The sequence below is a fragment of the Ranitomeya variabilis genome, chromosome 5 (assembly GCF_051348905.1).
Source record: "Ranitomeya variabilis isolate aRanVar5 chromosome 5, aRanVar5.hap1, whole genome shotgun sequence".
NCBI lineage: Eukaryota > Metazoa > Chordata > Amphibia > Anura > Dendrobatidae > Ranitomeya > Ranitomeya variabilis.
In genome coordinates, this window is record NC_135236.1 from 108,955,542 (window position 1) to 109,027,630 (window position 72,089).

Genomic DNA, 72,089 nt, shown 5'->3' on the forward strand with positions numbered 1-72,089 from the left:
ATTAGGAAGTGCCTGTCCTATATCCCTTGCTCTGCACTGCCCTATAGATCTTACATACTGCCAGACCCCTATGCTATCTATTCTATGATGCCCCCACTATTCTAATCCCCATACAGTCCTATACTACCTAAGATCCTATCCTAGCCCTAATTCTATACAGAACATATATTAAAGACATCCACATTACAGTGCATGACACATAAATACATTTACATTAATGAACATGAAGGTGCCACATGTGATATGTGTACAGTGTCCAAGGGAAGACACATGATGAACCGGGTCACCTACTTACACATGTCTGACATTCACAGTTCGAGTAAGGACTGCGATCTCGAGAGAACGTTGGTCTCTGGATCCGAACTCAAGTCCGTAGGACATCTACATTCAGATTGTGAATGTTGGACAGTTTTCTAGCGTAAAACTACTTGAAAGGTCTCAATATAATTGTGCAGCTCGACAATGACATAGAAATTTGTAACTTTTGCCATTTTTACGCTAGTCCTAGCCAGCTCCCTCAACTTTTTAAAAAGTGGTTGGAGCTCAGGTAGGATGGTGCATTGCCACGCAAAGTCTTTCCCCGTTTGCTCCACTCCTGGTTTTGGCATACAAACACTGATCCTAAATAATGACCAAATACGGACGTGTGAATGAGACCTAATCTGTAGCAGAATGGCTGTTAGGACAGTGCTGCTCGACTATCCCAAGTAACAAGTTTTACTTCTTCCTATCTTAGCAACCAGGTCTGTCTCAAATTTTTACTCACCTAAAAATGGAAAAATAGCAAGGTTGGGTAGCTAGATGATGCCATTTCCCATTTTAGGCTATGTGCAGGGGTTGCACATTAAGTCTAGGTGGCCCAAAAGGTCCCTTTGACCCATATGAAAAGACCATTACTCTTAAAGACTTGCAATAGCTGGGGGCTCTGTTGGAGCTTTTGCATCGGGGCCACAATATTCAAATTACGTGACTGGCCATGCACATTTTCTTCTAAGAAATATGAAAATCTGCAACTGAGCATTTAATGCAAAATGTGAATAGAGGTTTAGTCTGTCACATTTTTAAAAATATATGTAGAGGTGAAATCACTTTAAGGAACTATACAGCAGCTGGTGAAAACTGGAGTATTGTTCCCATGGGCAACTTCTCATAGGCCCTTTAAATAATATTCTTTATAGGAGGCTTTCACATTTTAACACCGTCAACCTATCCGAGGACAACTTTTCACCCTATTTTCGCTGCATACTCCTGCATATGTATTAGGGTTCGTTCAGTAGCTGAGGAAAGGCAGAAATGTTGGAGTGTCATGCATTTTTTGTCTCACCTAGCATCCATATATCATGCACGTACTATGCGAATGTGCATTTTTCCCCCCACTCAGCATCCGTAGAACACCCGTATGCAATGCGTTTCTAACATCAGCTTTTACATACAGTCATTTTCTCTCATTTCAAGCTAGTTGAAAGGGGAGTATAGCTTAGCTTTTTTGTGAATGGGTAAAAGAGGGTGGGGAGTGTTAATTTCAAATAAAGGACTTTATTGTGGCTGTGTATTTTTTTACAATCTGACTATGGTGTTAGTAATGGGGGCGTTTTATAGACACCTCGCCATTACTAACCCCTGGGTTTGATGTCACCTGACAATACAAAGCTGAAATCAACCCCAACCATATCACCCCACTTGCCACCGCACCAGGGCAAGTGGGAAGAGCGAGGATAAGCATCAGATATGGCACATCTTATGGATTTCTGGTCGGCTGTCCTTAGTCTGGGAGGGGCCAATATCTATGGCCCCTTCATAGTCTATTAATATCAGCCCACAGCTAATGCCTATCCTTTGCTGGTTATTAATTATGGGGGGGGGCCAACATAATTTTTTTTCTTTTACATATATCTATTCTATTGTATTCGCTGTGAATTTACTGATGAAATGCAGGGTTTCCTATGAGCTGGGTGCATATAAATCGTATAGCACAATCATCGTTAGCGTGCAGTGCAATTTTTTTTTTTCTCGCACCTATTGACTTTAATTGGTGAGTCTTGGCTGTTTCAAGCGGCCATACGCGGCATGCTGCAAATTTTTCCTCACCCCAATTCCAGGTGAGAAAAAACTCACAGATGAGCACTACCACCTCATTGCCTAACATTGTAAGCAAGGGCAATGTGAGGTTTTTGCACACTGCACTCTCCGAGTTTATACTCGAATGTGAGCGCAGTATTACAGTGCCTACAAGTAGTATTCAACCCCCTGCAGATTTAGCAGGTTTACACATTTGGAACTAACTTGGCATTGTGACATTTGGACTGTAGATCAGCCTGGAAGTGTGAAATGCACTGCAGCAAAAAAGAATGTTATTTCTTTGTTTATTTTTTTTTTTTAAATTGTGAAAAGTTTTATCAGAGGGTCATTTATTATTCAACCCCTCAACCCCCCAGAATTCTTTTTGGTTCCCCTAAAGTATTAAGAAGTAGTTCAGGCACAAAGAACAATGAGCTTCACATGTTTGGATTAATTATCTCTTTTCCAGCCTTTTCTGACTATTTAAGACCCTCCCCAAACTTGTGAACAGCACTCAAACATGGTCAACATGGGAAAGACAAAGGAGCATTCCAAGGCCATCAGAGACAAGATCGTGGAGGGTCACAAGGCTGGCAAGGGGTACAAAACCCTTTCCAAGGAGTTGGGCCTACCTGTCTCCACTGTTGGGAGCATCATCCGGAATTGGAAGGCTTATGGAACTACTGTTAGCCTTCCACGGCCTGGACAGCCTTTGAAAGTTTCCTCCCGTGCCGAGGCCAGGCTTGTCCGAAGAGTCAAGACTAACCCAAGGACAACAAGGAAAGAGCTCCGGGAAGATCTCATGGCAGTGGGGACATTGGTTTCAGTCAATACCATAAGTAACGTACTCCACCACAATGGTCTCCGTTCCAGACGAGCCCGTAAGGTACCTTTACTTTCAAAGCGTCATGTCAAGGCTCGTCTACAGTTTGCTCATGATCACTTGGAGGACTCTGAGACTGACTGGTTCAAGGTTCTCTGGTCTGATGAGACCAAGATCGAGATCTTTGGTGCCAACCACACACGTGACGTTTGGAGACTGGATGGCACTGCATACGACCCCAAGAATAACATCCCTACAGTCAAGCATGGTGGTGGCAGCATCATGCTGTGGGGCTGTTTCTCAGCCAAGGGGCCTGGCCATCTGGAGATTTTGGCCAAGAACCTCCGCTCCTCCATCAAGGATCTTAAGATGGGTCGTCATTTCATCTTCCAACAAGACAACGACCCAAAGCACACAGCCAAGAAAACCAAGGCCTGGTTCAAGAGGCAAAAAAATCAAGGTGTTGCAGTGGCCTAGTCAGTCTCCTGACCTTAACCCAATTGAAAACTTGTGGAAGGAGCTCAAGATTAAAGTCCACATGAGACACCCAAAGAACCTAGATAACTTGGAGAAGATCTGCATGGAGGAGTGGGCCAAGATAACTCCAGAGACCAGACCTGTGCTGGCATGATCAGGTCTTATAAAAGACGATTATTAGCTGTAATTGCAAACAAAGGTTATTCCACAAAATATTAAACCTAGGGGTTGAATAATAATTGACCCACACTTTTATGTTTAAAATTTATAAAAATTTAACTGAGCAACAAAACTTTTTGGTTTGTAAGATTTATGCATCTGTTAATAAATCCTGCTCTTGTTTGAAGTTTGAAGGCTCTAACCTATTTGCATCTTATTAAACCTGCTAAATCTGCAGGGGGTTGAATACTACTTGTAGGCACTGTATGTAAGGAGGACATGCAGGGGACGGTCGCAGCAGGACGTCAACTGAGCAAAAAGCGATTACAGAATGGGCTGTCATTTTGGCAAAAGCGAGTAAAATAATATTAACCCCTTCCTGACATCTGACGTACTATCCCGTCGAGGTGGGGTGGGCCCGTATGACCACCGACAGGATAGTACGTCATACGCAATCGGCCACGCTCACGGGGGGAGCGCGGCCGATCGCGGCCGGGTGTCAGCTGCATATCGCAGCTGACATCCGGCACTATGTGCCAGGAGCGGTCACGGACCGCCCCCGGCACATTAACCCCCGGCACACCGCGATCAAACATGATCGCGATGTACCGGCGGTATAGGGAAGCATCGCGCAGGGAGGGGGCTCTGTTGTGAATTAGACTTTTTGGCTCCCTCTTGTGGTCACTAGTGGTATGACTCTGGGATTGTCTTTTTTCTGTTTGGCACTCACCTGGGTCGTTAGTCCAGGGGTGTCGCTATATTAACTTCCTGGATCCTTAGTCCAGTGCCTGGCATCGTTGTAATCAGATCCTTCTGTTGCTCCTGTCTGCTGGTCCTGGCTCTTGCAAAATTAAGCTAAGTCTTGCTTCTTTGTTTTTTGAGTTACTTGCTTTGCTACTAATTTTGTCCAGCTTGTACTAAATGTGATTTCTGACCTTGCTGGAAGCTCTAGGGGGCTGGTGTTCCCCCCCCGGCCGTTAGACGGTTCGGGGGTTCTTGAATATCCAGCGTGGATATTTTAATAGGGTTTTTTGCTGACCATATAAGTCATCTTACTATATTCTGCTATTAGGTAGTGGGCCTCTCTTTGCTAAATACCTAGCTCATTCTTATGTTTGTCTTTTCCTCTTACCTCACCGTTATTATTTGTTGGGGGCTTGTATCCAACTTTTGGGGTCTTTTCTCTGGAGGCAAGAAAGGTCTTTCTTTTCCCTTCTAGGGTTAGTTAGTTCTCCGGCTGGCGCGAGACGTCTAGAACCAACGTAGGCACGTTCCCCGGCTACTTCTATTTGTGGTGCTAGGATTAGATATATGGTCAGCCCAGTTACCACTGCCCTATGAGCTGGTTTTTTGTGTTTGCAGACTTGGTATTGATTCCTGAGACCCTCTGCCATTGGGGTCATAACAGTATGCCAGGCCAACATTGAATGTTTAATGCATTGCAGAAGTGGGATATAAGAAAGGAAATTCTGAATTTTTTTTTTTTCCTCTCTTCCTCCCCTTTACCTCTGAGTGGCTTGAGCTTGCTGCAGACATGAATGTCCAGACCTTGATTACAAGTGTGGACCAGCTTGCTGCTCGTGTGCAAAGCATACAAGATTTTGTTACCAGTAGTCCTATGCCTGAACCTAAAATACCTATTCCTGAACTGTTTTCTGGAGACCGATTTAAGTTTAGGAATTTCAGGGATAATTGTAAATTGTTTCTATCTCTGAGACCCCGTTCATCTGGAGACTCAGTTCAGCAAGTTAAAATTGTTATCTCTTTTTTACGGGGCGACCCTCAGGATTGGGCTTTCTCGCTAGCGCCAGGAGATCCGGCATTGGCAAATATTGATGCGTTTTTTCTGGCGCTCGGATTGCTTTACGAGGAACCCAATCTTGAGGTTCAGGCAGAAAAAGCCTTGCTGGCTATTTCTCAGGGCCAGGATGAAGCTGAAGTGTATTGCCAAAAATTTTGGAAATGGTCCGTGCTTACTCAGTGGAATGAGTGTGCTCTGGCCGCAAACTTCAGAAATGGCCTTTCTGAAGCCATTAAGAATGTGATGGTGGGTTTCTCCATTCCTACAAGTCTGAATGATTCCATGGCGCTGGCTATTCAGATTGACCGGCGTTTGCGAGAGCGCAAAACCGCTAATCCTCTGGTGGTGTTGTCTAAACAAACACCTGATTTGATGCAATGTGATAGAATTCAGACCAGAAATGAGCGGAAAAATCATAGACGTCAGAATGGGTTGTGTTTTTACTGTGGTGATTCTACACATGTTATATCAGCATGCTCTAAACGCCTAACAAGGGTTGTTAGTCCTGTCGCCATTGGTAATTTGCAACCTAAATTTATTTTGTCTGTGACTTTAATTTGCTCATTGTCCTCTTACCCTGTTATGGCGTTTGTGGATTCAGGTGCTGCCCTGAGTCTTATGGATCTATCATTTGCCAAGCGCTGTGGTTTTGTTCTTGAGCCGTTGGTTAATCCTATCCCTCTGAGGGGTATTGATGCTACGCCATTGGCGGAAAATAAACAGCAGTTTTGGACACAGGTAACTATGTGCATGACTCCTGAACATCGGGAGGTGATTCGTTTTCTTGTTCTGCATAAAATGCATGATTTGGTCGTTTTGGGTTTGCCATGGTTACAGACTCATAATCCAGTCTTGGATTGGAAGGCAATGTCTGTGTCAAGTTGGGGCTGTCAGGGTATTCATGGTGATTCCCCGCCGGTGTCTATTGCTTCCTCTACTCCTTCGGAAGTTCCTGAGTATTTGTCTGATTATCAGGATGTGTTCAGCGAGTCCAGGTCCAGTGTTCTGCCTCCTCATAGGGACTGTGACTGTGCCATAGATTTGATTCCAGGTAGCAAATTTCCTAAGGGAAGACTATTTAATCTGTCTGTACCTGAGCATACCGCAATGCGTTCGTATATCAAGGAATCTCTGGAGAAGGGGCATATCCGTCCTTCCTCTTCCCCTCTTGGTGCGGGATTCTTTTTCGTGGCCAAGAAGGACGGATCTTTGAGACCTTGTATTGACTATCGGCTTTTGAATAAAATCACTGTTAAATTTCAGTATCCTTTGCCTCTGTTGTCAGACTTGTTTGCCCGAATTAAAGGTGCCAAGTGGTTCACCAAGATAGATCTTCGTGGTGCGTACAACCTTGTGCGCATTAAGCGAGGAGATGAATGGAAAACCGCGTTTAATACGCCCGAAGGTCATTTTGAGTACTTGGTGATGCCTTTTGGGCTCTCTAATGCTCCTTCAGTGTTTCAGTCCTTTATGCATGATATTTTCCGGAAGTATCTGGATAAATTTATGATCGTTTATCTGGATGATATTCTGTTTTTTTCTGATGACTGGGACTCGCATGTAGAGCAGGTCAGGATGGTGTTTCAGGTTTTGCGTGAGAATGCTTTATTTGTTAAGGGCTCAAAGTGTCTCTTTGGAGTACAGAAGGTTCCCTTTTTGGGGTTTATTTTTTCCCCTTCTGCGGTGGAGATGGACCCAGTCAAGGTCCGTGCTATTCATGATTGGACTCAACCCACGTCAGTTAAGAGTCTTCAGAAGTTCTTGGGTTTTGCTAACTTCTACCGTCGTTTTATTGCTAATTTTTCTAGCATTGCTAAACCTTTGACGGATATGACCAAGAAAGGTTCTGATGTTGCTAACTGGGCTCCTGCAGCCGTGGAGGCTTTCCAGGAGTTGAAGCGCCGGTTTACTTCGGCGCCTGTTTTGTGCCAGCCTGATGTCTCACTTCCCTTTCAGGTGGAAGTGGATGCTTCTGAGATTGGGGCAGGGGCCGTTTTGTCGCAGAGAGGCCCTGGTTGCTCTGTGATGAGACCTTGTGCCTTTTTCTCGAGGAAGTTTTCACCTGCTGAGCGGAATTATGATGTTGGCAATCGGGAGTTGTTGGCCATGAAGTGGGCATTTGAGGAGTGGCGTCATTGGCTCGAGGGTGCTAAGCATCGTGTGGTGGTCTTGACTGATCACAAAAATTTGATGTATCTCGAGTCTGCTAAACGCCTGAATCCTAGACAGGCCCGCTGGTCATTGTTTTTCTCCCGTTTTTACTTTGTGGTCTCGTATTTACCAGGTTCAAAGAATGTGAAGGCTGATGCTCTTTCAAGGAGCTTTGTGCCTGACTCTCCGGGAGTCGCAGAACCAGTTGGTATTCTTAAAGAGGGAGTTATCTTGTCAGCCATTTCTCCGGATTTGCGACGTGTGTTGCAGAGATTTCAGGCTGGTAGACCTGACTCTTGTCCACCTGACAGACTGTTTGTTCCTGATAAGTCGACCAGCAGAGTCATTTCCGAGGTTCATTCCTCGGTGTTGGCAGGGCATCCGGGAATTTTTGGCACCAGAGATCTGGTGGCTAGGTCCTTTTGGTGGCCTTCCTTGTCACGGGATGTGCGGTCGTTTGTGCAGTCCTGTGGGACTTGTGCTCGAGCTAAGCCTTGCTGTTCGCGTGCCAGCGGGTTGCTCTTGCCCTTGCCTGTCCCGAAGAGGCCTTGGACACACATTTCCATGGATTTCATTTCAGATCTCCCGGTGTCTCAGGGCATGTCTGTCATCTGGGTGGTATGTGATCGCTTTTCTAAGATGGTCCATTTGGTACCTTTGCCTAAGCTGCCTTCCTCTTCCGATCTGGTTCCTGTGTTCTTTCAGAATGTGGTTCGTTTACACGGCATTCCTGAGAATATTGTGTCTGACAGAGGATCCCAGTTTGTTTCCAGGTTCTGGCGATCCTTTTGTGCTAGGATGGGCATTGAGTTGTCGTTTTCGTCTGCCTTTCATCCTCAGACTAATGGACAAATGGAGCGAACTAATCAGACTCTGGAGGTTTATTTGAGGTGTTTTGTTTCTGCGGATCAGTTTGATTGGGTGACCTTCTTGCCGTTGGCTGAGTTTGCCCTTAATAATCGGGCTAGTTCCGCTACATTGGTTTCGCCATTTTTCTGCAACTCTGGTTTCCATCCTCGTTTTTCCTCAGGACATGTGGAGCCTTCTGACTGTCCTGGGGTAGATTCTGTGGTGGATAGGTTGCAGCAGATCTGGAATCATGTGGTGGACAACTTAAAGTTGTCACAAGAGAAGGCTCAGCGTTTTGCCAACCGCCGCCGCGGTGTGGGTCCCCGACTTCGTGTTGGGGATTTGGTATGGCTGTCTTCTCGATTTGTTCCTATGAAAGTCTCCTCTCCTAAATTTAAGCCTCGCTTCATCGGTCCTTACAAGATATTGGAAATCCTTAATCCTGTGTCCTTTCGCTTGGATCTTCCTGTGTCGTTTGCCATTCACAACGTGTTCCATAGGTCTTTGTTGCGGCGGTACGTTGTACCTGTGGTTCCTTCTGTTGAGCCTCCTGCTCCGGTGTTGGTTGAGGGCGAGTTGGAGTACGTGGTGGAGAAGATCTTGGATTCTCGTCTCTCCAGGCGGAGGCTTCAGTATCTGGTCAAGTGGAAGGGCTATGGTCAGGAGGATAATTCCTGGGTGGTTGCCTCTGATGTGCATGCGGCCGATTTAGTTCGTGCCTTTCACGCTGCTCATCCTGATCGCCCTGGTGGTCTTGGTGAGGGTTCGGTGACCCCTCCTTAAGGGGGGGTACTGTTGTGAATTAGACTTTTTGGCTCCCTCTTGTGGTCACTAGTGGTATGACTCTGGGATTGTCTTTTTTCTGTTTGGCACTCACCTGGGTCGTTAGTCCAGGGGTCTCGCTATATTAACTTCCTGGATCCTTAGTCCAGTGCCTGGCATCGTTGTAATCAGATCCTTCTGTTGCTCCTGTCTGCTGGTCCTGGCTCTTGCAAAATTAAGCTAAGTCTTGCTTCTTTGTTTTTTGAGTTACTTGCTTTGCTACTAATTTTGTCCAGCTTGTACTAAATGTGATTTCTGACCTTGCTGGAAGCTCTAGGGGGCTGGTGTTCCCCCCCCCCGGCCGTTAGACGGTTCGGGGGTTCTTGAATATCCAGCGTGGATATTTTAATAGGGTTTTTTGCTGACCATATAAGTCATCTTACTATATTCTGCTATTAGCTAGTGGGCCTCTCTTTGCTAAATACCTAGCTCATTCTTATGTTTGTCTTTTCCTCTTACCTCACCGTTATTATTTGTTGGGGGCTTGTATCCAACTTTTGGGGTCTTTTCTCTGGAGGCAAGAAAGGTCTTTCTTTTCCCTTCTAGGGTTAGTTAGTTCTCCGGCTGGCGCGAGACGTCTAGAACCAACGTAGGCACGTTCCCCGGCTACTTCTATTTGTGGTGCTAAGATTAGATATATGGTCAGCCCAGTTACCACTGCCCTATGAGCTGTTTTTTTGTGTTTGCAGACTTGGTATTGATTCCTGAGACCCTCTGCCATTGGGGTCATAACAGGGCTCCCTGCGGGCTTCCCTGAGACCCCCGGAGCAACGCGATGTGATCGCGTTGCTCCGAGGGTCTCCTACCTCCTTCCTCGCTGCAGGTCCCGGATCCAAGATGGCCGCGGCATCCGGGTCCTGCAGGGAGAAAGGTGGCTTACCGAGCGCCTGCTCAGAGCAGACACTGGTAAGCCTGCACCGATGTAAGTGAGATCGGTGATCTGATAGAGTGCTGTGCACACTATTAGATCATCGATCTGTAATGTCCCCCCCGGGACAAAGTAAAAAAGTAAAAAAAAATTTTTCCACATGTGTAAAAAAAAAATAAAAAAATTCCTAAATAAATAATAATAAAAAAAAATATTATTCCCATAAATACATTTCTTTATCTAAATAAAAAAAACAAAACAATAAAAGTACACATATTTAGTATCGCCGCGTCCGTAACGACCCAACCTATAAAACTGCCCCACTAGTTAACCCCTTCAGTAAACACCGTAAGAAAAAAAAAAAAAAGAGGCAAAAAACGCTTTACCATACCGCGGAACAAAAAGTGGAATAACAAGCGATCAAAAAGACGGATATAAATAACCATGGTACCGCTGAAAACGTCATCTTGTCCCGCAAAAAACGAGCCGCCATACAGCATCATCAGCAAAAAAATAAAAAAGTTATAGTCCTGAGAATAAAGCGATACCAAAATAATTACTTTTTTCTATAAAATAGTTTTTATCGTATAAAAGCGCCAAAACATAAAAAAATGATATAAATGAGGTATCGCTGTAATCGTACTGACCCGAAGAATAAAACTGCTTTATCAATTTTACCAAACGCAGAACGGTATAAACGCCTCTCCCAAAAGAAATTCATGAATAGCTGGTTTTTGGTCATTCTGCCTCACAAAAATCGGAATAAAAAGTGATCAAAAACGGTCACGGGTCCGAAAATGTTACCAATAAAAACGTCAACTCGTCCCGCAAAAAACAAGACCTCACATGACTCTGTGGACCAAAATGTGGAAAAATTATAGGTCTCAAAATGTGGAGACGCAAAAACTTTGCTATAAAAAGCGTCTTTTATTGTGCGATGGCTGCCAATCATAAAAATCCGATATAAAAAACGCTATCAAAGTAAATCAAACCCCCCTTCATCACCCCCTTAGTTAGGGAAAAATAATAAAATTAAAAAAATGTATTTATTTCCATTTTCCCATTAGGGCTAGGGTTAGGGTTTGGGCTAAAGTTAGGGTTAGGGCTAGGGTTAGGGTTGGAGGTAAAGTTAGGGTTTGGATTACATTTACAGTTGGGATTAGAATTATGGGTGTGTCAGGGTTAGGGGTGTGGTTAGGGTTACCGTTGGGATTAGGGTTAGGGGTGTGCTTGGGTTAGGGTTTCAGGTAGAATTGGGGAGTTTCCACTGTTCAGGCACATCGGGGGCTCTCCAAACGCGACATGGCGTCCAATCTCAATTCCAGCCAATTTTGCGTTGAAAAAGTAAAACAGTGCTCCTTCCCTTCCGAGCTCTCCCGTGCGTCCAAAAAGGGGTTTACCCCAACATATGGGTTATCAGCGTACTCGGGACAAATTGAACAACAACTTCTGGGGTCCAAGTTCTCTTGTTATCCTTGGGAAAATAAAAATTTGGGGGGCTAAAAATCATTTTTGTGGGAAAAAAAATATGTTTCATTTTCACGGCTCTGCGTTGTAAACTGTAGTGAAACACTTGGGGGTTCAAAGTTCTCACAACACATCTAGATAAGTTCCATGGGAGGTCTAGTTTCCAATATGGGGTCACTTGTGGGGGGTTTGTACTGTTTGGGTACATCAGGGGCTCTGCAAATGCAACGTGACGCCTGCAGACCAATCCATTTAAGTCTGCATTCCAAATGGCACTCCTTCCCTTCCGACCTCTGTCATGCGCCCAAACAGTGGTTCCCCCCCACATAGGGGGTATCAGCGTACTCAGGACAAATTGGACAACAACTTTTGGGGTCTATTTTATCCTGTTACCCTTGTGAAAATACAAAACTGGGGGCTAAAAAATCATTTTTGTGAAAAAAAAAAAGAATTTTTATTTTCACGGCTTTGCGTTATAAACTGTAGTGACTTGGGGGTTCAAAGTTCTCACAACACATCTAGATAAGTTCCTTAGGGGGTCTAATTTCCAAAATGGTGTCACTTGTGGGGGGTTTCAATGTTTAGGCACATCAGGGGCTCTCCAAACGCAACATGGCGTCCCATCTCAATTCCAGTCAATTTTGCATTGAAAAGTCAAATGGCGCTCCTTTTCTTTCGAGCTCTGCCATGCGCCCAAACAGTGGTTTACCCCCACATATGGGGTATCAGTGTACTCAGGACAAATTGTACAACAACTTTTGGGGTCCATTTTCTCCTGTTACTCTTGGTAAAATAAAACAAATTGGAGCTGAAGTAAATTGTGTGAAAAAAAATTAAATGTTAATTTTTATACATTCCAAAAATTCCTGTGAAACACCTGAAGGGTTAATAAACTTCTTGAATGTGGTTTTGAGCACCTTGAGGGGTGCAGTTTTTAGAATGGTGTCACACTTGGGTATTTTCTATCATATAGACCCCTCAAAATGACTTCAAATGAGATGTGGTCCCTAAAAAAAAATGGTGTTGTAAAAATGAGAAATTTCTGGTCAAATTTTAACCCTTGTAACTCCCTAACAAAAAAAAATTTTGGTTCCAAAATTGTGCTGATGTAAAGTAGACATGTGGGAAATGTTATTTATTAAGTATTTTGCGTGACATATGTCTGTGATTTAAGGGCATAAAAATTCAAAGTTGGAAAATTGCGAAATTTTCAAAATTTTCGCCAAATTTCTGTTTTTTTCACAAATAAACGCAAGTTATATCGAATAAATTTTACCACTAACATGAAGTACAACATGTCACGAGAAAACAATGTCAGAATCGCCAAGATCCGTTGAACCGTTCCAGAGTTATAACCTCATAAAGGGACAGTGGTCAGAATTGTAAAAATTGGCCCGGTCATTAACGTGCAAACCACCCTTGGGGGTGAAGGGGTTAAAGGGTGATGTAGCAGCAAATACTGTACAGATCTGGGGATCAGAACCAGGGGGTATGTGTGACTATAGTAAGGATGATCGAATAGCTTCAGATAACTCCTTATCCAAATAGCTATAGCGCATCCCGAATAGCTGCATCGGGAACCCGGATACCTGGAGCGCTCCCGATAATCAGCTGTTCGGCGCCGCCGCTGCATGTGTCACGGCTGTACGACAGTAGGCTCTCCATGCATGTGCTGTGACTGTCGTACAGCCGTGACACATGCAGCTGCGGTGCCAAACAGCTGATTATCGGGAGCGCTCCAGGTATCCGGGTTCCCGATGCAGCTATTCGGTAAGTGCTATAGCTATTCGGATAAGCTCTTATCTGAAGCTATTTGCTCATTCCTAGTGACACCAATCCATTCACTCAGAGGACACATGATCAAAATTCTTATGATCAAAAAGGGTCCTTGAGGTTGGATTCCCATTACCAGACATGTATCACCTTTTGCTAGGTGGTATATGTTGGTAGCAGTATAACCCCTTTAAAACGGTATGCCAGGAGCCCATCCATGAGCAGCTGGAATTTCTGAAACATGTTTACTGGTGGCATTGTGAAGGAACTTGGCATGAATGTATATTAGGGCACTCTGTAAGAAGAGGCATTTGGCAGTAATTATTAAGCACTGACCTGTATGGGACATTTCTTTCTCAGTATATTTAACCCCTTCCTGTATTATATACATCATGTGTATTACTTGTGACCAAATGTTTTAAAAAGCCATATATAATCATAAGAATAGATAGCCAAGATGAAAACATTTGTGTGGTCCTTAAAAGTGAAGTGGGCTCGGTTCATGGGCAAAGCCAAGTACAATAGTGGCAGGTTAAGATAAGTGTGAACAGTTACCGCTGTTATTAGACATGAGAAGATTAAATATGATGTAATGCCCTCGGTGACGCCACTCCCAATTTAAACTCTTAGGTGCTTTCCAGGTAATGAATGATTTACACAGTGAACCAGGGAGACTGACCCACATGTGCAGCCTTTACCCTCATCAACAGTAATCATGAAAAATCTTATTGTCACAAGTTTTCTGCATTTCATCATGTTGTGATGAGCACAGATGCTTGCACAATAGATCATGGGAGCCAGCATTATCATATGATGCACAAAACAAGGGGAGAAGAGCAAGACTTGTACAAAGAACATTCTGATCGTAGACTTTTCTGGCTGCATAGGTTTGGGCCCGGCTGCTGCTTCCCTCTCAAACAACCAAAATAAAATGACTACTAGTGTTGCTTTTAATATAGATGTTCAGCCTGCATAGTAACCAGTCCATGGTCACAATAAGGTGTCCTGTTTATTTTGTTTTAACCCAAGAAACATCACTACTCCTCCTGTCCATAGGCTATGTCTTGTAATGCCGCTTACCCACATTCATTGAATATGGCGGATTTTGGGATAGTGTACTTGTTTATGCTGAAAAGGAACGTACAAAGATCATTAAAAGAAGCATTTCCATCAAAGTTTTTATCCCTTTAATATAGTGCAATTATATTAGCTAGCACTGGATACTTACAATTGTTTATTTTGACCCTCTACCCATCTCATGATTAAAAGCTGACTAGCATGCTCTATGTAGAAAGAGGAAGTCTCTTTTCCCCGTTTGCGTGAATCAGCATCAGAGCTACAATTCTACATCACTGCGTGCCCCTGGCAGCCCGTGTCCATCCCCTCTTCAGCTCCTAACCCAGCCACACTTGCTTTTATCGCTCTTCCTCCTTTCCTTTTGTCAGTGACATAGGATTATAGTTCTAATGATGACTCAAGCTTGTATATAGAGCTTGTACAAGAATATTGTAAATGGGCTAACTGCGGTCCATGTGCTTGGCACTGTGTATTCATGACGCTTCTGTGTTATACTGCATTGTGTATGTGGCCTTCACAGTCCAGGAATGGCAAGTTGTTGCCCTCTACTTTGAAGGCAGAGAGTAGCACTTTGTGATACATCTGGCTTGCCCACCCACTATGCTGGTACTAAACTACGGTATATAGGGATCATCCAAAATTAGGCTTGTAAGTGATATAAAATCTAGTACTTACCTGCTAGATTCCCCGCTGTACTGGTGTGACCCTTCTGTCTTCATTTACTCAACCACAAGGCTTTGGCATTGTACAACACAAGATCAATGAATCAGGATCCTACTACCACACTTCAGTGCGCATGCGCGGGGAGCCGCTCGTCACGGCGCATGCGCGGCTCTACGATACACTGCGCAAGAGCAGGATTCTCAAATCGGATTTGAGTGATGTGGGCGCTGCCTCAGGAACATTGAAATTGCATGGGGCGACAACCGTGACCGAACCCAATGAAGCGTGCCCTTCTGGCTAAATGAGCAGGTACGATCTAACTGTATAAAGTGCTTTTTCCACATGATTAGACTATTGTTTTTGATGACAAAAAAACCCCCCAACGTGTTAGCGATGCAATGTGCATCACTAACAACGCACTCGGGACAGTTTACATGCTACAAAGGACATGACAGGTTCCCGTTAAAAGATTTATTCTCTAATCACAGTTTTAAAAGTTAAAGGAATAGTCCAGACTGAACACAGAATGTAACCCAGCTCAGATCTGTCTTTATAAGAGGGTCTGCCAATTTGGCTATGTTAACTTCCACTTTAAATATAGTAAATAAGAAGTGCACTTATTCCTTAGCATTGATCATTTAATGTGACTCCTAAGTAGGCAGTCTAGATAAAATGAAAAAGTAAAACAACCAGAGACTTTTATATGATACAACACAATATAGCCTTCATCAATAAAATACCTTAAAATTCTTTCAGATTGGGCTAAACCGGTGCCAGATCTTCATGTTACACAGCGTAAGCTAAATGCCACTGCGAATAAGACCGGACAGTGATTTCTGGGGTCCCGCTACATCAGCATAGCACTTGGTTTTCTCAGTTTCATCAAGACAATTATGGGGTTAACTAGTTTTATTCCCTGACTGGAAAGTTGACATGATGCGAAATGTCCAATTTAAGTCATTAGGAAGTGGAGAAGTGCAGATGTTATTTTGATTTAGGCCAAAAAACTGCTCCAAAATCCAACATGTTTGATTGGAGCTTTAACCCCTTCCCGACCCATGACGCCTATGCGGCGTCATGGAATGATCGCATCCCTGCAGATCGGGTGAAAGGGTTAATTCCTATTTTACCCGATCTGCAGGGAGAGGGGGAGTTGTACTTCAGCCTAGGGGGGGTGGCTTTGCCCCCACGTGGCTACGATCGCTCTGATTGGCTGTTGAAAGTGCAACAGCCAATCAGAGCAATTTGCAATATTTCACCTATGAAAATGGTGAAATATTGCAATCCAGCCATGGCCGATGCTGCAATAGCATCTGCCATGGCTGGAAATCATGTTCTGGCCCCCCCCACCGCCCCCGATCTCCTCCCCAGTCGTCCGTTATGTGGCCCGGTCCTCTCCGTCCTCCTGTCCGCTTCCCCGTCCTCCTGCCCGCTCCCCCGTGCTCCTGTCCGCTCCCCCCGTCCTCCGATCCCCCCCCTGTGCTCCGATCCACCCCCCCACCACCCCCTCATACTTACCGATCCTCCCGAAGTCGGTCCGTCTTCTCCCTGGGCGCCGCCATCTTCCAAGATGGCGGGCGCATGCTCAGTGCGCCCGCCGAATCTGCAGGCTGGCAGATTCGTTACAGGTACATTTTGATCGCTGTGGTAGGTTCTACCACAGCGATCAAAATAAAAAAATAATAAATAAACCCCCCCCTTTATCACCCCCATAGGTAGGGACAATAATAAAATAAAGAAAATATTTTTTTTTCTTTTTCCACTAGGGTTAGGGTTAGAACTAGGGTTAGAACTAGGGGTAGGGTTAGGGGTAGGGTTAGGGTTACGGTTAGGGTTAGGGGTAGGGTTATGGCATGTGCACACAGAGCGGATCGGCCGCGGATCGGCAGCGGATCGGCCGCGATTCCGCAGCGGATCGGCCACGGATCGGCCGCGGATCCGCAGCGGATCGGCCGCGGATCCGCAGCGGATCGGCCGCGGATCCGCAGCGGATTGGTCGCGGATCGGCAGCGGATCCGCAGCGGATCCGCAGCGGATGGGCCGCGGATCTGCAGCGGATCGGCAGCGGATCCGCAGCGGATTGGCCGCGGATCTGCAGCGGATCGGCAGCGGATCGGCCGCGGATCTGCAGCGGAAGCAGTTCGAAGCAGTTTTCCATCAGGTTTACAGTACCATGTACACCTAAGGAAAACCAAATCCGCTGTGCCCATGGTGCGGAAAATTCCGTGCAGAAACGCTGCATTGTATTTTCCGCAGCATGTCAATTCTTTGTGCGGATTCCGCAGCGTTTTACACCTGTTCCTCAATAGGAATCCGCAGGTGAAATCCGCACAAAAAAACACTGGAAATCTGCTGTAAATCCGCAGGCAAAACGCAGTGCCTTTTACCTGCAGATTTTTCAAAAATCGTGCGGAAAAATCTCACACGAATCCGCAACGTGGGCACATAGCCTTAGGGTTAGGGTTGGAATTAGAGTTAGGGTTGGAATTAGGGCTAGGGTTTGAAATAGGGTTAAGATTAGGCTTGTGGTTAGGGTTACGGATAGGGTTAGGGGTGTGTTGGGGTTACAGTTGTGGTTAGGGTTGGGATTAGGGTTACGGTTGGGATTAGGGTTAGGATTAGGGTTGGAATTAGGGTTACGGTTGTGTTGCGGTTAGGGTTGTGGTTAGGGGTGTGTTGGGGTTAGGGTTGTGATTAGGGTTATGGCTACAGTTGGGATTAGGATTAGGGGTGTGTTGGGGTTAGTGTTGAAGTTAGAATTGAGGGGTTTCCACTGTTTAGGCACATCAGGGGTCTCCAAACGCAACATGGCGCCACCATTGATTCCAGCCAATCTTGCGTTCAAAAAGTCAAATGGTGCTCCCGCCCTTCCAAGCCCCGACGTGCGCCCAAACAGTGGTTTACCCCCACATTTGGGGTACCAGCGTACTCAGGACAAACTGGGCAACAACTGTTGGGGTCCAATTTCTCCTGTTACCCTTGCAAAAATAAAAAATTACTTGCTAAAACATAATTTTTGAGGAAAGAACAATTATTTTTTATTTTCACGGCTCTGCGTTATAAACTTCTGTGAAGCACTTGGGGGTTGAAAGTGCTCACCACACATCTAGATAAGTTCCTTCGGGGGTCTAGTTTCCAAAATGGGGTCACTTGTGGGGTGTTTCTACTGTTTAGGCACATCAGGGGCTCTGCAAATGCAATGTGACGCCCGCAGACCATTCCATCCAAGTCTGCATTTCAAATGTCACTACTTCCCTTCCGAGCCCTGACGTGTGCCCAAACAGTGGTTTACCCCCACATATGGGGTATCAGCGTACTCACAACAAACTGGGCAACAAATATTGGGGTCCAAATTCTCCTGTTACCCTTGTGAAAATAAAAAATTGCTTGCTAAAACATCTTTTTTGAGGAAAGAAAAATGATTTTTTATTTTCACGGCTCTGCGTTGTAAACTTCTGTGAAGCACTTGGGGGTTGAACGTGCTCACCACACATCTAGATAAGTTCCTTGGGGGTCTAGTTTCCAAAATGGGGTCAGTTGTGGGGGGTTTCTACTGTTTAGGCATATCAGGGGCTCTGCAAACGTAACATGATGCCCGCAGACCATTCCATCAAAGTCTGCATTCCAAAACGTCACTACTTCCCTTCCAAGCCCCGGCATGTACCCAAACAGTGGTTTACCCCCACATATGGGGTATCAGCGTACTCAGGAGAAACTGGACAACAACTTTTGGGGTCCAATTTCTCCTGTTACTCTTGCAAAAATAAAAAATTCTGGGCTAAAAAAAAATTTTTGAGGAAAGGAAACACATTTATTATTTTCACGGCTCTGCGTTATAAACTTCTGTGAAGCACTTGGGGGTTCAAAGTGCTCACCACACATCTAGATAAGTTCCCTTGGGGGTCTAGTTTCCAAAATGGGGTCACTTGTGGGGAGTTCCTACTGTTTAGGCACATCAGGGGCTCTGCAAACGCAACCTGATGCCCGCAGAGCATTCCATCAAAGTCTGCATTTCAAAACGTCACTACTTCCCTTCCGAACCCCGACGTGTGCCAAAACAGTGGTTTACCCCCACATATGGGGTATCATCGTACTCAGGAGAAACTGGAAAACAACTTTTGGGGTCCAATTTCTCCTATTACCCTTGGGAAAATAAAAAATTGTGGGCTAAAAAATCATTTTTGAGAAAAGAAAAATTATTTTTTATTTTCATGGCTCTGCGTTATAAACTTCTGTGAAGCACTTGGGGGTTCAAAGTGCTCACCACACATCTAGATTAGTTCCTTGGGAGGTCTAGTTTCCAAAATGGAGTCACTTGTGCGGGAGCTCCAATGTTTAGGCACACAGGGGCTCTCCAAACGCGACATGGTGTCCGCTAATGATTGGAGCTAATTTTCCATTCAAAAAGCCAAATGGCGTGCCTTCCCTTCTGAGCCCTGCCGTGCGCCCAAACAGTGGTTTACCCCCACATATGGGGTATCATCGTACTCAGGACAAACTGGACAACAACATTTGGGGTCCAATTTCTCCTATTACCCTTGGGAAAATAAAAAATTCTGGGCTAAAAATCATTTTTGAGGAAAGAAAAATTATTTTTTTATTTTCACGGCTCTGCGTTATAAACTTCTGTGAAGCACCTGGGGGTTATAAGTGCTCACTATGCATCTAGATAAGTTCCTTGGGGGGTCTAGTTTCCAAAATGGGGTCACTTGTAGGGGAGCTCCAATGTTTAGGCACACAGGGGCTCTCCAAACGCGACATGGTGTCCGCTAACGATTGGAGCTAATTTTCCATTCAAAAAGTCAAATGGCACGCCTCCCCTTCCGAGCCTTGCCGTGCACCCAAACAGTGGTTTACCCCCACATATGAGGTATTGGTGTACTCAGGAGAAATTGCCCAACAAAATTTAGGATCCATTTTATCCTGTTGCCCATGTGAAAATGAAAAAATTGAGGCTAAAATAATTTTTTTGTGAAAAAAAAGTACTTTTTCATTTTTACGGATCAATTTGTGAAGCACCTGGGGGTTTAAAGTGCTCACTATTCTTCTAGAGAAGTTCCTTGGGGGGTCTAGTTTCCAAAATGGGGTCACTTGTGGGGGAGCTCCAATGTTTAGGCACACGGGGGCTCTCCAAACGCGACATGGTGTCCGCTAAAGATAGGAGCCAATTTTTAATTGAAAAAGTCAAATGGCGCTCCTTCCCTTCCGAGCCCTGCCGTGCGCCCAAACAGTGGTTTACCCCCACATATGAGGTATCAGCGTACTCAGGACAAATTGGACAACAACGTCCGTGGTCCAGTTTCTCAATTTACCCTTGGGAAAATAAAAAAAATTTCGCTAAAATATCATTTTTGTGACTAAAAAGTTAAATGTTCATTTTTTACTTCCATGTTGCTTCTGCTGCTGTGAAACACCTGAAGGGTTAATAAACTTCTTGAATGTGGTTTTGAGCACCTTGAGGGGTGCAGTTTTTAGAATGGTGTCACTTTTGGGTATTTTCAGCAATATAGAACCCTCAAACTGACTTCAAATGTGAGGTGGTCCCTAAAAAAAATGGTTTTGTAAATTTTGTTGTAAAAATGAGAAATCACTGGTCAAATTTTAACCCTTATAACTTCCTAGCAAAAAAAAAAATTGTTTCCAAAATTGTGCTGATGTAAAGTAGACATGTGGGAAATGTTATTTATTAACTATTTTGTGTCACATAACTCTCTGGTTTAACAGAATAAAAATTCAAAATGTGAAAATTGCAAAATTTTCAAAATTTTTGCCAAATTTCCGTTTTTTTCACAAATAAACTCAGAAATTATCGACCTAAATTTACCACTAACATGAAGCCCAATATGTCACGAAAAAACAATCTCAGAATCGCTAGGATCCGTTGAAGCGTTCCTGAGTTATTACCTCATAAAGGGACACTGGTCAGAATTGCAAAAAACGGCAAGGTCATGAAGGGGTTAATTTCCGGTGGCATGAAGGAATTTACAGAACAACGTATGGTATCACATATACAGAATTCATAATTGGAGTCCAGATTCTAACGAGAGATGAGCGGACCTGTGGAAGTTTGGGTTCTGGTACCCGTCCTGTTCGGGTAGCGGAACCCCATTTAAAACCATCTCTCTCTGGAATTGGCTTCCCTGAGAACTCCGACCATGGCAACGGACTTCCAGAAATCAGTGTTCAGCGTTTAGCACCAGACACTAACTGTTCAGGTTCGCTGATCTCTAATCCTAACTGAAAACCAGACATACAAGGCTGCCGGGTTTGGGCGAGTGAACTTTCAACCAGTCTGATCATCGCGCTCCATAGTTACCCTGCACGTCAGATGTATGAAATTGGCCCAACATTTACAAATGTTTAAAAAATAAAAAGTCATGAACAGTAAACGTTCTTTCATTCTAGAGAAATATGCAGTTGCTCATGCCAGAAGGAAGGTTTAGCCATTTTAAAGAAAAAAAAAAATGGTTGATTAGTGATAGACACTCAATCCCCAAGAACAGGATTACATGGTCTCCACAGTCTTAGAAAAAAGTGGTGCGGGTCAGTACACTTTAATAAATTAGAACAGAAGGAAAGCAGTTCTGTCCTGTTTTTGTCAAATTATAATTGAGGCTGAGTTCACACGTAGCAGAATTGCCGCGGAAATTTCCGCGGCAATTCTGCGCCTCCTGCCGCGGGTATATCGCATGCAGAATTTGCATGCATATACCCGCAGAAAACTAGCGTTTTGCAAGCATAATTAGCTTGCAGAATGCTAGCGTTTTCCAAGCGATCTGTAGCATCGCTTGGAAAACTGTTTGACAGGTTGGTCACACTTGTCAAACATAGTGTTTGACAAGTGTGACCAACTTTTTACTATAGATGCAGCCTATGCAGCATCTATAGTAAAAGATAGAATGTTAAAAATAATAAAAAAAAGAAAAAAAAAAAAAGGTTATACTCACCTCAGCGGCGTCCGTTCCTAATGCTGTGTGTTCAGGACCTTCCATTGACGTAGCGGTCACGTGACCCGCGGCCATGTGACCGCGACGTCATCGCAGGTCCTTCACACACACCTCGGAAGCCGATGAGAAGGTCGGGCCGCCAGAGGGTGAGTATATCGCTATTTTTTATTTTAATTCTTTTTTTTTTTACCACTTATATGGTGCCCAGTGCGTGGAGGAGAGTCTCCTCTCCTCCACCCGGGGTACCAACCGCACTTGATCTGCTTACTTCCCGCATGGTGTGCACAGCCCCGTGCGGGAAGTAAGCAGTTCAATGCACTCCTATGTGTGCAGAATCGCCGCGATTCCGCAATTTTAATGAACATGCTGCGTTTTTTTCTGGATTGCGATTCCGCTCAGGAAAACAACGCAGCATGTGCACAAAAAATGCGGATTGCATTCTGTTACATAGGATGCTTAATGTTAGCGTTTTTTTTGCGGTTTTATAGCGTTTTTATAGCGAAAAACCGCGAAAAAAACGCAAAAAATCTGCTACGTGTGCACACAGTCTGAGTGTTCTTTACTGTACAACATCCTCTAAGGACACGGCTCCTTTCTCAGGAGTTGTAAGATCCAAGAAGTCGCACTCCCACTGTGAAGTCCAACTCCTCTACCATACATGTGCATTGTGGGAATACTCCAGGACCTTGACTGGTACAGAACAATGGCCGAGAGAGAGTAAGGCCACGTGAATTTTTCAGTAACACATATGTCACCATGATCAGGTTTAACAAAAAATCCATAAGAAACTTCTGCTGAAACTGTCTCATTTTCAACTCACAAAAGCCACAATTCTTACTTTATCATCAGAAAATGAAACAGAAAAATTACGACAGGCAAAATATTACGAGATGAAAGTCTCCCATTTAAGTAAAATATAATAAAATCATAAATAGTCCAAGATCCAATGACAAAAAAGAGAAATTGCCATTAATAAAAGAATATGCACACAAACTAAAATGTATCCACAGTACATGTATAACACAAGAAGACAGAGGAGGGTGTAATGTACACCGGTTCCTATTCGGAGACAAATATCGTCTGTCAGATTGCGTGGACATTTACCTCAAAGTAGATCTGCTATAAACCATAGGCAAAACGAGTAATGGTCCATTTAGACTAGTGACTGGCAGCACTTGATAGCTGATCAGTTACGGGTTTACCAATTGCTCGTAAAATAGCAAATGTCAACACCACTTTTCAGGTCCGCATGGAACAATCTGTACAAGATCGTTGAGTGGACAGAGGCTGCCAATTTATTTCTTTTTAGCAGCACAGGTCCTGTTTACAGGACGATCTGCTGCTTACAACTAGGATTTTTGAGGAGCCCAAATGATCATTTGACTCGGATGAGACACAACCTGTTTGGACTTAAAGATTATTGTGAAAGGAGCGTTCCTAGGAAAGTTCATTCACAATCGTGGAGTATAAATGGACATCTCTGCTGAATTAAACCAAGACCGAGATCTTTAAAAAAAACAACAACAAAGTTTGCACAGTCCCTACATAAACAGAAGGGCCAGTTGTCAAGAAGTTGATCACAAATGGTCCTGAAACCTTTAGCAATCAGCTGTTACCTGTGGATAAATCTTGCCATTAAGTGGTTAATTTCTCTGCAGGACCACCATATGGGAACCCACCACACCGGACATGGTTCATGCAGATTACACGCATGTTCATAGGAGAAACTGAGCAGATTATTGTAGTAGTTTGGTACTGATTTAAAGCCCTGCGCTATGCTTGAGTCTAGTGGGTGCTCCTAAAGTGACGGACAGCTGTCCCCTTTCTGAATGTCTTACAGGACTGGCTGTCAGTCAGTAATTAGGACCACCCACTGGACTCCAATACATAGAGCAGGGATTTAAATACCGTACAATTGCCACAATCTAGACATCTACTCCGATCCCCTTGCTCTGTGACATACTACCTACAGATCAGATATATTCAACGTGACAGACTGGGGTTGAGTTTATAAAAGGGACCGACTCAAAAATGGGTTTTCTACATTAGCTACAAGTGGTGACCACAACTTAGTTACTAAGGCCGTGCAGCTTGTTTTCCCCGATCACATCTCCTTCCAGACATGTAGAAGACGACACTCATGTTCTGAATGAGAAGATCCGATAGCTACGTGTGCATGGTGTTTAAACACAGCGACATACCTAAAATGCAGCACTTACAAGACGTATTGACCTATACACATGGATACCACCTGGTCTACATAAGGAAGGTTCCCCTCGCGGCAACCACTGGAGAATCTACAACCCCCTTTACACAGTTGTTGGCAGATGGCCATCTCAACCGACTCTCCCAATAACACGAGCGCTGGCTCGGCTGAGAACTCCAGTGTTCGCCATGAGAGAGCCACTACTAGACATCCCTTTTGGTAGTTTATCTCAGGGAAAACAAAAAGGATCAACAGTCCGAAATCAAACATGCTGGATTCTTCACTTCCCCAACAATCATCTTTGGGGGGCCCCATACACTTTAGACTGTTGGCCGAACACGTCGATATGGGCTGACATTAGTGCAAAGGTGTGTGGGGACCCTATAGTGGCAGTCCGTTCTTTTCACAATACATAAAATGAGGTCAGATGGCATGGGCAAGTATCTTACCCCAAAAGTACAAAGCAAATATATTAGCAATCTTTTGTACACCCAATGAAGTCTTATCCCAAGTTCAGATTTACATTTTTAAAATATCTCAGCAATTCCAGAGTTTTAAAAACAAACAAAAAAAAATTAAAGTAGATAAATAAAAGCAGCACTTGTTATTGCCAGTGTTTCTTGGGATGTCTTTTCTGGGCCGGTCTTGGATACCTCTGGTTCTGTTGTGAATGGGGAGGATGTGCTGAAAAACTATGGCCAGGGTTGTGGTCACTCTGGGGAAGAGGGTCTGGTCTGCAGTCTTGAGGTGGCGCGCCATTCACTGTCTCGAAAGCTCCATGTTGGGGGAAGGGTCTCTGCTGATAGTGCCGATGTCTCATAGGACCTCTGGGCAAGAGAAATGGACACATGACAACAATCATCAATACCTCATCCAAAGATCTGCGTGCAATGTGGTTACAAATATACAGGGACTTTCCACTGCTGGACGACTCTCTCCATAGCAGTGGAAAAGTAAAAAGAAAGTAAGAAGACTTCTTGACTGTTCCTCTGATCTAGGTACTGTGCCCCCTGGTGGTCACGTGATATAAACAAAGACAATGCCGGTCAATGGGGCAAGTATCAATTTTTTTATTTAACGCCTAACATGTGACGTACAGTTACATCATATGTCAGCCCCCGATTCTGATCCTGGCTCAGGGATCAGCCATCATCTGCCTTTCACAGCCAAGCGTGGAGCCGAGCTCCGGCCGCAGCTGGGAACCTGTCAAATACCGTTGTCAATCAACAACCCATTGGCACGTCCGCGACACCGACAGGTTGCCATGACATCTGGAGGTCTACTGAAAACACCTGTGTCCGTCATAGAACGTGGCTGACATTCGTACCGGAGACCGTGACTTGCTATTCACAGCACTATTGTTATAGCCGGCACAAGTCCCCTAAAGGGACTAAAATACAAGAAAAGGTTTTAACACCCCACTTTCCTCCCCCATTAAAAAACAAAAATGTCATATCACCACATTTGTAAAAGTTTAATCAAAATATTAAATTAACCCAATCAGTAAAAGATGTAACGAGAGAGATTCAAAATGTTTTTTTTTTTTTTTTTCAGCCGCTGCAGAAAGCGCAAAAATGCAACAAGACGATCAAAACCTCATAAAGTGGTTAAGGGCGCAAAGAACAAGCATTCACACAGCAAATATAGTCCTCAGAAAGTCGAGACTTTAAAAAAAAAACAAAAAACCTTCCAATTATTTTCCCCACCCACCAAAACAATAAACGTTTTACAGTAAATACAAAGAATCCCAGAGTTTCAGAACGGCACTTTTTCCCCACACGTGGAGTTTCTTCTCCCTGCCTACCAGCGCATCACATGATAAAAAGAATGTTGTCATTCAAAAGTACAACTAGTTTCACAAAAAACAAGCAGTCACATGGCTATAGTGACGGAACGGTTATGGATCTTGCAAGAAAAGGAGGAAAAACAAAAGCGCAATCTACGGAAATGTAGAGAAAAACACAGACATTTGGTTTTAATGCACGGTACGGGAGAAAACTTTTACATTGGTGAGTGCCCATCTGCTAAGATTCCCACCATCTGTGACCTCGTGTCCCGATACTTTCCTGCACGCAACCTCCGATCCTCACAAGATCTCCTTCTACACTCCCCTCTTATCTCCTCTTCCCACAGTCACATGCCCTCTACTCTGGGACGCTCTACCCCAACACATCAGACTCTCGCCTACCGTGGAAACCTTCAAAAAGAACCTGAAGCCCTACCTCTCCCGACAAGCCTACAGCCTGCAGTATCCACCGATCCACCAAACCGCTGCACGACCAGCCCTACCCTCACCTACTGTATTCTCACCCATCCCTTGTAGATTGTGGGCCCTCTCGGACAGGGTCCTCACTCCTCCTGTAACAGCTGTGACTTGTATTGTTCAAGATTATTGTACTTGTTTTTATTATGTCTACCCCTCCTCACATATAAAGCGCCATGGAACAAATGGCACTATAATAATAAATAATAATAATAAATCACTAAAAAGAAGCATTTTTGTACCCTTACTGACTGTAGTGGCAATTCACACACTGAACTGCAGCTCCAATCATTCTCTATGGGACTGTCGGAGACATCAGAGTGCTCCAATCATTCTCTATGGGACTGCCGGAGACAGCAGAGTGCTCCAATCATTCTCTGTGGGACTGCCGGAGACAGAAGAGGGCACCAATCATTCTCTACGGGACTGCCGAGACAGCAAAGCGCACCAATCATTCTCTATGGGACTGCAGGAAACTGAAGAGGGCACCAATCATTCTCTATGGGACTGCCGCAGACAGCAGAGGGCACCAATCATTCTCTATGGGACTGCCGCAGACAGCAGAGGGCACCAATCATTCTCTATGGGACTGCCGGAGACAGCAGAGGGCACCAATCATTCTCTACGGGACTGCCAGAGACAGAAGAGGGCACGAATCATTCTCTATGTGACTGCCGAGACAGCAAAGGGCACCAATCATTCTCTATGGGACTGCAGGAAACTGAAGAGGGCACCAATCATTCTCTATGGGACTGCCGGAGACAACAGAGGGCACCAATCACTCTCTATGGGACTGCCACAGACAGCAGAGGGCACCAATCATTCTCTATGGGACTGCCGCAGACAGCAGAGGGCACCAATCCTTCTCTATGGGACTGCTGAGACAGCAGAGGGCACCAATCATTCTCTATGGGACTGCCACAGACAGCAGAGGGCACCAATCATTCTCTATGGGACTGCTGGAGACAGCAGAGGGCACCAGTCATTCTCTATGAGACTGCCGGAGACAGCAGAGGGCACCAATCATTCTCTACGGGACTTCCAGAAACAGCAGAGGGCACCAATCATTCTCTATGCGACTACCGCAGACAGCAGAGGGCACCAATCATTCTCTATGTGACTGCCACAGATAGCAGAGGGCACCAATCATTCTCTATGGGACTGCTGGAGACAGCAGAGGGCACCAATCATTCTCTATGGGACTGCTGGAGACAGCGGAGGGCACCAATCATTCTCTATGAGACTGCCGGAGACAGCAGAGGGTACCAATCATTCTCTACGGGACTTCCAGGAACAGCAGAGGGCACCAATCATTCTCTATGTGACTGCCGGAGACAACAGAGGGCATCAATCACTCTCTATGGGACTGCCGGAGACAGCAGAGGGCATCAATCACTCTCTATGGGACTGCCGGAGACAGCAGAGGGCACCAATCATTCTCTATGGGACTGCTGAGACAGCAGAGGGCACAAATCATTCTCTATGGGACTGCCGGAGTCAGCAGAGTTCACCACTCAATCTAAATAAAGGACACGGGAAAATGAAAAATGTTCCCTTACCTAAAATGGTGAGGTGGGCCATCTTCCATTTGCAAACTGTGTCTGGGACCTGGCATATATGGATGTGGAAAGCCAGGTGGAGGTACCATGGGACCATGACTGCAGCAGAATAACATAAGGACAGACAGGCTTGTTATAGCAACGTTTGGGTTCCTCATACATTGTGCAGAAAGTGTTAAAAAGAAAGGTCATTCCAGCAGAGACATTACTAGACAAAATACCCCCTAAAGTATAGTGCAATGGAGTCTGCACCATCATCTGGACACGTAAGCGGCTCACTGACCGATGCCCATAACACGGTCTGCTCAATACTAACAGTGTCAGGAAGCCGACAACGAACAATTAGGAGAAAACCCCAAAATATTATTTACTGCCACAGTGGGACAGAGACATGGGAAAACACTCACCTAGGATATCTCACACCATAATGTGGAAGCCCACGACGTGGTCCCATCATTTGTAGTGGCGCATGATGTAAAGATGGATGTGCATATTGCGACCCAGGAACCCTCGGACCCCATCGTGGAGCATCATGAGTGTGGCTGAACAAAAATGGAAAAATCCTTTAAATAGATTTTGTGCAATTAAGAAATCCAGATTCTTCCCACTTCTTTATCTGTGATATTAGTTAAAGATGTTGTCTGAGCAAAAGGCGTTTGATATATTTTGCTGTGCAGAATCCAGTCCCCAGGTAATACAGACTGTCACCCTCCTGGTCTCCATAGGCAGGGCAAGCAGTGATGCCACCATTCAGCCACATGACTGTGGCTAGTGATAGGCAGCAGTGGTCAGGTGACATGTACCACTGGTCATTGAATGTTTTCCTTAGGATGCATGCTTCAAGTTACCAGACCGCTGCAGCCCATCAAGAGGCCGCATCTATCCTGTGGCGGGTTGAGTGGCGCAGTCATTGCTTTTGGCACCAGTACGGGATCCATAGAGCTGCCTGCACTGGCTCCAGGAGGGTGACAAATTGAGGGTATGCGTTATATTGCCATTTTTACAGAATCCTATCCCATGCACCATTTGACCAGGCACATACATATCTTTCAATCCGCTCTTCTTTTCAAGCAATATTCCAGTTTCTGCAAAATGTATTTCCGGACCAGCTCAGCTTTCATGACCTCTGCTTGCAGTCATACAATAGAAACCTCCCATTTCCACAATATGTCCTGGCCATGTGATGGACACACAGGTGGTGCCAACAGGCAGAGGTCTATCACTTAGCTACACAGGACCCATCACAGGTAATGACACATCCCATGACCTGGACAGGTTTTTATATACACAAGAAGGGGAAAGCTACCAGATCAAAAAGCGAAACATACGTTGGGGGCTTTGTTCTATCCACATCTGTGCCGTTCACCCCATCTATTGGTAAGCATTTTGTAGATGTGTTTATTTGACACCACTTGGTCTGACTAGCTATCTTTGCCTTTTGCACTTTATGATGGGGTGCCTGGCACCGGTGGTTATAGTCATCATCCTATTGTTACATGTTATGTGTGGTGTTTATTTTTAATAGGAGATGCTGATATTAATAAAATAATCATTTTTTAACCATAATACTCCCAACTTCTCTGATTTTTTTACTAGTATATGAAGCTGGTTACTCTTTTTCCTTTGAGGATATTGTATTGCACTACTTAGTGTATAGTCTTTGGATAATGTGGTTATCTGGCATTCATATAGAAGTAAACAATGAAGGATTCTATCGGATGCAGGAAAGCAACAATTTGGAAAAGCCATGAGAAATTGAAGAAGAAAAAAAATAAATAAAGTTTTAGTAAAGTTGTAAACATTCTACAAACAAAAAAAAAAATATTTACTTGCAAAAACTGAAGTATCTCTTCAAAGAGTCAAAATTGCACTGCTGCAGGTTACCCGAGTGCCCCGGAGAACTAGCCCTCAGCCACAAGGCAGTTGGCTCACTGATACATAATGCGGCTAGTAGGTGCTGACATCTGTAACACCTTCTCTAATAGTAGCAACTATTCATAAGGAGTCACCACCACAGGTGGTCTAGATGCTAGCATTTATGGTGGTCTCCTTTTCATCCAAACCCCTTAGATCCAGAAATAGGGGGTCTTTATTAGGACGATAATGAGAACTGAGCCTTGGACAACATTAGCAGGAAAGTCCTGACTGATTAATGATTGTAGTCCTAATGTGTGTCCTGACTCCTGGCCTGGTGTGTGGAGACCTAAAGGAACGTACACAGTATCGTCACCGCCTGCCCCGCACCTCCAGCCCCTGCCCCGCACCTCCAGCGCCTGCCCCGCGCATTGTGAACGTTACCGGACAGTTGCATGTCCTGAATTGTTCTGACTAAAGGCCTGTTCACCTGGGTAGATAACTGACTGAGGGGCCTCCAAAAGAGCACTCATTCCCAATTGGTGGCATAGGAAAGCACGCTCCCGATCACCACAAAACAAGCAATACAGTAGTCTTTGGCCGATTGATAATTAATGGCCAACAGACCGGAAGCTGTATGAGAAAAGACTGGTGTATTATGTCCAGAGTTGAATGATTTGTATCTAGTCAGATCACTGCTTGCTATGAGCAGAACCGGCCCTTGTACTTGCACCTCTACCCCAATTGGAGCGCTACTTTTTGCACTAGCGCTAGGGGCGCATTCAAAATGTCAAAAAATGTTTTTTGATTATTGGAAATTACTACAAAAGATAAAGTGTCCATATAGCCCACTCCAGCTTCAGACAGCCCCCCAGAATCTCTGGTTAGAGCAGTGTCCTCATGTTCTGTTTTGGAGTGCTCTGCTCCAATGCTGCCTGGTTATGTTTGGCTGCAGCCAATCAGCCGGCTCAGAGGCTCCTGTCATCTAAACAAACAGAGCCACCGATTGTCTGCAGTGCTGGTGACAAACAAGAGAGTGTGGCAGCAGTAGAGAGCCAGCGCTGGACACAGAGGGGAAGTAGCACTCTGCTATATCCCACAATGTTCTGAAGGGGACAATACCCGTAATGTAGTTAAATCACTTGGTTTTGTACTCTTTACATGTGACCATGATGATCTATTCCTGCGAGATTAATAGCTACCCCTAGCTGTATTTCCCCAAGGCTAAGATGCCATAAGCTACACTGGCCTTTGAACCATATGTATTTAGAAGAAATACACTGTGCTCGGAGCCTTTAAGAGGAGGTCCGATCATGAACATTTCCTTTAGATAATGGCAACTCTCCCTGGACGGCGTTTCATATGTTACAACCCATTAGGTCAATGACTCCATTTCATAATGAGGCATAAAGTCCTAAGCACGGTGCCCATGTCCAGTGTCCTCTGTGATGGTGGATACGTGTAAAGGACGGCCATCAGACGAATGAGGCTTTGGGAGATCGTTTGGCCGACAGCCATCTCAGGTGATTTTATCAAACACAGGAGTGTTTGCTGGGATGAGCACGCCTGTGTTGTCTATGAGAGCGCCACCGACTGACAGCTTATCTCATGGCAGTCTGATATCAGTCACTCAGCGCCCACACATCAGACCGTCAGCCAAACAGTCAGGCAAGAATGTCACCAAGCACCTACGGAAGTGGGGTTCACATACTTTTAAAAGGAGTGCATTAGTTACTACAAATACTAAATCAAGTACTTACCCAGGACTCCTGGGGTGCTGTTTTGCATTATTTCTTGACCAGTTTTTCTGATTCGGGGCTTCATAGTCATCTAATGTAGCACTGCTTTACAATTAAGGGAAATAAATAAAATAAATTAATTAATTGAAGCAGCTCTAGCAATACAGTAGTGACCCGACAAGCGCACTACACCTGCGCAGCCCCTGAAGTCAGTAGTTATCCCTAGGTCATGCCTTTATGATCGGTTGGGCCCAGAGTCCAGGGCCGCCAATGTGAGGGAATTACAGAATTGGAAGGGGATACAGGGTTACACTAGCAAGACAGACCCTTCATATTCACCAGCCCTAAAGGTCAGGCCCACACTGCTCACAACGTGGTGGCATCCCCTATGGCTACGAGATGGGAAAAGTAACCACAAATCCTCTACTAGAAGCTCAGACCAAGGGGTTGTCATAGCCGTGCGTCCGTCACAAGAGCTGTAAGCCGGCCATATCCAGACACCTGCCGACCTAGTACACGATTGTGAGAGCAAGTAAACCCCAGCCAGACACCTGGCACCAAAAAGGATTGGGCCTGCTGAAATCCAACTGCCCGATCCTTCTCCTGACATCTGCCACCCGAGTAAAGTCAAGACATCTACTCACATTAGTTGGCTGCCAAAATTGGTGGGTTTTGCCGACCTATAATGCTTTATCAACTATTCAGCTGGTGAGACAAAGTCTATTAGAAGTCCGAGTGCCAAGAACGTATCAATCACAAGACCAGATATCCCGATGTGACAAATCAGGCAGATTACCATCTCCAGATCAAGTCACAGACAAGGAATTTGAGTGAGTGAGCAATAATAATTTGTTATTCTCACTTATCACTAGAAATTATTCATTAAATGGATCATGCACCTAGAAGGGCAAATGTCACAGGAGGCTATTCAGGCCATCAGTAACTATTCTTTGAGGGGCGGGAGATTCTAAATCAGGACACTGAGGCCATAAATGGGTCAGAATTAGCTGCCAAAATTTCCAGTGTTTGTGCAGCTGGAGATGTTAAATGGACTGTCAGCACAGAATGACTGTTCAAACCAAGCCCAGGAGCTCGGTGCATCATGGCGTGGCCAATCATTAGTGTACACCTTCCCACCTAGAGCCCGCACCCCCTCTTTTTTGATTGACAGCTTGTTTTATAGAGTCAGAAAAGGCTGACAGAGATGAAAAACAAGTAGATGGGAAGGTGCTGGTGCTTGGTTTGACAGTCATGTGCGGACAGTCCCTTTAGAGGAGTAACAGTGCCACTGCCATAGTGCATATAAATTTAGTTAGCTTATACTGAGCTTAGGTCCTTGAATTTTTGCAGCCTGAGATCATGTGAAACCAAGGCTCTGGGATTCCTTTCCCACCTTATACATATACAGTCATGGCCAAAAGTATTCACACCCCTGCAATTCTGTCAGATAATACTCAGTTTCTTCCTGAAAATGATTACAAACACAAATTCTTTGTTATTATTATCTTCATTTAATTTGTCTTAAATGAAAAAACACAAAAAGAATTGTCCTAAAGCCAAATTGGATATAATTCCACACCAAACATAAAAAAGGGGGTGGACAAAAGTATTGGCACTGGTCGAAAAATCATGTGATGCTTCTCTAATTTGTGTAATTAACAGCACCTGTCACTTACCTGTGGCACCTAATAGGTGTTGGCAATAAATAAATCACACTTGCAGCCAGTTGACATGGATTAAAGTTGACTCAACCTCTGTCCTGTGCCCTTGTGTGTACCACATTGAGCATGGAGAAAAGAAAGAAGACCAAAGAACTGTCTGAGAACTTGAGAAACCAAATTGTGAGGAAGCATGAGCAATCTCAGGGCTACAAGTTCATCTCCAAAGACCTGAATGTTCCTGTGTCTACCGTGCGCAGTGTCATCAAGAAGTTTAAAGCCCATGGCACTGTGGCTAACCTCCCTAGATGTAACATAGTAACATAGTTAGTAAGGCCGAAAAAAGACATTTGTCCATCCAGTTCAGCCTATATTCCATCATAATAAATCCCCAGATCTACGTCCTTCTACAGAACCTAATAATTGCATGATACAATATTGTTCTGCTCCAGGAAGACATCCAGGCCTCTCTTGAACCCCTCGACTGAGTTCGCCATCACCACCTCCTCAGGCAAGAAATTACACATTTTCACTGCCCTAACAGTAAAGAATCCTCTTCTATGTTGGTGGAAAAACCTTCTCTCCTCCAGACGCAAAGAATGCCCCCTTGTGCCCGTCACCTTCCTTGGTATAAACAGATCCTCAGCGAGATATTTGTATTGTCCCCTTATATACTTATACATGGTTATTAGATCGCCCCTCAGTCGTCTTTTTTCTAGACTAAATAATCCTAATTTCACTAATCTATCTGGGTATTGTAGTTCTCCCATCCCCTTTATTAACTTTGTTGCCCTCCTTTGTACTCTCTCTAGTTCCATTATATCCTTCCTGAGCACCGGTGCCCAAAACTGGACACAGTACTCCATGTGCGGTCTAACTAGGGATTTGTACAGAAGCAGTATAATGCTCTCATCATGTGTATCCAGACCTCTTTTAATGCACCCCATGATCCTGTTTGCCTTGGCAGCTGCTGCCTGGCACTGGCTGCTCCAGGTAAGTTTATCATTAACTAGGATCCCCAAGTCCTTCTCCCTGTCAGATTTACCCAGTGGTTTCCCGTTCAGTGTGTAATGGTGATATTGATTCCTTCTTCCCATGTGTATAACCTTACATTTATCATTGTTAAACCTCATCTGCCACCTTTCAGCCCAAGTTTCCAACTTATCCAGATCCATCTGTAGCAGAATACTATCTTCTCTTGTATTAACTGCTTTACATAGTTTTGTATCATCTGCAAATATCAATATTTTACTGTGTAAACCTTCAACCAGATCATTAATGAATATGTTGAAGAGAACAGGTCCCAATACCGACCCCTGCGGTACCCCACTGGTCACAGCGACCCAGTTAGAGAATATACCATTTATAACCACCCTCTGCTTTCTATCACTAAGCCAGTTACTAACCCATTTACACACATTTTCCCCCAGACCAAGCATTCTCATTTTGTGTACCAACCTCTTGTGCGGCACGGTATCAAACGCTTTGGAAAAATCGAGATATACCACGTCCAATACCATGTACAATGTACATGTACCAATACAATGTAGATGGAAAAGAAAAATTGACAAGAGATTTCAACACAAGATTGTGCGGATGTTGGATAAAGAACCTCAACTAACATCCAAACAAGTTCAAACTGCCCTGCAGTCCGAGGGTACAACAGTGTCAACCCGTACTATCCGTCAGCGTCTGAATGAAAAGGGACTGTAATGTAGGAGACCCAGGAAGACCCCACTTCTTACCCCGAGACATAAAAAAGCCAGGCTGGAGTTTGACAAAACTTACCTGAAAAAGCCTAAAACGTTTTGGAAGAATGTTCTCTGGTCAGATGAAACAAAAGTTGAGCTTTTTGGGCAAAGGCATCAACATAGAGTTTACAGGAGAAAAAAAGAGGCATTCAAAGAAAAGAACACGGTCCCTACAGTCAAACATGGCGGAGGATCCCTGATGTTTTGGGGTTGCTTTGCTGCCTCTGAAGACTACCAACAAATTTTGCAGCATAATGTAGGGCCCAGTGTGAGAAAGCTGGGTCTCCCTCAGAGGTCATGGGTCTTCCAGCTGGACAATGACCCAAAACACACTTCAAAAAGCACTAGAAAATGGTTTGAGAGAAAGCACTGGAGACTTCTAAGGTGCCAGCAATGAGTCCAGACCTGAATCCCATAGAACACCTGTGGAGAGATCTAAAAATGGCAGTTTGGAGAAGGCACCCTTCAAATATCAGGGACCTGGAGCAGTTTGCCAAAGAAGAATGGCCTAAAATTCCAGCAGAGCATTGTAAGAAACTCATTGATGGTTACCGGAAGCGGTTGGTCGCAGTTATTTTGGCTAAAGGTTGTGCAACCAAGTATTAGGCTGAGGGTGCCAATACTTTTGTCTGGCCCATTTTTGGAGTTTTGTGTGAAATGATCAATGTTTTGTTTTTGCTTCATTCTCTTTTGTGTTTTTTCATTTAAGACAAATTAAATGAAGATAATAATACCAAAGAATTTGTGTTTGTAATCATTTTCAGGAAGAAACTGAGTATTATCTGACAGAATTGCAGGGGTGTGAATACTTTTGGCCATGACTGTATAGTTATGTCTAAGGCGGGCTCCCCCCGTTTGCTGTGGGCTCCGGCGTTGAGCCCGCAACTTCTCTGGCACGTCAGTTGATTTGAACAGCTGTCATGTGCACCTAACAGCCGGAGGTGGAGTCGCGATCCACCCACGGCCGTTAACATGTTAAATGCTGCTGTCAATCTCTGACAGCACCATTTAACATGCTCGCGCCGGAAGGGTGTCACTAATCCCACCCATCGGCACTTGAGTCACATGACCACGGGTCGCCGATGGGTTGACATGACAACCCGGGGTCTGCAGCAGACCCTGTGGTTGTCATTGACGGATTGCCGAGTGCCATCCAGCGGTCAGCGCTCATAGCAAGTGAGCATTTCTGCTACATAGAGCAGGGCTGCTGTTGAAGCAAGTAAAATAAACAAGAAAGCAACATTACAATGCAACAAACGGGCAATCAAAAGATCACATCTCACCAAAATGGTATACATAAAAATGTCAGCTGAGTATGCAAAAAATAAGCCATCGTCCAACCCCAGATCCTGAGAAATGAAGATGCTTATGGGTCTCGGAAAATGGCAACTTTATTTTTATTTTTTTTTTTAAAGAAACTGGATTTTTTTTCCACCACTTAAATAAAAAAAACCCCCAAAAAACAAAAACCTAGACATGTTTGGTATCTACGAACTCGGGATGACCCGGAGAATCATAACGACAGGTCAGTTTTAGCATTAAGGGTATGTGCACACGTCAGGATTTCTTGCAGAAATTTTCCTGACAAAAACCGGACATTTCTGCCAGAAGACCGCATGCGTTTGACGCGTTTTTTGTGCGTTTTTTTCCAAATGCATAGAATTGCAGGAAAAACGCGGAAAATCCGCAAAATTAATGAACATGCTGCTTTTTTTTTACCGCGATGCGTTTTTTTTCGCGGAAAAAAATGCACCATGTGCACAAAACATGCAGAATGCATTCTAAATGATAGGATGCATAATGTATGCGTTTTTAATGAGTTTTTATAGCGTTTTTATCGTGAAAAAACGCAAAAAAAAAAAACACACGAAAAAACCTGAACGTGTGCACATAGCCTTATTGAACATGGTAAAATTGCAAAGCAAAAAACAACTGTGGAATTGCACTTTGTTTGCAATTTCACCACACTTTGATTTTTTTCTGTTTTTCCAGTACACTATATGGCAAAACCAATGGCATCGTTCAAAAGTACAACTCGTCCTGCAAAAAACAAGCCCTCACATGGCCATATTGATGGAAAAATAAAAAAAGTTATGGCTCTGGGAAGAAGGGGAGCAAACGTCCAAGGTGGTGAAGGGGTTAAAAAGGGTAGTCAACAATAGGACCACTCCTTATTACTGGCCCCAGGGTGGCAAAATTCACTTCCCTGGGTGACGATGCTCCTTCAGACTCCACATAGTGTCCCCTGCAAATCACAGGAAGGGGGCATCATGCAAGTCCTGTATTCAATCAGTAGAACCGAGATGAGAGGGAGCGGATCAAGCAATTTGGAATTATTTTTTCACCTACCTTTTCCCAATTAATAAAAAGTTTGTTTACTGGTGACTGTACCTAATATTGTAGCTGTGGTAAGAGTTTTAGAGTCAGGGTGCATTACACAAGTGAAAAGAACACGTCTGATGTTGCTGTGCACACGGTCATTATTTTTAGGGCTTTTCGGTCGGAATCGTGAAAGAGGTCGTGTGGACATATCCGAACGGTCAGGGTGGTTCCCTACCTTCTGGCGCTGCCATGTAAAAGGTCTTCTAGATAATTGCTTCTCTCTATGCTGTGGCCACGGCTGTTGTTAAATTCTGCAAAAGATGAAGTAGGATGTTCGTGATTCGTCAGTAGTGATGACGGCAAGGGGAGAATAGCTGGGAAACCTCTGCAATCCTGTACTCTCCAGCTGTACGATGATCAGGGGATGATGGCGAGTGCAGCAACTATAAGGGCTTGTGCACACTGGATACTCTGAAATGGTGCAATGTGTCAACGGCACAAATCAGCCGCCGATATTACCATTTGCATTGCAAACCTACAACACTGGCCATCTTATTCTGTGGATATTCTCTGCAGCAGGTGCTTGGAGATTTATTAAAAACTAATACATGGTGCTACTATGCTACACCGCAGATTTATCCTGAGGATGAGCACAATGCTGCATAGAAACAGCCGGCATATAATCTTCCTTTCACCGTCTAACATACAAGCTCACGGAAGTGCGCACATGTGAGGCTAGACTTACTTTCCACGGCTTCAGAGGGCTCCATGCTGAGCACGTCAATCAAATACCTAGGAACAGAGAGAGACGGCAAAAGTAATGACCAGGACACAACGGCGTCATATGACGAAAAATACATCGTGCAATATGCAATTACAAAGAGTTCTGGGTACAGGGACACATCTGAAGCTTCAAGTACCCGGGACCGTGTCCTGCGATCTACACAATGCAAAAATGAAGGTGCTAGAGGTAGTCTCCGGGACAGAGCGCAGGAGAAAACGCTCATCAAATCCAGCTTCATTCTAGCAACTAGTGAGAGTCTCAGCACCTACGATCATCAAAACTTCTCACAGGTCACTAGTAGGGCTCGTGCCCACCACCGATTTTCTCGTATGAGAGCCATCTGTGATTTTCACAGGTAGCACTCATACCCAGGATATTCTTTGGGCCTGTGCACATGTCCGATTTTTTCCTCAGATCAAGCGGTTTGCAGAAAAATAATAAAAAATAAAGGGCCGCACTTAGATGACATCTCAGTGTAGTTCCATTTTCACAGGCTGACAAAGGACAAGGTAGAGAAACCCTTTCTTCTATCGCCACGTACAAGAAAAACTGGTCAAGGTCATTGGTCCATTTTTCATGTATTTGGAGAAATCAGTGGTGTGAACATTCCCTAACATTCATACACTCCTGTCGACGAACAGGACAAGGATATCCTTTTTTTGAGAGGTGAGCAGTCAGATCAATGAGTGACACCCAGGACCCCAACTCATCAATAATTACCGGGATCCCCAAGATCAGTGTACAGAACTAGACCACCACTGCTCATATTTTGGATTAATTAAAAAGGGATGGTCCAAAGTGTAAATTCATTTTCATCATAAATCTTCATCTATTTGATGCCATAATCTCATGCTGTGGATAATGAAACAAAGTGTCATCAGTAATGATTGTTTCACGGCCTGGGCTAGTCCCTGCGCACGGTGCATGATGACAGCACGGGCAGAGATCAGTGAGGTCGCCGGCAGGGCAGTACTGGTCTCTGCACCCCGGCATTCTGACAAGCTGTCCTGCTGATCTGAGCCAGTACTAGACAGCGCGCTGTCATTATGCACATTGCGCAGGGACTAGCCCATTCACTGATGACGCCTCGGATCAGGGAGGGTGCTGAGGCTACAGCAGTGACTGTGGCGTCTGCACTGAGATACTTAAACGAAGCGTCATCAAAAAGGGAGTATAAAAATAAAAGCAGTTAGTGAATTTATAATTCAGGTATATTAGATATTAATTTAGATTATGGCACTAAATAAATAACGATATAGGATGAAAATTTGGACTTCGGAGCACCTCTTTAAATGTCTATGGCCCTGTTGGGAGCATGTGTGGAAATATTTTTCGGGTATAAATGGAGTCAAGAACGTGCAGGCAAAATGCAATGTGACCTTGGCCTATGGGATACCGCAATCTCCCGATGAGCACAAGAGTAGACGCAGTAAGTGAACCACTCACCTGCAAACTAAGTATCCCGTCCTGTTCAGCCCATGAGTACAATGAACACCAACAAGTTTTTCTGTAAAAACAAAGTCACATTTATGAGCTATAATATATATATGCATAAGAACTGGTGTCAGTCTCACACGGGCAGAGGGATGCAGATAGGAACCAAGACGCACACAGCTCTCCGCACCAGTACATAATATCCTCCTTAACAAGGCAGAATTACACTGCCTGGCATGCCAACACCGCTGCAGACAATCACCGATCTCAACGACCTGTGCCATATACATGGGCAGAGTCACTGAACCCAGGGATTGACAACGCAGCAGTCAATGTGCCGTTATTGATGCAGCAAAAACAACAGAGACTGCACTGGACCTGGGGAGGGCAGGTAAATAATACAATATTTACATATACACACACACACACACACATATACATACATACATACATACATACATACAGTGGGGCAAAAAAGTCTTTAGTCAGTCAGCAATAGTGCAAGTTCCACCACTTAAAAAGAGGAGAGGCGTCTGTAATTTACATCATAGGTAGACCTCAACTATGGGAGACAAACTGAGAAAAAAAAAATCCAGAAAATCACATTGTCTGTTTTTTTATCATTTTATTTGCATATTATGGTGGAAAATAAGTATTTGGTCAGAAACAAACAATCAAGATTTCTGGCTCTCACAGACCTGTAACTTCTTCTTTAAGAGTCTCCTCTTTCCTCCACTCATTACCTGTAGTAATGGCACCTGTTTAAACTTGTTATCAGTATAAAAAGACACCTGTGCACACCCTGAAACAGTCTGACTCCAAACTCCACTATGGTGAAGACCAAAGAGCTGTCAAAGGACACCAGAAACAAAATTGTAGCCCTGCACCAGGCTGGGAAGACTGAATCTGCAATAGCCAACCAGCTTGGAGTGAAGAAATCAACAGTGGGAGCAATAATTAGAAAATGGAAGACATTCAAGACCACTGATAATCTCCCTCGATCTGGGGCTCCACGCAAAATCCCACCCTGTGGGGTCAGAATGATCACAAGAACGGTGAGCAAAAATCCCAGAACCACGCGGGGGGACCTAGTGAATGAACTGCAGAGAGCTGGGACCAATGTAACAAGGCCTACCATAAGTAACACACTACGCCACCATGGACTCAGATCCTGCAGTGCCAGACGTGTCCCACTGCTTAAGCCAGTACATGTCCGGGCCCGTCTGAAGTTTGCTAGAGAGCATTTGGATGATCCAGAGGAGTTTTGGGAGAATGTCCTATGGTCTGATGAAACCAAACTGGAACTGTTTGGTAGAAACACAACTTGTCGTGTTTGGAGGAAAAAGAATACTGAGTTGCATCCATCAAACACCATACCTACTGTAAAGCATGGTGGTGGAAACATCATGCTTTGGGGCTGTTTCTCTGCAAAGGGGCCAGGACGACTGATCCGGGTACATGAAAGAATGAATGGGACCATGTATCGTGAGATTTTGAGTGCAAACCTCCTTCCATCAGCAAGGGCATTGAAGATGAAACGTGGCTGGGTCTTTCAACATGACAATGATCCAAAGCACACCGCCAGGGCAACGAAGGAGTGGCTTCGTAAGAAGCATTTCAAGGTCCTGGAGTGGCCTAGCCAGTCTCCAGATCTCAACCCTATAGAAAACCTTTTGAGGGAGTTGAAAGTCCGTGTTGCCAAGCGAAAAGCCAAAAACATCACTGCTCTAGAGGAGATCTGCATGGAGGAATGGGCCAACATACCAACAACAGTGTGTGGCAACCTTGTGAAGACTTACAGAAAACGTTTGACCTCTGTCATTGCCAACAAAGGATATATTACAAAGTATTGAGATGACATTTTGTTTCTGACCAAATACTTATTTTCCACCATAAAATGCAAATAAAATGATAAAAAAACAGACAATGTGATTTTCTGGATTTTTTTTTCTCAGTTTGTCTCCCATAGTTGAGGTCTACCTATGATGTAAATTACAGACGCCTCTCATCTTTTTAAGTGGTGGAACTTGCACTATTGCTGACTGACTAAATACTTTTTTGCCCCACTGTATATTTTTTTTTTTAAACAAAAGTGCATATCAGGAAAAGTTTTCAAAAAATAAGGAAAAGTGGCAACCCCTTTAACTATTGTATAGGTCCTAATATGGAGATAAAGTTATAAGTTGTTTACATTTTAAAACAAAGGGAAACAAAAAAAAGACACCACCACTTATTTTGGGGTAAATTCCCAGAACCAAAAGGTATTTTTATGTTTTATTGTATTTTTATAGAATTGACAGTGCAGTATAATTGATTTGTTCTGAAAACGGATATTATATTACTGCGATACCCATATTTTCCCCAATCTATATATATATATAATTGTCTAAGGGGTACTTCCGTCTTTCTGTCCTCAACTTCCGTAACGGAAATCCCGCATCGCTGATTGGTCTCGGAAGCTGCCTGTCATGGCTGCCGCGACCAATCAGCGACGGGCACAGTCCGATTAGACCCTCCCCTACTCCCCTGCAGTCAGTGCCCGGCGCCCGCTCCATAATCCCCTCCAGTCACCGCTCACACAGGGTTAATGGCAGCGGTAACGGGCCGCGGTGTAACACACTCCGTTACCGCTATTAACCCTGTGTGTCCCCAACTATTTACTATTGATGCTGCCTATGCAGCATCAATAGTAAAAATGTGTCATGTTAAAAATAATTTAAAAAAACCTGCTATACTCACCATCCGCCACCTTTCCCGCTCCTCGCGACGCTCCGGTGACCGCTCCATGCAAGCGGCAGGTTCCGGTGGCAAGGATGGTATGCGAGAAGGACCTGCCATGATGTCACGGTCATGTGACCGTGACGTCATCACAGGTCCTGCGCTCATACCAACCCTGGGACCGGAAGCTGCCGCGTGCACCGCACACAGGGCCAGGACTACAAGGGGCCTTCGGAAGGTGAGTATATGTTTATTTTTTATTTTAAGTCTGTATCCTACGTGGCTCTGTGTTGTATACTCCGTCACTGTGCAATATATGCAATACTACGTGGCTGGGCAATATACTACGTGGCTGGGCAATATACTACGTGGCTGGGCAATATACTACGTGGCTGGGCAATATACTATGTGGCTGGGCAATATACTACGTGACTGGGCAATATACTACGTGGCTGGGCAATATACTACGTGGCTGGGCAATATACTATGTGGCTGGGCAATATACTACGTGGCTGGGCAATATACTACGTGGACATGCATATTCTAGAATACCCGATGCGTTAGGATCGGGCCACCATATAGTAATAGATATCATCTTAAAAACTTTTTTTTTTTTGGGGGGGGGGGGGAATTGTTCTATAGCTTGAGTCATAATTTTTCCATTTCTCAGACTACGAAGCAGTGGGAGTGTTTTCTTTTTTGCACAGCTAGAGGTGATTTTTATTGATACTATTTTGAGAGACGTACAGCTGATCTGTTTTATTTTCTTACGAGGGGAGCCTAAGGCGTTTCTGGCATGGTTTTTATTTTCGGCATTCACTGTGCGTTATAATAGTTTTATAGTGTTGGTCATTTAGAAAACCCTGTTTAGCCTGAGAATGTATATATTGTACAATGCGTCCTAATCACACTTGTACACGCGATTCTTTATTCACACCGATTATAGCAGTTTATTACCTCTCCGGACAGTGACGGACAGATTTCGCCTATCAGACTCCACCATTGGCAGAATCTCATAAGCTGAGGTTTATGGCCATCGTTAGGCTTCCTTGTTGTAATAGTAACCATCAGCACCGTGCGATCACACTGGGGATGCTCATGGGCTGACAGAGGGAACGATCTCCCTCTGCCTAAACTTCTCACCACAGACATGTGCTGGGATTGGAGCAAGGTTCAGTCCCAGCAGACACAGCACATGCTTAGCTGTGTATTAGGCTATGTGCACACGTTGTGGATTTTGCTGCAGATCCGCAGCAGCTTTCCATGCATTTACAGTACAAAGTAAACCTATGGAAACCGCAATCCGCAGTGCCCATGCTGCGGAAAAAAACGCGCGGAAACGCTGCGGGTTACATTCCGCAGCATGTCAATTCTTTGTGCGGATTCCGCTGCGGTTTACACCTGCTCCATAATAGGAATCCGCAGGTGTAAAACCGCAGGTGGAATCCGAACAAAATCCGCAGGTAAAACGCAGTGCCCTTTACCTGCGGATTTCTCAAATCCGCTGCGGAAAAATTCACAGAGCTCCAAACTATGTGTGCACATACCCTTACAGTCGGCTCCTGCTGTGGACGGCACATCTTCAGCGCCCATACCAACCCTGTGACATAACTACGTCTGATTGCAGGAAGGCACTTGCAATCTGGACGTCCCATTGTATCATTTTCTGCGAATGTGTAAGAGTGCTTGTTATACAGCGATAACCTCATCAATCATGCAGTAATAACTGTGCCCAATGGCTCCGGTGTTATCCCCGCTGCTGGTCATGACTTACCGTTCCCAGAGTTCTCACTTAGATACTGATTCACAATGTTTTTAAATTGAGCGATAACGTCATCACTGGGCACCGCATGTCCGACCGTGAAGATCTTTGAATACATTATTGTCTCGGGCAACTCCTATAAAGGGAAACGAAAAGGATTCACAGCTCTGCGCCCTATATAATAAAATACAGACACCAATCATCTGATGATAGGCTATTTCATGAGCTATGGAGAATAAGGATGTTTTATGCACAAAGAGAATACCCATCCATGAGATATTCTTTGTCCTGTGATGGTAGCAATACCCCAGCAGATTCCTCAGCCAAGAGTACAGATTTTAATTAAGCACCTATAGGGACCTTTAGGAAAACCCATCCCCAGGTTAAAAGTGGCGAGTTATTGACCTAACTTTTTTTTTCTATTCCGCCATACAGTTCCAGAGATACAGGCCTTTTTTTTACTTAGTGTCAATTTTTTTTTATCAAGGGAGCAAAAACTGGTCATTTTCAGCCTGGTGACAGGCTCATTAGTGATGAACGAGTATACTCGTTGCTCGGGTGGTCTCCAAGTATTTGGACGTGCTCGGAGATTTAGTTTGTTGACAGCAGCTGCATGATTTACAGCTGCTAGCCAGCTTGAATACATGTGGGGATTCAATAGCAACCTGGTAACCCCACATGTATTCAGGCTGTCCAGCAGCTGTAAATCATGCAGCTGCCGTCAAAAAGAGAGGGATTTTTGGTTATTATATATTATTCATTTATATAGCACCATTGATTCCATGGTGCTGTACATGAGAAAGGGGTTACATACAGGGTTATAGATATCGTTTACAGTAAACCAGTTTACAGTGACAGACTGGTACAGAGGGGAGAGGACCCTGTCCTTGCGGACTTACATTCTATGGGTTCTTACCGTAAAATCTCTTTCTTGGAGCCTTCATTGGGGGACACAGGTAACCATGGGTGTATGCTGCTGTCGCTAGGAGGCTGACACTATGCAAATAAGGAAACTTTAACTCCTCCTCGGCAGTATACATCCTCCGACAGGCACAGTGCAACTCAGTTTGGTGCTAAAGCAGTCGTAGGAGTAAGTATAAGGAACTCACTCTATGTACCAACCCAAAAACAACGGCACGTTGGCCAACACGGTACAAAATAAAGGGAGGGTGCTGGGTCCCCCAATGAAGGCTCCAAGAAAGAGGGATTTTTGGTTCTTACTGTAAAATCTTTCTTTCTCGCTTCATTGGGGGACACAGGTAAGCATGGGACGTCCAAAAGCAGTCCCAAGGGTGGGAAAAAAAAAATAGTCTGAGAAAAGTAGACTTAGGTCGGCCGGTGGGAAACCGCTGCCTGCAGTATCTTCCTCCCCAGGCCTGCATTCGCAGAAGCCTGAGTATGCACCTTGTAGAACCGTACAAAAGGTGTGAAGGGACGACCAGGTTGCAGCTTTGCAAACCTGCAAAGCCGAAGCCTTGTGACAAACGGCCCAAGAAGCTCCCACAGCCCGGGTAGAGTGAGCCCTCACCCCGGGAGGAGGATGTTTATCCTGAATGCGGTATGCCTCCAGAACCGCCGAACGAATCCAACGAGCAATAGTGGATTTAGAAGCGGGGAGCCCTTTTCGACGACCTTCAGAGACGACAAACAGAGGATCGGACTGGCGAAAAGAAGCAGTTCTGGTAAGAGACTCGGAGAGCCCTGACCAAATCCAGCTTGTGGAGAGATTTCTCCAAGGGATGGACCGGGGGAAGGGCACAAGGAAGGAAGGACGATGTCGTCGTTGATGTGAAAAGCCAAAACTACTTTTGGTAGAAAGGAAGGAACAGGCCGCAGGACTACCTTGTCCTGGTGCAGAATTAGGAAAGGAGAATGGCAGGATAATGCCGCTAACTCGGATACCCTCCTAATAGAGGTGATGGCGACCAGGAAGACCATCTTCCAAGATAGGAGAGAAAAGGAAGTGTCCTGGATTGGTTCAAAAGGCGCGCGTTGGAGGGCGTGGAGAACGAGGTTGAGATACCATGGCTCAACCGGGGAATGATAAGGAGGTGCTATTGGGCAACACCTTGGAGGAAGGTCCTGACTTGTGGAAGGGAAGCTAAGTCCCTTTGGAAAAGGATGAACAGGGCGGAGACCTGGCTCTTTAAAGTACTCAAAGAAAGGCCCGAATCGAGACCTGCTTGAAGGAAGCCAAGGACTGAAGGAAGAGAAAAAAACCATAGGGAACAAGCTGTTGTCGTCACACCATTGGAAAAAGGCCTTCCAACATCTATGATACATGCGAGAAGAAGCCGGTTTCCTAGCTTTTATCACGGTCTGTATGACGCCGTGAGAAAAACCTGCGGGAGGACCGCGGCCTCAACGGCCATACCATTAAATTCAAAGACCGAGAATTCGGGTGGAAGAGGGGCCCCTGCGATAAAAGATCTGGATGGTCTGGGAGTCTCCAGGGGGCGTCCGACAGCATGTTTACTAGTTCCGCGTACCAGGCCCTGCAAGGCCAATCTGGAGCTATTAAGAGAACGGGGACCCTCTGCATTTAACTTTTTTACGTCCCTTGGGATCAAGGGAAGAGGAGGAAAAAGATAGGACATGTGGAACTGGGCCCACGGGATCACCAGGGCGTCGCAACTGACGGCAATCGGGTCCTGAGACCTGGCTACATACTGGGGAACCTTGTGGTTCTTTTGGGAGGCCATTAGGTCGACGTCCGGAACTCCCCATCTCTGACATATTTGGTCAAAGATGGTGGGATGGAGAGACCACTCGCCTGACGTGAGGCCCTGACGCCTGAGGAAGTCGGCTTCCCAATTGTCCACCCCTGGAATGTGGACAGCTGCGATGGCGGGAGCGTGATTCTCTGCCCAGAGTAGAATGTTTGACACTTCCCTCATGATCTGCTTGCTGCGAGTCCCTCCCTGATGGTTTATGTGAGCCATGGCCGTGGCGTTGTCCAACTGAACGCAGACCGGATTTCCCGTGAGGAGGGGCTGCCAGCAGAGGAGGACGAGGAAGATCGCCCTGATCTCCAAGAGACTGATGGGGAGAAGGGTCTCCCGAACCTTCTAACGAACGTGCGCTGTGTGATGGAGAAAGACCGCACCCCACCCCTGAAGACTGTCGTCGGTGGTGATGATCTGCCAGCGGAGGGGGAGAAATGACCTCCCACACAGGATGGAAGCGGAAAGCCTCCACCAAGTGAGAGACTGTCTCACATTAAAAGGAAGGCGAATTGGGCAATCTAGGGAAAGTGGGTTCTTGTCCCAGGCAGACAGGAGAGCCAGCTGGAGAGGGCGAGAGTGAAATTGAGCGTAAGGTACTGTTTCCATGGAAGTGACCATCTTCCCTAGAACTTTAATACAGAGCTGTAGAGGCAGAGGAACTGGGCGCTTTAAGGCTTTGATGCCCTGGCGGAGAGAGAAGAACTTCTCTTTCGGGAGGAAGACCCGAGCTTGGATGGTGTTGAATTCCATGCCCAGGAACTCGAGGTGTTGAGTTGGAATCAAGGTCGACTTGTCCCTGTTACTTATCCAGCCGAGGCGGATCAGCATGTCCAGAGTGATCGGGAGACTCTGGTGGCAGTCCTGGTGAGATAGACCCTTGACCAGAAGGTCATCGAGATAGGGGATTATGAGGATCCCCTTTGAACGAAGGATGGCTATGACCGCTGCCATTACGTTCGTAAAGACCGTGGGGGCGGACGCTAGGCCGAACGGGAGAGCTGTAAACTGGTAATGTTGTTCCTGGATTGCGAAACGAAGGAACCTCAGGTACGCATCCTGAATGTCCACAGAGCACAGATATTCCCCCGATTCCATGGAAGCGATAACCGAATGCAGTGACTCCATCTTGAAGTGTCGAACCCGAAGGTGGCAGTTCAACTGCTTGAGGTCCAAAATCAGGCGGAGAGCCGTCTTTTTTCGGAACCACGAACAGATTTGAGTTAAAACCCGAAAACCGCTAGCGGTAAGGAACAGGAACGATCACTCCTGAGGTGAGGAGGGCATCGACGGCCTGGAGGAGCCCTGGGGCATGGGACGACTGCTTGGGTGGACGGGAGAGGAAGAAACGTCTTCCTGGGGTCGAAGACAATTCTATTTTGTAGCCTGATGTGACGATCTGCTTGCAAAAGGACACCTGGGTCCTGGGTAGGTCCAGGGCCTTTCAACCTACAATCCAAGGCACAGGTGCGCCGGACCTACCCATGACCCAGTTGTCCTTTTGCAAGCAGAATATCCTTTACACTGTTCCGTTTACTTTGTCAACAGCGACTATATGAATTAAGACCCTATGAGGGTCGAAACGTTATGTTCTTGTCGCCTCACCATCTTCTCTATCCCTGCACCAATTCCTTGTTCATGAATTGTTATCGCTGCATCTACAGCTGTATAATAAAGTCCTCACAAGCATCTATCAAGAGTGTGTGGTGATTGAACATTACTCTATTAGGGTATGTGTCTACGTTCAGGATTGCATCAGGATTTGGTCAGGATTTTACATCAGTATTTGTAAGCCAAAAACAGGAGTGGAACAATTAGAGGAAAAGTATAATAGAAACATATGCTCCACTTCTGCATTTATCACCCACTCCTGGTTTTGGCTTACAAATACTGATGTAAAATCCTGACCAAATCCTGATGCAATCCTGAACATGGACACATACCCTTACAGGGATTGCCATCCCACTTCACCAGCACCTCGGATCTCAGCAAGAGTGCTCGCCATACTACCCGTCTAAGGTCCTCATTAACGGCCTATTGTTGGGATAGACCACTGAGATAAGAGTGATGGGGGCAAATCTTGGCACACCTGAAGATCACCTGTTTGAGAAAGCCATGTCGAAAGCCATGTCCCTCGTACTGCAGCCTCGATTACATCGCCATGCTTTCTTCCTGCATAATGACAGCTACGGCATCACTGTGCCATTAAACGGAAATGGATAATGCCGCAATACTCCATGCCTCAGCTGCTTCTGAGGTTAATTGCAGACTACGTTTGTGCACTTGGTGTAAACTGCATGTCGGGAGCCGCTGATAGTTTAGCAGGTAGGCATCTGCATATGCATAATTATCTGTACAGGATAGTTATTGAAAAGCACACACACTCCTGGCGGCATTACATTTGCTTTGCAATGGCTCTCTATGGTGGATGGATGCCAATGCCACTGCCAGCTATAGAGTTGTTCCAAAAAATAAATCTAAGGGGCCAATTACAACAAGTAGAATTCTGGCAAAAAAAAAAACAACTGACAAAACAATTTGTCATGTCATCAAGTAGTGCGCCAGGTTGCGCAAGACCTGCTAGCTGAATAGCCCAGTGTTATTATGGGGGAGGGAAACAAAATATCACAGAGACTTCCCGGTACATTATAACCAGGCACCAGATCTAGGGATGTATTTTCATGTACCATAAGCGGATATACAATGCAGCGTGTACCTAGACAATTCTGCACTCTGCCCTCGTCCATTAGTGATTTACCTGTGGGGAATAGTAGCGCTGGGTGCAGGTTAAATCCACGACCAATCCTAGTTCTTCATTTTGCTTCTTAACTTCTGTTATCAGATCTGAAGGAGAGAATCGTTGCCAAGGTGCAAGTTTGCTATCGTAAATCTGAAAGTGAGCAGCATAACAATGTCAGCTATAGGCAGTAACGCCATGAGAGTGGCACATTGTCTTCCAGATACAAAGCTTACTTTCTTCAGAGGGACTTTAAAAGCAATAAAACGTGTTCCTGGGATGCGTTTTCCAACTGGAATGTAATCCATCCACCTGCAGAAGAGGAGAGGAAAGGGGTTTCAGAGACTTGGGTGAAGTTTAGAAAATCCCTTTAATAACATTACAGGTTGTCCAGGACTGTGGTGCTGATGACTATGCTCAGTAAAGGTAATCAATATCAGACTGGTGTGCACCCCATGACCAGTCATTACCAGGTCCTACGACCAGTATATGGAGCCAGAACAGCACAGCTCTGTACTCTCAGGTACTGCGGCTCAGCCGCTAACGGTGCAAATAGGAGCGGAGCCGCACTACCTGGGAACAGCCATTACTGTGCATGAAGTAGTGCTCTCCTGACTCCATATACTTCCAGTGGTTATAGGACCTGGTAATGACTGATGGGTGGGTGTGCCAGGTGTCGGCTCCCACTGATCTGAGACAGATGACTGTCCAATTTTTTCCTTAGTCTGTTCAAAGTAAAAAATTATAAAAAAGTATTTTATTCTCACAACGTCTCCTCATCCAGGAAAATCAGATCCCACTGATCAGTATAATACACAGGCCAACAAAAAACAACTTTTTTTATGTTTCTTTGATGAAAATAGGCAAATATTACTAATTTTGGGTCGAGAAACTCAAATATACCCACAGAATTGTTTAATTAGCTCTCGTTTTTTAGATACACGCCATGGAAGTATGTGCTGTAGGTAGCGAGAAGAATTCATTACAAGAGTATAAATTGCACAGTACAGTACACATATTTAGTATCGCCGCGTCCGTAACGACCCAACCTATAAAACTGTCCCACTAGTTAACCCCTTCAGTAAACACCGTAAGAAAAAAAAAAAAAAAACGAGGCAAAAAACAACGCTTTATTACCATACCGCCGAACAAAAAGTGGAATAACACGCGATCAAAAAGATGGATATAAATAACCATGGTACCGCTGAAAACGTCATCTTGTCCCGCAAAAAACAAGCCGCCATACAGCATCATCAGCAAAAAAATAAAAAAGTTATAGTCCTCAGAATAAAGCGATGCCAAAATAATTATTTTTTCTATAAAATAGTTTTTATCGTATAAAAGCGCCAAAACATTAAAAAATGATATAAATGAGGTATCGCTGTAATCGTACTGACCCGACGAATAAAACTGCTTTATCAATTTTACCAAACGCAGAACGGTATAAAGAAATTCATGAATAGCTGGTTTTTGGTTATTCTGCCTCACAAAAAACGGAATAAAAAGTGATAAAAAATGGTCACGTGTCCGAAAATGTTACCAATAAAAACGTCAACTCGTCCCGCAAAAAACAAGACCTCACATGACTCTGTGGACCAAAATGTGGAAAAATTAGAGGTCTCAAAATGCCACGTATATAAGTGCCACGTATTTAAGTGCCACGTATAAGTGCCACGTATTTAAGTGCCACGTATAAGCAAAGTAATGATGGTAAGCAGTCTTCACAAGTGGAGTAATTGGTCTTCTTTGGTTGGCAAATGTCACATAACCACACACGTAACAAAAATTGTTAACAATATTTGCACATTTACGAGGCATTTTCAAAGTGTAAATTCTCTCCACAAAATTACTGCAACAAGAGAAAGAGACTTCAATTAGTACAAACTATGCAGACACAATTTATAAAATGGCTGACATTGGTTCAACAGGTCTGTAATCAGGTTTACCAATACACATTTGTTGAAAATTCAAAATTTCCCTATTTTCCTGCATAATAATCTTAAATGACCTGTATCTCAGCAACAAGAGCTAATAATGATTTTTAAGTAACATATTCGTTTTTAGGATGCTAAAATTATTACAAACCAGCTATTTTCATTTCAGAAACATTTTCACTGTTGGCCAGTGATATCAGACCGATATTCTCAGATAAGATCATATGGTGGTGCGGCCCCAGCCTGAGGATAGGCCAGCAATTCAGTCAGTTTTGGAGCACCCTCTATCGTACCACACAGTACTGAAAAATAGGAATTCTGCAGTTTGAAGTTTTGCTTTTTCAGGCTTCACTATCTAGTAAAAATTTAAAAGTAGGAATTAATTCTTTGGGTCAATACAAGTACAGTTAATACAATTTTTATTTTTTAACAGTAGAAAATACATCCCATTAAAAAAAGTTGTGCGGCCATATCTGGTGTTATAGACATGGTGGGACCCCGTAACCATGGGATTGGAAGTTATACAAAATTGATGAGGAGATCATAAAACCTGTGTAAGTGCAGAGTCCACAGTGTTCCCAGTGGGAGTGGACCCGGCCTCCAGGTGACAGTTCTCGCTGCTGTCATCCAACAGTTCCTTGGAATGTGCCAGGATTCCTCCTGACCTGACAGCTTCCCCACATCTTTACCTGTAATGTCATACCACCCCCGAGGTGCTGGTGGTGGGCAGGAAACTAATGCCTCCCCCGAGGTGCTGGTGGCGGGCAGGAAACTAATGCCTCCCCCGAGGTGCTGGTGGCGGGCAGGAAACTAATGCCTCCCCCGAGGTGCTGGTGGCGGGCAGGAAACTAATGCCTCCCCCGAGGTGCTGGTGGCGGGCAGGAAACTAATGCCTCCCCCGAGGTGCTGGTGGCGGGCAGGAAACTAATGCCTCCCCCGAGGTGCTGGTGGCGGGCAGGAAACTAATGCCTCCCCCGAGGTGCTGGTGGCAGGCAGGAAACTAATGCCTCCCCCGAGGTCCTGGTGGCGGGCAGGAAACTAATGCCTCCCCCGAGGTCCTGGTGGCGGGCAGGAAACTAATTCCACCCCCGAGTTGCTGGTGGGGGGCAGGAAACTAATTCCACCCCGGAGTTGCTGGTGGCGGGCAGGAAACTAATTCCACCCCGGAGTTGCTGGTGGCGGGCAGGAAACTAATGCCACCCCCGAGGTGCTGGTGGCGGGCAGGAAACTAATGCCTCCCCCGAGGTGATGGTGGCGGGCAGGAAACTAATGCCTCCCCCGAGGTGCTGGTGGCGGGCAGGAAACTAATGCCTCCCCCGAGGTGCTGGTGGCGGGCAGGAAACTAATTCCACCCCGGAGTTGCTGGTGGCGGGCAGGAAACTAATTCCACCCCGGAGTTGCTGGTGGCGGGCAGGAAACTAATGCCACCCCCGAGGTGCTGGTGGCGGGCAGGAAACTAATGCCTCCCCCGAGTTGCTGGTGGCGGGCAGGAAACTAATGCCACCCCCGAGGTGCTGGTGGCAGGCAGGAAACTAATTCCACCCCCGAGGTGATGGTGGCGGGCAGGAAACTAATGCCTCCCCCGAGGTGCTGGTGGCGGGCAGGAAACTAATGCCACCCCCGAGGTGCTGGTGGCGGGCAGGAAACTAATGCCACCCCCGAGGTGCTGGTGGCGGGCAGGAAACGAATGCCTCCCCCGAGGTGCTGGTGGCAAACAGGAAACTAATGCCTCCCCGGGGTGCTGGTGGCGGGCAGGAAACTAATGCCACCCCCGAGGTGCTGGTGGTGGGCAGGAAACTAATTCCACCCCCGAGTTGCTAGTGGGGGGCAGAAAACTAATGCTACCCCCGAGGTCCTGGTGGCGGGCAGGAAACTAATTCCACCCCCGAGTTGCTGGTGGCGGGCAGGAAACTAATGCCTCCCCCGAGGTGCTGGTGGCGGGCAGGAAACTAATTCCACCCCCGAGGTGCTGGTGGCGGGCAGGAAACTAATTCCACCCCCGAGGTGCTGGTGGGGGGGCTGGAACTATCAGACATGGTGCCATCACCTCTCCGGCTTGGTTAGTTTTTCATACATGACCCACTTCCAAATGGGGCGAGGGCATAAAGAGGGGGCAGTCCTGGGCTCCTGGTGCCCTCAGTGTAATGCCCCCATGTACAGCCCTGTGGTCAGCCCTGCCTCCAGGGCCAGCATGTAGCCCATCACCTCCCCACACTGCGCCCCGGCTGTGCTCTCACCGCTCAGGTATGAAGTTCTTGTTCTTCATGGCGGCGGGCGGGAGGTGGATGTGACAGGAGACTGGGAACCGGAGAAACGAAACTCGGAACTTCAGCCTGGAGCACAGAGCCATCCGGGCCACGCCGCTCCAGAGGCCACGTCACAGCCGGCGCGCAGGGTGATGACGTCGTGTGCGCGCCGGCCGCGAGGCGCCATGTTTGATGAGGGCAGGACGATCTTCTCCTTATGGCGGGAATATCCGGCCGTGTAGTCAGTCACTTCTCCATAAGGGGGCGATATACAGGTCTGATTGCATGGTCCTTCCTGACAGCTTTTTTTTTTCTCATGGTGGGGAGGTGCGTTGAATTACGTTCTTCAGAGGGACTTTTAGTTTATCCACCTGCAGGAGAGGTAAGATGAGAGGATGGGGGTTTTCAAACATTTGGGGGAATTTTAGAAAATCCCTTTAGTCCCACTATTTAACCCCTTCACCCCGAGCCTGTTTTCCTCTTCATGACCCATACCTCCCAACTTTTGAAGATGGGAAAGAGGGACAAAGTTTGCGGCGCGGCAAAATTTAGGCCACGCCTCTGACCACACCCATTTAGCACTGCTGATCACACTGTTTCATATACAATAGTTATAAACAAAAAAATATGGCCACACAGTGCCCCATACTGTATAATGGCCACACATGATGCTCCATACTGTATACTGGCCACACAGTGCCCCATACTGTATAATGGCCACACATGATGCTCCATACTGTATAATGGCCACACATGATGCTCCATACTGTATAATGACCACACATGATGCTCCATACTGTATAATGACCGCACATGATGCTCCATACTGTATAATGACCGCACATGATGCTCCATACTGTATAATGACCGCACATGACGCTCCATACTGTATAATGACCGCACATGATGCTCCATACTGTATAATGACCGCACATGATGCTCCATACTGTATAATGACCACACATGACGCTCCATACTGTATAATGACCGCACATGATGCTCCATACTGTATAATGACCGCACATGATGCTCCATACTGTATAATGGCCACACATGATGCTCCATACTGTATAATGACCGCACATGATGCTCCATACTGTATAATGACCGCACATGATGCTCCATACTGTATAATGACCGCACATGATGCTCCATACTGTATAATGACCGCACATGATGCTCCATACTGTATAATGGCCGCACATGATGCTCCATACTGTATAATGGCCGCACATGATGCTCCATACTGTATAATGGCCCCACATGATGCTCCATACTGTATAATGACCGCACATGATGCTCCATACTGTATAATGGCCCCACATGATGCTCCATACTGTATAATGACCGCACATGATGCTCCATACTGTATAATGACCGCACATGATACTTCGTACCATATAATGGCCACACATAGCTACTCCTACACACGCGGCTGCACTCCGTACACTTTGCACACACGGCTCCGCTCCGTACACACGGCTCCGCTCCGTACACACGCGCTCCGCTCCATACACCTCGTACATATTCAGCTCCGCTCCATACACCTCATACACACACGGCTCTGCTCTGTACACCTCGTACACACTCAGCTCCGCTCCATACACCTCGTACACACACGGCTCTGCTTCGTACACACTCAGCTCCGCTCCATACACCTCATACACACATGGCTCCGCTCCATACACCTCATACACACACGGCTCCACTCCATACACCTCATACACACGGCTCCGCTCCATACACCTCATACACACACGGCTCCGCTCCATACACCTCGCGCACACACGGCTCCACTCCATACACCTCTCACACACACGGCTCCGCTACATACACCTCACACACACACACGGCTCCGCTCCATACACCTCGCACACACACGGCTCCGCTCCATACACCGCACACACACGGCTCCGCTCCATACACCTCGCACACACACGGCTCCGCTCCATACACCTCGCACACACACGGCTCCGCTCCATACACCTCGCACACACACGGCTCCGCTCCATACACCTCGCACACACAAGGCTCCGCTCCATACACCTCGCACACACACGGCTCTGCCCCATACACCTCGTACACACACGGCTCCGCTCCATACACCTCGTACACACACGGCTCTGCTACATCCACCTCGTACACACATTGCTCCGCTCCATACACCTTGCACACACACGGCTCCGCTCCATACACCTCGTACACACGGCTCCGCTCCATACACCTCACACACACGGCTCTGCTACATCCACACTGTACACCTCCTGACCCCACACAAGGCATTACGTACTTACCTCATCATCGTGCAGCACCATGTGGCAACCAGCACAGCCAAGTCCTGCAATCCACGGAAGGAGGTTCCGATCATGTGATCCTTGACTCCTCCCCTCCTGTGACCTCATCACAGGTCCTGTGCACAGAAAGCAGGCAGCCATACGGAAGGGTAAGGGCCCGGGGCGTGGCTTACAAGGGGGCGTGTCGGCTGCTTCTCACTCCTGCTGTCTGCGGGATCAGAGCGTCCCGTGCGGGAGCGCAGGGCAAAGGCTCAAAACCGGGACAGTCCCGCACAATGCGGGATGGTTAGGAGCTATGATAGTGGTAAGTTTTGGGCGATATTTTTTGCATTTATCTGTGAAAATATTGGAATTTTGGTGAAAATGTCTCAATTTTCAAACTTTTAATTTGTATGCCCTTAAACCAGAGAGTTATACCTCACAAACGGTTTAATAGCTAACATTTCCCACATGTCTACTTTACATCAGCAAAATTTTGGAAACGCAATTTTTTTGTTAGGAAGTTGTAACGGTTATAATTAACAACAATTTCTCATTTTTCCAACAAAATTTACAAAACCATTGTATTAGGGACCACCTCACATTTGAAGTGACTTTGAGCGGCCTACATGCTAGAAAATACCAAAAAGTGACACCACTCTGCAAAAACTGCACCCCTCAAGATGCTCTAAACCACATTCAAGAAGTTTATTAACCCTTCAGGTGCTTCACAAGAATTAAAAGGAATGTCGCCAGAAAAAAAAAGTCAATTACCTGCAGCTATAGGGTTAACAGCGTTCTTGCTGCCCAGCGCCTGCACTTAGCCCAACGCTGCGAGGAGAAAATGAACTTTAAGGCCTCTTTCACATCTCCGTCGGCCCGACGTACTGACGGACGTTGTGCAAAATAGTGCACAACGTGGGCAGCGGATGCAGTTTTCCGACGCATCCGCTGCCCATTATGAAGTCCGGGGAGGAGGGGGTGGATCCGACGGACGAAAAAACGTTCCCTTGAACGTTTTTTCGTCACGATGGACCGCAAAAACAAGACGCATTCGTTGCACGACGGATGCGACGTGTGGCCATCCATCATCAATAAAAGTCTATGGCAAAAAAACGCATCCTGCGGGCACATTTGCAGGATCCGTTTTTTTACCAAAACAACAGATTGCGACGGATGGCAAAAATGGAAGTGTGAAAGAGGCCTTATTACCCCATCAGTTTTCCCGTTTCAGTCATGGGGGCGGCGCTTGGTCAGTCACCGTTGAGTATTAAAGTGCCCCGGCTGTAACTGGCCCTGGTCCTGACACTTGCTCTGTAGTGAGGCCGGCTGTCAGTCAGTGCCAAGTTGCGCGGTCAGGCTGCTTTCACACATCAGTTTTTTGCCGTCAGGCACAATCCGTCGAATGTTGATAAAAACGGATCCATCGCAGATTGGGGAAAACTGATGCGACGGATCCCTTTTTTCGACGGATCCGACTATCTCATCCAGGTAAGGCTGCTTTCACATATCAGTTTTTTGCTGTCAGGCACAATCTGGCAAATTTTGAAAAAAAAACGGATCTGGCAAAAGTTGCCTCCGGATCCATTTTTTTGTCATAGAATTGTATTAGCGACGGATGGTTTCACGTTTCATCCGTTTTTCGCCTGATCCATTGAAAATTGATTTTCCGGCGGCCGGAGAAGACGGACATAGTAACGATTTTTGTGTCCGTTGAAAAAATGGACAGCAACGGATCCGTCGCTGTCTGTCGTTTGCTACAGTGGAAGCCTATGGCGCCGGATTCCATTTTTTTAACTGCGCATGCTCAGATTTTTTTAGGATCCAATTAGCTGTATCAGCTAGTCGGATCTGTCGAAAAAACGGATCTGTCGTGTCAGTTTTTCACAATCTACCATAAAGAAAATATTGCAAGTACTATCTCACAGATATTTGATGTCAGTACCGTGACCGCAAGATCATGTTTCAACACAAGCTACAGCAAAACTACTGGTGCGGTCTGTAAATTACCATACACACCTTATTGCCAAAAGGTAGAGTTAAATCAGAGAAGGAATTCTCCGGGTACGACAAACATAATGCATCGCATATTTAATTCAGTAGGGGGTTCTAGCATGTACAGAAAATCTTCAGTTATTCCAAATAAAACATACAAAGGTTCACGATGCAGTATCAATCTCCAAAGGAGGAGTTGAAAATGTAAGAGATAGTAATGGATATCGTCTGTTTATTGAAAATAACCAGTTTAAAGACTCTTGCTCGATACAACTCAAAATCGGCGCATACAATAGTATCAAGTAAAGGGTAAGCCCAGATAAAGAGTGGGCCCATCCCCCACACGGGGGTACATATCATGAAAACCCCCAAACCGGCATAGCGTAAAGTATAGAAAGCCATATTAAGATGTAAGCTGGTTTACAAGATCAAAGCACGTAGATCCAAAACAAATGAATCCATAGGGGTATGTATATACTTACAAGCTGTCATGAGATCCAGACGGAACCCAAGACATCCGATCTCCACAGGTCCCCAAGGAAAAGATAGAAAAGTAGCTGGCCAAGCGTTATTAGGCAGTGACAATCGACCCAAATGGTCAGCCAAAATAACGAAGTAGAAATCCCATATTGGCCAAAAAAAAGCCACCTATAAATATCGTAATCGTGGTCGAGCAAAAGTAATCTATACAGAGACACAAGCATAGTTACAAATAGTCATGTACACAAATGGCACAAAGGAGCAAAAAATCAGGACTGCAGCGTAAATCGCCCACAAAGGTGTGCGATCAGCCCTCGATATAGGGATAAAGAGCTCAAAAGAAGGCTCACCATTAGTACCCAGATGGCTGAGAGTCAATCTGACTTCCCAGTCACCAAAATCTCCACGGGTATCCCAAACTGCAAAAATAAATAAGGGAAGGAAAATAGTTATATGCCAAGGGAGACTCACAAATCCACCAAAAAAGGTACCCTTGATTAACTACTACAAATTCAAGTTCTCAAAATAAATGTCCACTACTTCAATGGTGCGATCACAAAAAGCCACTATGGGCAATAAAGTAGAGAAGACTGTGTGTAGTGGTTGACGATACAGTTGAAGTATCCACTTCATCCAACGCGGAATCCAAAATAGCTGATACAGTAGACCAAGTTCTAGGAGTTCAGTATGGACGCCCTTCATGTTGTGATGTTACGAAATGTGTCCAATGGAGAAAACGTAATGTCAGACACAACGAGGCACAGGTAGAGGGGTCCCAAAATAAAGCTGGAATCTGTAAGAACCGAAAAGAAACAGCCAATCAAAACTCAAAAACATCAGATTTGTTTATAAAAGCCCGTGAAGAGCAAATCCTCGTTAAGGCCCTTGGGTGACTGACTCTGAAGGTTGAAAATAAACTTGGATTCTTGTCTTAATAGTTCGAGGGTGGTATCACCACCCCTGATGTTGGACTGTAAAGATTCCAAGCCCAAAACCCTCAGGCTCCTACTAGACCCATCATGGACCCGTAAGAAGTGGGCCGCCACTGGTGTTAAATTTTTGCCCTTCGCCAGATCACCCCTAGCTAACTTGATGTTGGAGAGATGTTGTTGCACCCTACGTCTAAGCTCCTGGCTAGTTTGTCCAACATAGATCTTGGGACACCCACAAACCAACCCATAGATCAAGTTCCTGGATTTACAATTAAAGAAAGTGTTGGACGAAACCGGTGAGGTTACGGTTGGTAATGATATTTCCTGAGTGCCCACAGTCAAATGGCAGATACTACACCCCCCACAAGCAAAGGTCCCCTTCAACCGCGTGCCACTATCCAGCCTGTGGGTGGGCCTCTGAAAGTGGCTACGACAGAGCGAGTCTTCAATGACTGAGCTTTCCTGGCTATCAATGTAGGTTTGGTAGCTATATGAGGTGTCAATTTAGACTCATTTGTCAAAATCCCCCAATACCTTGATAGGATCCCCCTAAGAGCATGCCACTGATTATTATAGGTTGTTATAACCCCTAATGGTCTTGAGGTGTCACGTATTCGGGGGTTCAGGAGTAGCGCCCGATCCGCATCCCTAGCAGATGTAAAGGCAGATGAAATTACCTTTTTAGGGTATCCTCTATTTTTGAAACGGCCAGTCAGATCCTGGGCTTGTACCAGAAAGTCCTGTTGAGTTGTACAATTCCGTTTTAGGTGGAAAAATTGCCCCTTCGGGATACCCTTCCTGAGATGTTCTGGGTGGAAACTGGAATAGTGAAGGATATTATTCGTAGATGTTGGTTTTCGTTATAGTGTAGTCTTGACCTGTGTGTTATCAATCGTCAAATTTAAGTCCAAAAATTCGGCACTGGAACCAGAGTAATTAGCTGTAAGGCGAATGTTCAGATCGTTATTATTCAGGCCATCAATGAAACTCTTGCAAATATCAAGGGGCCCTGTCCAAAATAAAAGCACGTCATCGATATAACGGCACCACTTGAAAACATATTTCTGAAAATCTGGTAAACCATAAACATGCGTGACCTAAAAAAAGATTCGCATAAGAGGGCGCACATCTTGCCCCCATGGCGGTGCCAGACACCTGCCTGTAAAAGACCCGGTCGAATATGAAATAGTTCTTGTCCAAGACAAAGTGAAGGAGGTCCACGAGAAATGAATCGTGCTGACGGTCACCAGTGGTCCGTTGATTCAGGAAAAAGGACACCGCTTGAATCCCCAGATCATGCCGGATACTCATGTATAAAGACTCCACATCTAAAATAATGATAGAAGTATCAGGTGGGAGTACAAGATCCTCAAGCATAACCAATAGTTGTGACGTATCCTTGACGTAAGATGTCAACGTGTTAACCATAGGTTGCAAAAAGAAGTAAACATAAATGCAAGGTTTTTCAAACAAACCCCCAATGCCTGATACAATCGGCCTACCTGGGGGTTCATGAAGTGACTTATGCACCTTCGGCAACCTATAAAAGATGGGGACCTTGGGGTGCTTGATGCTCAAAAACTCCTTTTCTTTTTTGTCAATGACGTTATGTGACAGGGCTGCAAGAACAAGTTTCTCCAATTTAGAATTAAAAACTGCCATAGGGTCTGAGGGAAGTCTCTGGTAAAAAAGGGCTTTATGCAGTTGTCGTTGGGCTTCCTTAACATAAAGATCTACCGGCCATATCACAATGTTCCCCCCTTTATCCGCTTCCCTTATAGCCAGTTCCTTGTTACCCTTCAAATTCATAATGGCCTACCCTCCTCTTGTAATCGTATCTCCATATCGGGAGCGGATGGACCCGCCTGGTCGGTCAATATTTCCGATTCTGCCAAAGGGGTAACTCTAAGCTTTATTATAAGCTACTTTGGGTTTTCTATCTGTCATGTTGTGACTTTTAATTGTTTTTATATTGTGTGTATGTTTGTTTTTTGTATCAAATAAAAATTTATTCAGTATTATTGTGGTCATCCCCTGTTGTTTGGTTTATAGCTTTCTCTTCTTTATGGTTCTATGTGTATGTGTACACCAAGGGTGTATCCCTATTGATTTATTTTCTGTGGTGCCCTCTCAGATACAAATTGTTGTTAGTTTTTCACAATCTGCGACGGATCTGTTTTTTTTCAACATTCGACGGATTGTGCCTGACGGCAAAAAACTTATGTGTGAAAGCAGCCTAGTTGGATCCTAAAAAAATCGGAGCATACTCAGTTAAAAAATGGATCATTTGACAGATCCGGTGCCATAGAGTTCCATTATAGCAAACAACAGACGTTTATGGATCCGTTGCTGTCTGTTTTTTCGACGGACACAAAAAACGTTACTATGTCCATTTTCTCCGGCCACCGGAAAAACAATTTTTGACGGATCCGGCGAAAAACTGATGAAACGTAAGGTCATCCGTCGCAATCCGTCACTAATACAAGTTTATGAAAAAAAACGGATCCGGCGGCAACTTTTGCCGGATTGTTTTTTTTCAAAAGTCGCCGTATTGTTCCTGACGGAAAAAAACTGATGTGTGAAAGCAGCCTTACAGCCACCGCTCACTGAACCAATGCCGTTGCCGCCCCTGTGATTGAAATTTTACCCTCCCTGGGGAATAAAGTTCATTTTCTCGCCAGAGCGTTTAGCGAAGTGCAGGTGGCGGCCAGCATAATAAGGGTATGTGCACACGTTGCGAATTTCCTGCGGATCCGCAGGGTTTTTTGCGGTGCAGAAACGCTGCAGATCCGCAAGTGATTTACAGTACAATGTAAATCAATGGTAAAAAAAAATATTGTGCTGATGGTGCGGAAAATTCCGTGCGGAAACGCTGCGGATTAAAAGAAGTAGCATGTCACTTCTTTTTTGTGGATCTGCAGCGTTTTTGTACCCATTCCATTATAGGAATCCGCAGGGGTAAAAACGCATGAAATCCGCACAAAATCCACAGCAAATCTGCACAAAAAACGCAACAAATTAGCACCTGCGTTTTCTGCCAAGAGATGCAGAATCCGCACCAGAAATTCCTAATCCTAATCCGCAACGTGTGCACATAGCCTAACCGTGCTAGGCTACTTTCACACTTCTGTCTTTATAAAGACGTTGCAATGCGTCATTCTGTGCAAAAAAGGAATCCTGCAAAGTTGCCCGCAGGATGCGTTTTTTTGCACATAGACTTGTATTACCGACGCATCGCGACGTATTGACACACGTTTCATACGTCGTGCACTGGATGCGTTGGTAATTGGCGGACCTTCATCACAAAAAAAGTTCAATGTAACGTTTTTTTGTGCGATGGGTCCGCCATTTCCGGAACTCCGCCCCCTCCTCCCCGGAACTCATAATGGGCAGCGGATGCGTCTGAAAACTGCATCCGCTGCCCACGTTGTGCAATATTTGCACAACGTCCGTCGGGCCGACGGTTTGCGACAGCCCCCGTACAGACGGAAGTGTGAAAGTAGCCTAAACCTGCAGATTAATCCCATATCTGCAGGTTTATAGCTTTTTTTCTGGTGACAGGTTCCCTTTAAAGCAATGTGTAATGAAAAAAATTAAAATTGTACTTTTGTACTTTTTGCCACACAAATATTGATTCAGCCCCAAATTTTTAATTTTCACGAGGGTAACAAAATAATAATAATAATTTTATTTCTATAGCCCCAACATATTCCGCAGAACTTGTACAGACAATAGGCATTACAGCATAATAATAAGCACATAGATAAAAACAGATACCAAAAGGAATGAGGGCCCTGCTCGCAAGCTTGCAATGTATAAGAGAGTGGACCATACAATTTGTTGTGTGATTTCTCCTGAGTATATCAATACCCAAAATGAGGTAGAAAACTACTGTTTGGGTGCACGGCGGTGTCAAGAATGGAAGGAGAAACAACTGAATTCTGGAGCACAATTTTGGCTGAAATAGATTGCGGACACCATGTCACATTTGAAGAGCCCCTGACATGCCAAAACAGCGTAAATCCCCACAAGTGACCCCGATTTTGGAAACTACACGTCTCGAGGAATTCATCTAGGGGTGTAGTGATCATTTTTAACCTTCAGGCAATTTACAGAATTCTATACCATTGTGCTGAGTAAATAGAAAATTACCATTTTTTCCACTAAAATATTATTTGGCCCCAAGTATTTAATTTTCGAAGGGGGTAATAGGAGAAAATGAGTGATACAATTTGTTGTACAATTTCTCCTGAGTACGTTGATATGCCATATGTAGGGGAAAATTACTTTTTGAGGCACAGTGCAAAGCTCAGAAGGGAATGATTTGAGGGTGCCATGTCACTTTTGCTGAGCCCCTAAGGTACCAGAACAGCAGAACGCCTGATATGTGACCTCATTTTACAAGCTGCAGCTCTCAATGAATTCATCTAGGACTGCAGTGAGCATGTTGACACCACATGTGCCTCGCAGATTTTTATGCCATTGTGCATTCAAGAAAGAAAAATTACATTTTTACCACTAAAATTTAGTTTTTGCCCTAAGTTTTTAATTTTTATAAGGTCTAATAGGAAAAATGGACCTCACAGTTTGTTGATCAATTTCTCTTGGTTACTCCAATACCATACATGTAACCAGGAATGACTTTTCAGGCACAGTGCAAAACTCAGAAGGCAAAGAGCGCCATACTATAGTGCACATTTTACTGTTAGGCTATGTGCACACGTTGCGGATTTTGATGCGTTTCCACAGCCTTTTTGAACGCGCGGAATTGCATTAAATCCGCAGTGTAGTGCATAAGCAATGTTAGTCAATGGGAAATTGAGATTTGTTGTGCACAGCGTTTTATTTTCTGCAGCATGTCAATTCTTTTTGTGGATCTGCAGCGTTTCTGCACCCATTGACTTCCATTGATTCAGTCAAAGCTGCAGCAAAACAGCAGGTTTAAAAGATCTGCGGAGTTGTGTGTGAGAAACGCTGCAGATCGGGAGGAGGAAGAAACTGGGCGGAGACTGTGTGTGGGTGGAGAAGATGTGCCGGTGTCTGTGTGTATCTGTGTGTGTGCGGGGCTGTGTGTGTGTGTGTGTGTGTGCAGGGCTGTGTGTGTGTGTCTATATGTAGGCAGGCATTGTCCGATGGGACTACTATTCCCATCCGGCCATGCTTGCTACAGTGACAGGTGGCCGACAGTTGTCCCATCATCCAGCTACTGTGTTCAAGTGTAAAAAAACCCCCAAACATACACAGTATATACTCACCAATAACCTAGTCCCCGACGCTCTCGATCACCTGTAAAAAAATATATAAAATAATAAAGCAACAGTATACTCCCTGGTTCAATGTAATCCATTTAATAACGACTGTCCCACGACGATCTCCCGTGGAGAGCTGTCACATCGGCAGCAATGCCGTAAATTGAGAGCATGAACTCTCAGTTATAACACTGCAGGAGCCATTATCTCCTGTCAGTGTGTCACTGGAGGAATATAGAGCAGTCACATCTGATGTGACTGCTCTATAGAGGAGATCATTGTGGAACAGTCGTTATTAAATGGACTGCGTCGGAACAGGGAGTATACTGTTGTTTTTTTATTTTATTTTTACAGGTGATCGTTGCATGGATTAGGAGAACAATAAAGAAGGTAAACTGTGTTTAGTGTTTTATTTCATTAACCCCTTAACGACCGCCGATACGCCTTTTAACGGCGGCCGCTAAGGGTACTTAAACCGCAGCGCCGTTAATTAACGGCGCTGTGGAAAAAGTGAATAGCGCCCCCCAGAGTCGGATTTTCTCTGGGGTCTCGGTTGCCGAGGGTAGCCGAGACCCCAGAGAACATGATTCGGGGGGTTTTTACCGACCCCCGAGTTGCGATCGCCGGTAATTAACCGTTTACCGGCGGTCGCAACAAAAAAAAAAAAACGCGATTTGCCGTTTAATTTCTCTGTCCTCCGATGTGATCGCACATCGGAGGACAGAGAAATGTGGTCCCCGATGGCCCCCAATAGCCCCCCAATACTTACCTACCTCCCCCGGTGCTCCTCGTGTCTCCCCATGGGCGCCGCCATCTTTTTTCCGGGAAAAAATGGCGGGCGCACGCGCAGTGCGCCCGCCGCCCGGCACCCGGATGTTCTTTGGGGTCTCGGCTGCCGGGGGTAGCCGAGACCCCAAAGAACATGATCGGGGTCGATTTGCACCGACCCCTGCTTTGCGATCGCCGGTAATTAACAGTTTACCGGCGACCGCAAAAAAAAAAAAAAAAAAAAAAGCGATCAGTTATTTCTCTGTCCTCTGATGTGATCGCACATCAGAGGACAGAGAAATAGGGGGATTCGGGGACCCTAACATACTCACCCGGGGTCCCTGGGTCCTCTTCTGTCTTCTCCTGCCAGCCGGCTTTTCCATCATGGCGGGCGCATGCGCAGTGCGCCCGCCATCTGCTGCCATCTGCCGGCCGGCAGGAGAAGACAAGTTGGGGCTAAAATTAGGGTTAGGGTTAGGGTTAGAGTTAGGGTTAGGGTTAGGGTTGGGGCTAAATTTAGGGTTAGGGCTAGGGTTAGGGTTAGGCTACTTTCACACTAGCGTTTTTTGGCTTCCGTCGCAATGCGTCGTTGGAGAAAAAACGCATCCTGCAAAAGTGCTTGCAGGATGCGTTTTTTCTCCATTGGCTTGCATTAGCGACGCATTGCGACGGATTGCCACATGTCGCATCCGTCGTGCGACGGATGCGTCGTGCTTCGGCGGACCGTCGACACAAAAAAAACTACATGTAACTTTTTTGTGCGACGTGTCCCACATATTTCAGTGCCACGTGCCACGTATTTAAGTGACACGTGCCACGTATCAAAGTGCCACGTGCCACATATTTCAGTGCCACGTATCAAAGTGCCACGTGCCACGTATCAAAGTGCCACGTGCCACGTATCAAAGTGCCACGTGCCACGTATCAAAGTGCCACGTGCCACATATTTCAGTGCCACGTGCCACGTATCAAAGTGCCACGTGCCACGTATCAAAGTGCCACGTGCCACATCTTTCAGTGCCACGTGCCACGTATTTAAGTGACACGTGCCACGTATCAAAGTGCCACGTGCCACATATTTCAGTGCCACGTATCAAAGTGCCACGTGCCACGTATCAAAGTGCCACGTGCCACGTATCAAAGTGCCACGTGCCACGTATCAAAGTGCCACGTGCCACGTATTTCAGTGCCACGTATTTAAGTGACACGTATCACGTATAAGTGCCACGTGTCACGTATTTAATTGCCACATATTTAAGTGCCACGTATCAAGATTTTCCATGGAGAACAGACACATCCAGAGATATGTCTGCTCTCCACGGCTGCAGCAACACACTGACAGGAGCCATAGTTCCTGTCGGTGTGTCACTGCGCATGCGCGAGCGAGTTTACCGGCGGTCATTGACCCCGGCACTCTCGCTTAACGGCAGTGCTGCGTGGGAAAGTTCAACGCAGCTGTACTGCTGTTAACCGAGACGCCGGAGTCATTGAACTCCGGAACAGTACGCGATACACTGCTAGGAGCTTCGCTCCTGGCAGTGTATCGCCGGAGAGCAGCCGATCGGCGTGGGACACTCGTTTTATGGATTCTGCGGACAGGGAGTATGAATTTGGTTTATTATTTTTGGATTTTTTCCTGGAGGATCGAGGGCTTCGCCTACAAGTGTGCTGTTGGTGAGTATATACTCTGTGTTATATGTTGTATGTACTGTGTGTCATGTATGTGTATTGTGTGTAGGTGTTTTGTGTAACTTTACAATTGTGCTAAGTCGCCGGACACAGGGACAACTCTCCCATCCTAATACCGGATGGGAGTAGTAGTCCCATACGGCGACTTAGCACAATGGTGGCACTAGCGTCGCATGGGGACACACACACGCACACACACACACACAGAAGGACTCCATGCTGCTTCACTGGGGGGCGGGGGCTTCCCTCTTCCTGTCCGACGTCACGTCCGGTCCTGGGTGTCAACCCCTCCGTACAAAGACGCCGACACCCAGGACAAAGGCGCTGTGTGTGGAAGGTAATATGGGGCCCTAGGGGGATACGCAGACACGCCGCTGCGTAAAGAATTGACATGTCAATTCTTTTTACGCCGGCGTGTTTGCAGACAAAAGCGCCGCGTTTTTTTGCGGTGTGTCTGAACGGCAAAGTGAATTTCTCATTCACTTTGCCGGCAGACGAAAATGACATTGCGCATTTTTGAAAAGCGCCCGCAAAATAGCGCTCAAAAATGCGCTATGTCTGAAAGTAGCCTAAGGCTTCTTTCACACTTGCGTCGGTACGGGGCGGTCGCAATGCGTCGGCCCGATGTACCGACGCACGTTGTGAAAATTGTGCACAACGTGGGCAGCGGATGCAGTTTTTCAACGCATCCGCTGCCCAGTCTATGTCCTGGGGAGGAGGGGGCAGAGTTACGGCCACGCATCCGCGGAAATGGCGGACGCGACGTACAAAAAAAAGGTTACATTGAACTTTTTTTGTGACGACGGGGGCTAAAGTTATGGTTAGGGTTGGGGCTAAAGTTAGGGTTGGGGCTAAAGTTAGGGTTAGAGTTGGGATTAGGGTTAGGGTTTGGATTAGGGTTGGGATTAGTGTTACGTTTGGGATTAGGGTTGGGATTAGGGTTAGGATTAGGGTTAGGGGTGTGTTGGATTTAGGGTTTTGATTAGGGTTATGGTTAGGGTTGAGATTAGGGCTGTTTTGGGGTTAGGGTTGTGATTATCGTTAGGGTTGTGATTAGGATTATGGATCGGGTTGAGATTAGGGTTAGGGCTGTGTTGGGGTTAGGGTTGGAGTTAGAATTGGGGGGTTTCCACTGTTTAGGTACATCAGGGGGTCTCCAAACACGACAGCCAATTTTGCGCTAAAAAAGTCAAATGGTACTCCCTCCCTTCTGAGCTCTGCCGTGCGCCCAAACAGTGGTTTACCCCCACATATGGGGCATCAGCGTACTCGGGATAAATTGGACAACAACTTTTGGGGTCCAATTTCTCCTGTTACCCTTGTGAAAATAAAAACTTGGGGGCTAAAAATCTTTTTTGTTGGAAAAAAATATATTTTTTTATTTTCACTACTCTGCATTATAAATTTCTGTGAAGCACTTGAGCTTTCAAAGTTCTCACCACATATCTAGATAAGTTCCTTAGGGGGTCTAGTTTCCAAAATTTGGTCACTTGTGGGGGTTTCTACTGTTTAGGTACATTAGGGGTCTGCAAACGCAACATAACGCCCGCAGACAATTCTATCAAAGTCTGCATTGCAAAATGGCGCTCCTTCCCTTCCGAGCTCTGCCGTGCGCCCAAACAGTGGTTTACCCCCACATATGGGGTACCAGCATACTCAGGACAAATTGGACAACAACTTTTGGGGTCCAATTTCTCTTGTTACCCTTGTGAAAATAAAAATTTGGGGGCTAAAAAAATCTTTTTTGTGGGAAAAAAAATATTTTTTATTTTCACTACTCTGCATTATAAACTTCTGTGAAGCACTTGGGCATTCAAAGTTCTCACCACATATCTAGATAAGTTCCTTGGGGGGTCTATTTTCCAAAATGGGGTCACTTGTTGGGGGTTTCTACTGTTTAGGTACATTAGGGGTCTGCAAAGGCAACATAACGCCCGCAGACAATTCTATCAAAGTCTGCATTCCAAAATGGCACTCCTTCCCTTCCGAGCTCTGCCATGCGCCCAAACAGTGGTTTACCCCCACATATGGGGTACCAGCATACTCAGGACAAATTGGACAACAACTTTTGGGGTCCAATTTCTCTTGTTACCCTTGTGAAAATAAAAACTTGGGGGCTAAAAAAATCTTTATTGTTAAAAAATATATATTTTTTATTTTCACGACTCTGCATTATAAACTTCTGTGATGCACTTGGGCATTCAAAGTTCTCACTACACATCTAGATAAGTTCCATGGGGGGTCTAGTTTCCAAAATGGGGTCACTTTTGGGGGGTTTCTGCTGTTTAGGCACATCAGGGGCTCTCCAAACGCGACATGGCGTCCGATCTCAATTCCAGTCAATTTTGCATTGAAAAGTCATGGCGCTCCTTTGCTTCCGAGCTCAGCCATGCGCCCAAACAGTGGTTTACCCCCACATATGGGGTGTCGGCGTACTCAAGACAAATTGTACAACAGCTTCTGGGGTCCATTTTCTCCTGTTACCCTTGGTAAAATAAAAATTTGGAGGCAAAAAGATCATTTTTGTAGAAAAAATGCGATTTTTTTATTTTCACGGCTCTACGTTATAAACTTCTGTGAAGCACCTGGGGGTTTAAAGTGCTCACCACACATCTAGATAAGTTCCTTAAGGGGTCTAGTTTCCAAAATGGTGTCATATGTGGGGGGTCTCTACTGTTTAGGCACATCAGCGGCTCTCCAAACGTGACATGGCATCCGATCTCAATTCCAGCCAATTCTACATTGAAAAAGTAAAACGACACTCCTTCTCTTCCAAGCTCTGCGGTGCGCCCAAACAGTGGTTTACCCCCATATATGGGGTATCGACGTACTCAGGAGAAATTGCACAACAACTTTTGTGGTCTAATTTCTCCTGTTACCCTTGTGAAAATAAAAATTTGGGGGCAAAAAGATCATTTTTGTAGAAAAAAATGAGATTTTTTATTTTCACGGCTCTACGTTATAAACTTCTGTGAAGCACTTGGGGGTTCAAAGTGCTCACCACACATCTAGATAAGTTCCTTGGGGGGTCTAGTTTCCAAAATGGTATCACTTGTGGGGGGTTTCCACTGTTTAGGCACATCAGGGACTCTCCAAACGCGACATGGCATCCGATCTCAATTCCAGCCAATTCTGCATTGAAAAAGTCAAACGGTGCTCCTTCACTTCCAAGCTCTGCGGTGCGCCCAAACAGTGGTTTACCTCCACATATGGGGTATCGACGTACTCAGGAGAAATTGCACAACTTTTGTGGTCTAATTTCTCCTGTTACCCTTGTGAAAATAAAAATTTGGGGGCAAAAAGATCATTTTTGTAGAAAAAATGAGATTTTTTATTTTCACGGCTCTACGTTATAAACTTCTGTGAAGCACTTGGGGGTTCAAAGTGCTCACCACACATCTAGATAAGTTCCTTGGGGGGTCTAGTTTCCAAAATGGTGTCACTTGTGGGGGGTTTCCACTGTTTAGGCACATTAGGGGCTCTCCAAACGCGACATGGCATCCGATCTCAATTCCAGCCAATTCTGCATTGAAACAGTCAAACGGTGCTCCTTCACTTCCAAGCTCTGCGGTGCGCCCAAACAGTGGTTTACCTCCACATATGGGGTATCGGCGTACTCAGGAAAATTTGCACAACAAAATTTGTGGTTAAATTTCTGTTTTTACACTTGTGAAAATTAAAAAAAATGGTTCTGAAGTAAAATGTTTGCAAAAAAAAGTAAAATGTTAATTTTTTTCTTCCACATTGTTTTAGTTCCTGTGAAGTACGTAAAGGGTTAATAAACTTCTTGAATGTGGTTTTGAGCAGCTTGAGGGGTGCAGTTTTTAGAATGGTGTCACACTTGGTTATTTTCTATCATATAGACCCCTCAAAATCACTTCAAAGGTGATGTGGTCCCTAAAAAAAACATGGTGTTGTAAAAATGAGAAATTGCTGGTCAACTTTTAACCCTTATAACTCCCTAACAAAAAAAAAAATTGTTTCCAAAATTGTGCTGATGTAAAGTAGACATGTGAGAAATGTTATTTATTAACTATTTTTTGTGACATATCTCTCTGATTTAAGGGCATAAAAATACAAAGTTTGAAAATTGCAAAATTTTAAAAATTTTCGCCATATTTCCATTTTTTTCATAAATAATCGCAAGTAATATCGAAGAAATGTTACCACTAACTTGAAGTACAACATGTCACGAAAAAACAATCTCAGAATCAGCGGGATCCGATAAAGCGTTCCAGAGTTATAACCTCATAAAGTGACACTGGTCAGAATTGTAAAAATTGGCTCGGTCATTAAGTACCAAATTGGCTCTGTCACTAAGGGGTTAAAATACTTTATTCTGTGTCTTTATTTAACATGTAACAACTATAGGATTAGTAATGGATAGGTATCTTATTGACACCTCTCCATTACTAAGCCGGCTGGATGTCATCTTATAAAGGTGACATCAACTCCACAAATATTACCCCATATGCCACCGCTACAGGTCATTGGGAAGAGAGAGGCTAAGTGACGGAATTGGCGCATCTTAGATATGCGCCATTTCTGGGGCGGCTGTGAGCTGGTGTTTGTAGCCGGGGGTGCCAATATCCATGGCCCCCTCTTAGGCTATGAATATCGGTCCGCAGCTGTCTGCATAGCTTTTTCTGGCTACTATAGGGGGACCCCACTTCATTTTTTTGGAGGGGACCCCCTTTTTTAACCCCTTTCTGACATTAGACGTACTATCCCGTAGAGGTGGGGTTGGCCCGTATGACCACCGACGGGATAGTACGTCATATGCGATCGGCCGTGCTCACGGGGGGGGGCGCGGCCGATCGCGGCCAGGTGTCAGCTGACTATCGCAGCTGACATCCGGCACTATGTGCCAGGAGCAGTCACGGACCGCCCCCGGCACATTAACCCCCGGCACACTACGATCAAACTTGATCATAGTGTACCGGCGGTAAAGGGAAGCATCGCGCAGGGAGGGGGCTCCCAGCGTGCTTCCCTGAGACCCCATGAGCAACGCGATGTGATCGCGTTGCTCCGAGGGTCTCTTACCTCCTCCTCACTGCAGCAGGCCTGGATCCAAAATG

General features: G+C 45.4%; 1 protein-coding gene across 3 annotated transcripts; it reads right to left on the reverse strand.

Moving 5' to 3' along the window:
* Positions 1-22,124: 22,124 nt before the first annotated feature.
* DUSP11 (dual specificity phosphatase 11) lies at positions 22,125-53,807 on the reverse strand. 3 transcript variants are annotated; one of them, XM_077263120.1, is made up of 11 exons: positions 53,617-53,804; positions 49,682-49,757; positions 49,467-49,598; positions 43,998-44,121; positions 39,518-39,578; positions 38,033-38,079; positions 37,523-37,598; positions 31,578-31,661; positions 28,371-28,505; positions 27,964-28,062; positions 22,125-24,968 (listed from the first exon to the last, which is right to left on the reverse strand). In XM_077263120.1, the coding sequence occupies exons 1-11, from the start codon at positions 53,727-53,729 to the stop codon at positions 24,746-24,748; spliced, it is 1,170 nt and encodes a 389-aa protein (XP_077119235.1). In that variant the 5' UTR covers positions 53,730-53,804; the 3' UTR covers positions 22,125-24,745. The 3 variants fall into 3 exon arrangements, with proteins under 3 accessions (XP_077119235.1, XP_077119236.1, XP_077119237.1); XM_077263121.1 differs by having other exon boundaries at positions 22,585-24,968; positions 31,578-31,658; positions 53,617-53,805; XM_077263122.1 differs by lacking the exons at positions 27,964-28,062; positions 28,371-28,505 and having other exon boundaries at positions 24,598-24,968; positions 53,617-53,807.
* Between the last annotated feature and the right edge of the window lie 18,282 nt (positions 53,808-72,089).

Coding starts and splice junctions, on each gene's coding strand:
- DUSP11 (XM_077263120.1), bottom strand. CDS start 53,729: ATGGCTCTGTGCTCCAGGCTGAAGTTCCGAGTTTCGTTTCTCCGGTTC. Junction 49,599..49,681: donor TTAAAGTCCCTCTGAAGAAA/GTAAGCTTTGTA, acceptor GCTCACTTTCAG/ATTTACGATAGCAAACTTGC. Junction 28,506..31,577: donor CAGCACCCCAGGAGTCCTGG/GTAAGTACTTGA, acceptor ATTTTTGTTCAG/CCACACTCATGATGCTCCAC.